The sequence below is a fragment of the Ambystoma mexicanum genome, chromosome 12 (assembly GCF_040938575.1).
Source record: "Ambystoma mexicanum isolate Mex_15411 chromosome 12, UKY_AmexF1_1, whole genome shotgun sequence".
In the NCBI taxonomy this organism is placed as follows: domain Eukaryota; kingdom Metazoa; phylum Chordata; class Amphibia; order Caudata; family Ambystomatidae; genus Ambystoma; species Ambystoma mexicanum.
In genome coordinates this window covers 340,567,836-340,639,924 of record NC_090936.1, presented here as the reverse complement: position 1 = coordinate 340,639,924, position 72,089 = coordinate 340,567,836, and positions in this window count along the sequence as shown.

Genomic DNA, 72,089 nt, shown 5'->3' with positions numbered 1-72,089 from the left:
AGATGTGATATCCAACTCCTTCCCGTTCTAAACCTGAGACCCTTTCTATAGCAAGAATCTAATATCCAACTCCTTCCAATTCCAATCCTGAGACCATTCCTATAGCATGAGATGTGATATCTCAATGCTTCTAATACCAAACCTGATATCCTTCCTATGACATGAGATGTGATATCCAATTCCTTCCCATTCCAAACCTGAGACCCTTCCTATAGCATGAGATGTGATATCTCAATGCTTCTAATACCAAACCTGAGATCCTTCCTATAACATGAGATGTGATATCCAAATCCTTCCCCTTCCAAACCAGAGACCCTCCCTTTAGCATGAGATGTGATATCCAACTCCTTCCCATTCCAATCCTGAGACATTTCTGATAGCATGAGATGTGATATCTCAATGCCTCTAATACCAAACCTGAGATCCTACCTCTACATGAAATGTGATATCCAACTCCTTCCCCTTGCAAACCTGAGAGCCTTCCTATAGCATGAGATGTGATATCGAAGTATTTCCCATTCCAATCCTGAGACCCTTCCTATAACATGAGATGTGATATCCAACTCCTTCCCATTCCAACCTGAGACCCTTCCTATAGCATGAGATGGGATATCCAACTACTTCCAAATCCAATCCTGATACCCTTCCGATAGCATGAGATGTGATATCTCAATCCCTCTAATACCAAACCTGAGATCCTTCCTATAACATGAGATGTGATATCAAAATCCTTCCCCTTCCAAACCTGAGACCCTCCCTTTAGCATGAGATGTGATATCCAACTCCTTCCCATTCCAATCCTGAGACCCTTCTGATAGCATGAGATGTGATATTCAATGCCTCTAATACCAAACCTGAGATCCTACCTCTAACATGAAATGTGATATCCAACTCCTTCCCTTTCCAAACGTGAGAGCCTCCCTATAGCATGAGATGGGATATTCAAGTCCTTCCTATTCCAATCCTGAGACCCTTCCTATAGCATGAGATGTGATATCTCAATGCTTCTAATACCAAACCTGAGACCCTTCCTATAACATAAGATGGGATATCCAACTCCTTCCCATTCGAATCCTGAGACCCTTCCGATAGCAGAGATGTGATATCTCAATGCTGATACCAAACCTGAGACCCTTCCTATGGCATGAGATGTCATATACAACTCCTTCCCATTCCAATCCTGAGACCCTTCCTATAGCATGAGATGTGATATCTCAATGCTTATACCAAACCTGAGACCCTTCCTATAGCATGAGATGTGATATCCAACTCCTTCCCATTCCAATCCTGAGACCCTTCCTATAACATGAGATGTGATGTCTCAATGCTTCTAATACCAAACCTGAGATCCTTCCTATGGCATGAGATGTCATATAAAACTCCTTCCCATTCCATTCCTGAGACCCTTCCTATAGCATGAGATGTGATATCCAACTCCTTCCCATTCCAATCCTGAGACCCTTCCTATAGCATGAGATGTGATATCTCAATGCTTCTAATACCAAACCTGAGACCCTTCCTATAACATAAGATGGGATATCCAACTCCTTCCCATTCGAATCCTGAGACCCTTCCGATAGCAGAGATGTGATATCTCAATGCTGATACCAAACCTGAGACCCTTCCTATGGCATGAGATGTCATATACAACTCCTTCCCATTCCAATCCTGAGACCCTTCCTATAGCATGAGATGTGATATCTCAATGCTTATACCAAACCTGAGACCCTTCCTATAGCATGAGATGTGATATCCAACTCCTTCCCATTCCAATAATGAGACCCTTCCTATAACATGAGATGTGATGTCTCAATGCTTCTAATACCAAACCTGAGATCCTTCCTATGGCATGAGATGTCATATAAAACTCCTTCCCATTCCATTCCTGAGACCCTTCCTATAGCATGAGATGTGATATCCAACTCCTTCCCATTCCAATCCTGAGACCCTTCCTATAGCATGAGATGTGATATCCAAATCCTTCCCATTCCAATTGTGAGACCCTTCCTATAGCATGAGATGTGATATCCAAAACCTTCCCTTTCCAAAACTGAGAGCCTACCTATAGCATGAAATGTGATATCCAACTCCTTCCCATTCCAATCCTGAGACCCTTCCTATAGCATGAGATGTGATATCTCAATGCTTATACCAAACCTGAGACCCTTCCTATAGCATGGGATGTGATATCCAAATCCTTCCCATTCCAATCCTGAGACCCTTCCTATAGCATGAGATGTGATATCCAAATCCTTCCCCTTCCAAACCTGAGACCCTCCCTTTAGCATGAGATGTGATATCCAACTCCTTCCCATTCCAATCCTGAGACCCTTCTGATAGCATGAGATGTTATATCTCAATGCCTCTAATACCAAACCTGAGATCCTACCTCTAACATGAAATGTGATATCCAACTCCTTCCCCTTCTAAACCTGGGAGCCTTCCTATAACATGAGATGTGATATCGAAGTGCTTCCCATTCCAATCCTGAGACCCTTCCTATAACATGAGATGTGATATCCAACTCCTTCCCATTCCAATCCTGAGACCCTTCCTATAGCATGAGATGTGATGTCTCAATGCTTCTAATACCAAATCTGAGATCCTTCCTATAACATGAGATGTGATATCCAACTCCTTCCCATTGCAATCTTGAGACCGTTTCTATAGCATGAGATGTGATATCTCAATGCTTATACCAAACCTGAGACCCTTCCTATAGCATGAGATGTGATATCCAAATCCTTCCCATTCCAATCGTGAGACCCTTCCTATAGCATGAGATGTGATATCTCAATGCCTCTAATACCAAACCTGAGATCCTACCTCTAAAATGAAATTTGATATGCAACTCCTTCCCCTTCCAAACCTGATAGCCTTCCTATAGCATGAGATGTGATATCCAAGTCCTTCCCATTCCAATCCTGATACCCTTCCTATAACATGAGATGTGATATCCAATTCCTTCCCATTCCAACCTGAGACCCTTCCTATAGCATGAGATGGGATATCCAACTCCTTCCAAATCCAATCCTGATACCCTTCCGATAGCATGAGATATGATATCCCAATGCTTCTACAAAACCTGAGACCCATACCATGGCATGAGATGTGATATCAAACTCCTTCCCATTCCAATCCTGACACCCTTCCTATAGCTTGAGATGTGATATCCAACTCCTTCCCATTCCAATTCTGAGACCCGTCCTATACCATGGGACTTGATATCTCAATGCTTCTAATACCAAACCTGAGACCGGTCCCATAACATGAGATGTGATATCCAAATCCTTCCCCTTCCAAAATCTAGACCCTTCCTTTATCATGAGATGTGATATCCAAGTCGTTCCCATTCCAATCCTGAGACCCTTCCTATAGCATGAGATGTGATATCTCAATGCTTCTAATACCAAACCTGAGACCCTTGCTATAACATGGGATGTGATATTCAAGTCCTTCCCATTCCAATCCTGAGACCCTTCCGATAGCAGAGATGTGATATCTCAATGCTTATACCAAACCTGAGACCCTTCCTATGGCATGAGATGTCACATACAACTCCTTCCGATTCCAATCCTGAGACCCTTCCTATAGCATGAGATGTGATATCTCAATGCTTCTAATAATAAACCTGAGATCCTTCCTATAACATGAGATGTGATATCCAACTCCTTCCCATTCCAAACCTGAGACCCTTCCGATTGCATGAGATGTGATATCAAACTCCTTCCCATTCCAATCCTGAGATAGCTTGAGATGTGATATCCAACTCCTTCCCATTCCAATCCTGAGACCCTTCCTATACCATGAGATGTGATATCTCAATGCTTCTAATACCAAACCTGACACCCGTCCTAAAACATGAGATGTGAGATCCAAATCCTTCCCCTTCCAAACCTGAGATCTTTCCTTTAGCATGAGATGTGATATCCAACTCCTTCCCATTCCAATCCTGAGACCCTTCCTATAGCATGATATGTGATATCACAATTTTTCTAATACCAAACCTGAGATCCTTCCTATAACATGAGATGTGTATCCAACTCCTTCCCATTCCAAACCTGAGACCCTTCCTATAGCCTGAGATGTGATATCTTAATGCTTCTAAAACCAAACCTGAGAACCATCCAATAACATATGTGAAATCCAAATCCTTCCCTTTCCAAACCTGAGACACTTCCGATAGCATTACATGTGATATCTCAATGCTTCTAAAACCAAACATGAGAACCATCCTATAACATGAGATGTGAAATCCAAATCCTTCCCTTTCCAAACCTGAGACCCTCCCTATAGCATGGAATGTGATATCTAAGTCCTTCCCATTCCTATCCTGAGACCCTTCCGATAGCAGAGATGTGATATCTCAATGCTTGGACCAAACCTGAGACCCTTCCTATGACATGAGATGTGATATCCAACTCCTTCCCATTCCAATCCTGAGACCCTTCCTATAGCATGAGATGTGATATCTCAATGCTTCTATCAAACCTGAGTCCCTTCCTTTAGCATGAGATGTGATATCCAACTCCTTCCCATTCCAATCCTGAGACCCTTCCTATAGCATGAGATGTGATATTTCAAAGCTTCTAATACCAAACCTGGGACCCGTCCTATAACATGAGATATGATATCCAAATCCTTCCCCTTCCAAACCTGAGACCCTTCCTTTAGCATAAGATGTGATATCCAAATCCTTCCCATTCCAATCCTGAAACCCTTCCTATAGCATGAGATGTGATATCTCAATGTTTCTAATAAAAAACTTGAGACTCTTCCTATAGCAAGAGATATGATATCCAAATCCTTCCCATTCCAATCCTGAGACCGTTCCTATAACATGAGATGTGATATCTCAATGCCTCTAATACCAAACCTGAGATTCTTCCTATAACATGAGATGTGATATCTCAATGCTTCTAATACCAAACCTGAGACCCTCCCTTTAGCATGAGATGTGATATCCGACTCCTTCCCATTCCAATCCTGAGACCCTTCTTATAGCATGAGATGTGATATCTCAATGCCTCTAATACCAAACCAGAGATTCTTCCTATAACATGAGATGTGATATCTCAATGCTTTTAATACCAAACCTGAGACCCTCCCTTTAGCATGAGATGTGATATCCGACTCCTTCCCATTCCAATCCTGAGACCCTTCTGATAGCATGAGATGTGATATCTCAATGCTTCTAACACCAAACCTGAGACCCTTCCTATAACATAAGATGGGATATCCAACTCCTTCCCATTCCAATCCTGAGACCCTTCCGATAGCAGAGATGTGATATCTCAATGCTTATACCAAACCTGAGACCCTTCCTGTGGCATGAGATGTCATATCCAACTCCTTCCCATTCCAATCCTGAGACCCTTCCTATAGCATGATATGTGATATCACAATTTTTCTAATACCAAACCTGAGATCCTTCCTATAACATGAGATGTGTATCCAACTCCTTCCCATTCCAAAACCTGAGACCCTTCCTATAGCATGAGATGTGATATCTTAATGCTTCTAAAACCAAACCTGAGAACCATCCAATAACATATGTGAAATCCAAATCCTTCCCTTTCCAAACCTGAGACCCTTCCGATAGCATTAGATGTGATATCTCAATGCTTCTAAAACCAAACATGAGAACCATCCTATAACATGAGATGTGAAATCCAAATCCTTCCCTTTCCAAACCTGAGACCCTTCCTATAGCTTGAGATGTGATATCAAACTCCTTCCCGATCCAATCCTGTGATAGCTTGAGATGTGATATCCAACTCCTTCCCATTCCAATCCTGAGACCCTTCGTATACCATGAGATGTGATATCTCAATGCTTCTAATACCAAACCTGAGACCCGTCCTAAAACATGAGATGTGAGATCCAAATCCTTCCCCTTCCAAACCTGAGAACCTTCCTATAGCTTGAGATGTGATATCAAACTCCTTCCCATTCCAATCCTGAGATAGCTTGAGATGTGATATCCAACTCCTTCCCATTCCTATCCTGAGACCCTTCCGATAGCAGAGATGTGATATCTCATTGCTTGTACCAAACCTGAGACCCTTCCTATGGCATGAGATGTGATATCCAACTCCTTCCCATTCCAATCCTGAGACCCTTCCTATAGCATGAGATGTGATATCTCAATGCTTCTATCAAACCTGAGTCCCTTCCTTTAGCATGAGATGTGATATCCAACTCCTTCCCATTCCAATCCTGAGACCCTTCCTATAGCATGAGATGTGATATCTCAAAGCTTCTAATACCAAACCTGGGACCCGTCCTATAACATGAGATATGATATCCAAATCCTTCCCCTTCCAAACCTGAGACCCTTCCTTTAGCATGAGTTGTGATATCCAAATCCTTCCCATTCCAATCCTGAAACCCTTCCTATAGCATGAGATGTGATATCTCAATGTTTCTAATAAAAAACCTGAGACCCTTCCTATAGCAAGAGATGTGATATCCAAATCCTTCCCATTCCAATCCTGAGACCCTTTTTATAACATGAGATGTGATATCCAACTCCTTCCCATTCCAACCTGAGAACCTTCCTATAGCATGAGTTGTGATATCCAAATCCTTCCCATTCCAATCCTGAAACCCTTCCTATAGCATGAGATGTGATATCTCAATGCTTCTATCAAACCTGAGTCCCTTCCTTTAGCATGAGATGTGATATCCAACTCCTTCCCATTCCAATCCTGAGACCCTTCCTATAGCATGAGATGTGATATCTCAAAGCTTCTAATACCAAACCTGCGACCCGTCCTATAACATGAGATATGATATCCAAATCCTTCCCCTTCCAAACCTGAGACCCTTCCTTTAGCATGAGATGTGATATACAAATCCTTCCCATTCCAATCCTGAAACCCTTCCTATAGCATGAGATGTGATATCTCAATGTTTCTAATAAAAAAACTGAGACCCTTCCTATAGCAAGAGATGTGACATCCAAATCCTTCCCATTCCAATCCTGAGATCCTTCCTATTGGATGAGATGTGATATCCAACTCCTTCCCATTCCAATACTGAGACCCTTCCTATACCATGAGATGTGATATCTCAATGCTTCTACCAAAACTGAGACCCTTCCTTTAGCATGAGATGTGATATCCAACTCCTTCCCATTCCAATCCTGAGACCCTTCCTATAGCATGAGATGTGATATCTCAATGCCTCTAATACCAAACCTGAGATTCTTCCTATAACATGAGATGTGATATCTCAATGCTTCTAATACCAAACCTGAGACCCTCCCTTTAGCATGAGATGTGATATCCGACTCCTTCCCATACCAATCCTGAGACCCTTCTGATAGCATGAGATGTGATATCTCAATGCCTCTAATACCAAACCTGAGATTCTTCCTATAACATGAGATGTGATATCTCAAAGCTTCTAATACCAAACCTGCGACCCGTCCTATAACATGAGATATGATATCCAAATCCTTCCCCTTCCAAACCTGAGACCCTTCCTTTAGCATGAGATGTGATATACAAATCCTTCCCATTCCAATCCTGAAACCCTTCCTATAGCATGAGATGTGATATCTCAATGTTTCTAATAAAAAAACTGAGACCCTTCCTATAGCAAGAGATGTGACATCCAAATCCTTCCCATTCCAATCCTGAGATCCTTCCTATTGGATGAGATGTCATATCCAACTCCTTCCCATTCCAATACTGAGACCCTTCCTATACCATGAGATGTGATATCTCAATGCTTCTACCAAAATTGAGACCCTTCCTTTAGCATGAGATGTGATATCCAACTCCTTCCCATTCCAATCCTGAGACCCTTCCTATAGCATGAGATGTGATATCTCAATGCCTCTAATACCAAACCTGAGATTCTTCCTATAACATGAGATGTGATATCTCAATGCTTCTAATACCAAACCTGAGACCCTCCCTTTAGCATGAGATGTGATATCCGACTCCTTCCCATACCAATCCTGAGACCCTTCTGATAGCATGAGATGTGATATCTCAATGCCTCTAATACCAAACCTGAGATTCTTCCTATAACATGAGATGTGATATCTCAATGCTTCTAATACCAAACCTGAGACCCTCCCTTTAGCATGAGATGTGATATCCAACTCCTTCCCATTCCAATCCTGAGACCCTTCCTATACCATGAGATGTGATATCTCAATGCTTCTAATACCAAACCTGACACCCGTCCTAAAACATGAGATGTGAGATCCAAATCCTTCCCCTTCCAAACCTGAGATCTTTCCTTTAGCATGAGATGTGATATCCAACTCCTTCCCATTCCAATCCTGAGACCCTTCCTATAGCATGATATGTGATATCACAATTTTTCTAATACCAAACCTGAGATCCTTCCTATAACATGAGATGTGTATCCAACTCCTTCCCATTCCAAACCTGAGACCCTTCCTATAGCCTGAGATGTGATATCTTAATGCTTCTAAAACCAAACCTGAGAACCATCCAATAACATATGTGAAATCCAAATCCTTCCCTTTCCAAACCTGAGACACTTCCGTTAGCATTACATGTGATATCTCAATGCTTCTAAAACCAAACATGAGAACCATCCTATAACATGAGATGTGAAATCCAAATCCTTCCCTTTCCAAACCTGAGACCCTCCCTATAGCATGGAATGTGATATCTAAGTCCTTCCCATTCCTATCCTGAGACCCTTCCGATAGCAGAGATGTGATATCTCAATGCTTGGACCAAACCTGAGACCCTTCCTATGACATGAGATATGATATCCAACTCCTTCCCATTCCAATCCTGAGACCCTTCCTATAGCATGAGATGTGATATCTCAATGCTTCTATCAAACCTGAGTCCCTTCCTTTAGCATGAGATGTGATATCCAACTCCTTCCCATTCCAATCCTGAGACCCTTCCTATAGCATGAGATGTGATATTTCAAAGCTTCTAATACCAAACCTGGGACCCGTCCTATAACATGAGATATGATATCCAAATCCTTCCCCTTCCAAACCTGAGACCCTTCCTTTAGCATGAGATGTGATATCCAAATCCTTCCCATTCCAATCCTGAAACCCTTCCTATAGCATGAGATGTGATATCTCAATGTTTCTAATAAAAAACTTGAGACTCTTCCTATAGCAAGAGATGTGATATCCAAATCCTTCCCATTCCAATCCTGAGACCCTTCCTATAACATGAGATGTGATATCTCAATGCCTCTAATACCAAACCTGAGATTCTTCCTATAACATGAGATGTGATATCTCAATGCTTCTAATACCAAACCTGAGACCCTCCCTTTAGCATGAGATGTGATATCCGACTCCTTCCCATTCCAATCCTGAGACCCTTCTGATAGCATGCGATGTGATATCTCAATGCCTCTAATACCAAACCAGAGATTCTTCCTATAACATGAGATGTGATATCTCAATGCTTCTAATACCAAACCTGAGACCCTCCCTTTAGCATGAGATGTGATATCCGACTCCTTCCCATTCCAATCCTGAGACCCTTCTGATAGCATGAGATGTGATATCTCAATGCTTCTAACACCAAACCTGAGACCCTTCCTATAACATAAGATGGGATATCCAACTCCTTCCCATTCCAATCCTGAGACCCTTCCGATAGCAGAGATGTGATATCTCAATGCTTATACCAAACCTGAGACCCTTCCTGTGGCATGAGATGTCATATCCAACTCCTTCCCATTCCAATCCTGAGACCCTTCCTATAGCATGATATGTGATATCACAATTTTTCTAATACCAAACCTGAGATCCTTCCTATAACATGAGATGTGTATCCAACTCCTTCCCATTCCAAAACCTGAGACCCTTCCTATAGCATGAGATGTGATATCTTAATGCTTCTAAAACCAAACCTGAGAACCATCCAATAACATATGTGAAATCCAAATCCTTCCCTTTCCAAACCTGAGACCCTTCCGATAGCATTAGATGTGATATCTCAATGCTTCTAAAACCAAACATGAGATCCATCCTATAACATGAGATGTGAAATCCAAATCCTTCCCTTTCCAAACCTGAGACCCTTCCTATAGCTTGAGATGTGATATCAAACTCCTTCCCATTCCAATCCTGTGATAGCTTGAGATGTGATATCCAACTCCTTCCCATTCCAATCCTGAGACCCTTCCTATACCATGAGATGTGATATCTCAATGCTTCTAATACCAAACCTGAGACCCGTCCTAAAACATGAGATGTGAGATTCAAATCCTTCCCCTTCCAAACCTGAGAACCTTCCTATAGCTTGAGATGTGATATCAAACTCCTTCCCATTCCAATCCTGAGATAGCTTGAGATGTGATATCCAACTCCTTCCCATTCCTATCCTGAGACCCTTCCGATAGCAGAGATGTGATATCTCAATGCTTGTACCAAACCTGAGACCCTTCCTATGGCATGAGATGTGATATCCAACTCCTTCCCATTCCAATCCTGAGACCCTTCCTATAGCATGAGATGTGATATCTCAATGCTTCTATCAAACCTGAGTCCCTTCCTTTAGCATGAGATGTGATATCCAACTCCTTCCCATTCCAATCCTGAGACCCTTCCTATAGCATGAGATGTGATATCTCAAAGCTTCTAATACCAAACCTGGGACCCGTCCTATAACATGAGATATGATATCCAAATCCTTCCCCTTCCAAACCTGAGACCCTTCCTTTAGCATGAGTTGTGATATCCAAATCCTTCCCATTCCAATCCTGAAACCCTTCCTATAGCATGAGATGTGATATCTCAATGTTTCTAATAAAAAACCTGAGACCCTTCCTATAGCAAGAGATGTGATATCCAAATCCTTCCCATTCCAATCCTGAGACCCTTCCTATAACATGAGATGTGATATCCAACTCCTTCCCATTCCAACCTGAGAACCTTCCTATAGCATGAGAAGGGATATCCAACTCCTTCCCATTCCAATCCTGAGACCTTCCTATAGCATGAGATGTGATATCTCAAAGCTTCTAATACCAAACCTGCGACCCGTCCTATAACATGAGATATGATATCCAAATCCTTCCCCTTCCAAACCTGAGACCCTTCCTTTAGCATGAGATGTGATATACAAATCCTTCCCATTCCAATCCTGAAACCCTTCCTATAGCATGAGATGTGATATCTCAATGTTTCTAATAAAAAAACTGAGACCCTTCCTATAGCAAGAGATGTGACATCCAAATCCTTCCCATTCCAATCCTGAGATCCTTCCTATTGGATGAGATGTGATATCCAACTCCTTCCCATTCCAATACTGAGACCCTTCCTATACCATGAGATGTGATATCTCAATGCTTCTACCAAAACTGAGACCCTTCCTTTAGCATGAGATGTGATATCCAACTCCTTCCCATTCCAATCCTGAGACCCTTCCTATAGCATGAGATGTGATATCTCAATGCCTCTAATACCAAACCTGAGATTCTTCCTATAACATGAGATGTGATATCTCAATGCTTCTAATACCAAACCTGAGACCCTCCCTTTAGCATGAGATGTGATATCCGACTCCTTCCCATACCAATCCTGAGACCCTTCTGATAGCATGAGATGTGATATCTCAATGCCTCTAATACCAAACCTGAGATTCTTCCTATAACATGAGATGTGATATCTCAATGCTTCTAATACCAAACCTGAGACCCTCCCTTTAGCATGAGATGTGATATCCAACTCTTTCCCATTCCAATCCTGAGACCCTTCCTATACCATGAGATGTGATATCTCAATGCTTCCAATACCAAACCTGACACCCGTCCTAAAACATGAGATGTGAGATCCAAATCCTTCCCCTTCCAAACCTGAGATCTTTCCTTTAGCATGAGATGTGATATCCAACTCCTTCCCATTCCAATCCTGAGACCCTTCCTATAGCATGATATGTGATATCACAATTTTTCTAATACCAAACCTGAGATCCTTCCTATAACATGAGATGTGTATCCAACTCCTTCCCATTCCAAACCTGAGACCCTTCCTATAGTCTGAGATGTGATATCTTAATGCTTCTAAAACCAAACCTGAGAACCATCCAATAACATATGTGAAATCCAAATCCTTCCCTTTCCAAACCTGAGACACTTCCGATAGCATTACATGTGATATCTCAATGCTTCTAAAACCAAACATGAGAACCATCCTATAACATGAGATGTGAAATCCAAATCCTTCCCTTTCCAAACCTGAGACCCTCCCTATAGCATGGAATGTGATATCTAAGTCCTTCCCATTCCTATCCTGAGACCCTTCCGATAGCAGAGATGTGATATCTCAATGCTTGGACCAAACCTGAGACCCTTCCTATGACATGAGATATGATATCCAACTCCTTCCCATTCCAATCCTGAGACCCTTCCTATAGCATGAGATGTGATATCTCAATGCTTCTATCAAACCTGAGTCCCTTCCTTTAGCATGAGATGTGATATCCAACTCCTTCCCATTCCAATCCTGAGACCCTTCCTATAGCATGAGATGTGATATTTCAAAGCTTCTAATACCAAACCTGGGACCCGTCCTATAACATGAGATATGATATCCAAATCCTTCCCCTTCCAAACCTGAGACCCTTCCTTTAGCATGAGATGTGATATCCAAATCCTTCCCATTCCAATCCTGAAACCCTTCCTATAGCATGAGATGTGATATCTCAATGTTTCTAATAAAAAACTTGAGACTCTTCCTATAGCAAGAGATGTGATATCCAAATCCTTCCCATTCCAATCCTGAGACCCTTCCTATAACATGAGATGTGATATCTCAATGCCTCTAATACCAAACCTGAGATTCTTCCTATAACATGAGATGTGATATCTCAATGCTTCTAATACCAAACCTGAGACCCTCCCTTTAGCATGAGATGTGATATCCGACTCCTTCCCATTCCAATCCTGAGACACTTCTGATAGCATGAGATGTGATATCTCAATGCCTCTAATACCAAACCAGAGATTCTTCCTATAACATGAGATGTGATATCTCAATGCTTCTAATACCAAACCTGAGACCCTCCCTTTAGCATGAGATGTGATATCCGACTCCTTCCCATTCCAATCCTGAGACCCTTCTGATAGCATGAGATGTGATATCTCAATGCTTCTAACACCAAACCTGAGACCCTTCCTATAACATAAGATGGGATATCCAACTCCTTCCCATTCCAATCCTGAGACCCTTCCGATAGCAGAGATGTGATATCTCAATGCTTATACCAAACCTGAGACCCTTCCTGTGGCATGAGATGTCATATCCAACTCCTTCCCATTCCAATCCTGAGACCCTTCCTATAGCATGATATGTGATATCACAATTTTTCTAATACCAAACCTGAGATCCTTCCTATAACATGAGATGTGTATCCAACTCCTTCCCATTCCAAAACCTGAGACCCTTCCTATAGCATGAGATGTGATATCTTAATGCTTCTAAAACCAAACCTGAGAACCATCCAATAACATATGTGAAATCCAAATCCTTCCCTTTCCAAACCTGAGACCCTTCCGATAGCATTAGATGTGATATCTCAATGCTTCTAAAACCAAACATGAGATCCATCCTATAACATGAGATGTGCAATCCAAATCCTTCCCTTTCCAAACCTGAGACCCTTCCTATAGCTTGAGATGTGATATCAAACTCCTTCCCATTCCAATCCTGTGATAGCTTGAGATGTGATATCCAACTCCTTCCCATTCCAATCCTGAGACCCTTCCTATACCATGAGATGTGATATCTCAATGCTTCTAATACCAAACCTGAGACCCGTCCTAAAACATGAGATGTGAGATTCAAATCCTTCCCCTTCCAAACCTGAGAACCTTCCTATAGCTTGAGATGTGATATCAAACTCCTTCCCATTCCAATCCTGAGATAGCTTGAGATGTGATATCCAACTCCTTCCCATTCCTATCCTGAGACCCTTCCGATAGCAGAGATGTGATATCTCAATGCTTGTACCAAACCTGAGACCCTTCCTATGGCATGAGATGTGATATCCAACTCCTTCCCATTCCAATCCTGAGACCCTTCCTATAGCATGAGATGTGATATCTCAATGCTTCTATCAAACCTGAGTCCCTTCCTTTAGCATGAGATGTGATATCCAACTCCTTCCCATTCCAATCCTGAGACCCTTCCTATAGCATGAGATGTGATATCTCAAAGCTTCTAATACCAAACCTGGGACCCGTCCTATAACATGAGATATGATATCCAAATCCTTCCCCTTCCAAACCTGAGACCCTTCCTTTAGCATGAGTTGTGATATCCAAATCCTTCCCATTCCAATCCTGAAACCCTTCCTATAGCATGAGATGTGATATCTCAATGTTTCTAATAAAAAACCTGAGACCCTTCCTATAGCAATAGATGTGATATCCAAATCCTTCCCATTCCAATCCTGAGACCCTTCCTATAACATGAGATGTGATATCCAACTCCTTCCCATTCCAACCTGAGAACCTTCCTATAGCATGAGAAGGGATATCCAACTCCTTCCCATTCCAATCCTGAGACCTTCCTATAGCATGAGATGTGATATCTCAAAGCTTCTAATACCAAACCTGCGACCCGTCCTATAACATGAGATATGATATCCAAATCCTTCCCCTTCCAAACCTGAGACCCTTCCTTTAGCATGAGATGTGATATACAAATCCTTCCCATTCCAATCCTGAAACCCTTCCTATAGCATGAGATGTGATATCTCAATGTTTCTAATAAAAAAACTGAGACCCTTCCTATAGCAAGAGATGTGACATCCAAATCCTTCCCATTCCAATCCTGAGATCCTTCCTATTGGATGAGATGTGATATCCAACTCCTTCCCATTCCAATACTGAGACCCTTCATATACCATGAGATGTGATATCTCAATGCTTCTACCAAAACTGAGACCCTTCCTTTAGCATGAGATGTGATATCCAACTCCTTCCCATTCCAATCCTGAGACCCTTCCTATAGCATGAGATGTGATATCTCAATGCCTCTAATACCAAACCTGAGATTCTTCTATAACATGAGATGTGATATCTCAATGCTTCTAATACCAAACCTGAGACCCTCCCTTTAGCATGAGATGTGATATCCGACTCCTTCCCATACCAATCCTGAGACCCTTCTGATAGCATGAGATGTGATATCTCAATGCCTCTAATACCAAACCTGAGATTCTTCCTATAACATGAGATGTGATATCTCAATGCTTCTAATACCAAACCTGAGACCCTCCCTTTAGCATGAGATGTGATATCCGACTCCTTCCCATTCCAATCCTGAGACCCTTCTGATAGCATGAGATGTGATATCTCAATGCTTCTAATACCAAACCTGAGACCCTTCCTATAACATAAGATGGGATATCCAACTCCTTCCCATTCCAATCCTGAGACCCTTCCGATAGCAGAGATGTGATATCTCAATGCTTATACCAAACCTGAGACCCTTCCTGTGGCATGAGATGTCATATACAACTCCTTCCCATTCCAATCCTGAGACCCTTCCTATAGCATGAGATGTAATATCCAACTCCTTCCCATTCCAATCCTGAGACCCTTCCTGTAGCATGAGATTTGATATCTCAATGCTTCTAACACCAAACCTGAGATCCTTCCGATAGCATGAGATGTGATATCTCAATGCTTCTAATAGCAAACCTGAGATCATTCCTATAACACGAGATGTAATATCCAAATCCTTCCCCTTCCAAACCTGAGACCCTCCCTTTAGCATGAGATGTGATATCCAACTCCTTCCCATTCCAATCCTGAGATCCTTCTGATAGCATGAGATGTGATATCTCAATGCCTCTAATACCAAGCCTGAGATCCTACCTCTAACATAAAATGTGATATCCAACTCCTTCCCCTTCCAAACCTGAGAGCCTTCCTATAGCATGAGGTGTGATATCCAAGTCCTTCCCATTCCAATCCTGAGACCCTTCCTATAGCTTGAGATGTGATATCCAACTCCTCCCCATTCCAATTCTGAGACCCTTCCTATAGCATGAGATGTGATATCTCAATGCTTCTAATACCAAACCTGGGACCCTTCCTATAACATGAGATGGGATATCCAAGTCCTTCCCATTCCAATCCTGAGACCCTTCCTATAGCATGAGATGTGATATCTCAATGCTTCTAATACCAAACCTGAGACCCTTCCTATAACAAGAGATGTGATATCCATGTCCTTCCCATTCCAATCCTGAGACCCGTCCTATACAATGAGATGTGATATCTCAATGCTTCTAATACCAAACCTGGGACCCTTCCTATAACATGAGATGGGATATCCAACTCCTTCCCATTCCAATCCTGAGACCCTTCCAATAGCAGAGATGTGATATCTCAATGCTTATACCAAACCTGAGACCCTTCCTATGGCATGAAATGTCATATACAACTCCTTCCGATTCCAGACCTGAGACCCTTCCTATAGCATGAGATGTGATATCCAACTCCTTCTCATTCCAATCCTGAGACCCTTCCTATAGCTTGAGATGTGATATCCAACTCCTTCCCATTCCAATCCTGAGACCCTTCCTATAGAATGAGATGTGATATCTCAATGCTTCTAATACCAAACCTGAGATTCTTCCTATAACATGAGATGTGATATCTCAATGCTTCTAATACCAAACCTGAGACCCTCCCTTTAGCATGAGATGTGATATCCGACTCATTCCCATACCAATCCTGAGACCCTTCTGATAGCATGAGATGTGATATCTCAATGCTTCTACCAAAACCGAGACCCTTCCTTTAGCATGAGATGTGATATCCAACTCCTTCCCATTCCAATCCTGAGACCCTTCCTATAGCATGAGATGTGATATCTCAATGCCTCTAATACCAAACCTGAGATTCTTCCTATAACATGAGATGTGATATCTCAATGCTTCTAATACCAAACCTGAGACCCTCCCTTTAGCATGAGATGTGATATCCGACTCCTTCCCATACCAATCCTGAGACCCTTCTGATAGCATGAGATGTGATATCTCAATGCCTCTAATACCAAACCTGAGATTCTTCCTATACCATGAGATGTGATATCTCAATGCTTCTAATACCAAACCTGAGACCCTCCCTTTAGCATGAGATGTGATATCAGACTCCTTCCCATTCCAATCCTGAGACCCTTCTGATAGCATGAGATGTGATATCTCAAAGCTTCTAATACCAAACCTGAGACCATTCCTATAACATAAGATGGGATATCCAACTCCTTCCCATTCCAATCCTGAGACCCTTCCGATAGCAGAGATGTGATATCTCAATGCTTATACCAAACCTGAGACCCTTCCTGTGGCATGAGATGTCATATACAACTCCTTCCCATTCCAATCCTGAGACCCTTCCTATAGCATGAGATGTGATATCCAACTCCTTCCCATTACAATCCTGAGACCCTTCCTATAGCATGAGATTTGATATCTCAATGCTTCTAACACCAAACCTGAGATCCTTCCGATAGCATGAGATGTGATATCTCAATGCTTCTAATACCAAACCTGAGATCATTCCTATAACACGAGATGTAATATCCAAATCCTTCCCCTTCAAAACCTGAGACCCTCCCTTTAGCATGAGATGTGATATCCAACTCCTTCCCATTCCAATCCTGAGATCCTTCTGATAGCATGAGATGTGATATCTCAATGCCTCTAATACCAAACCTGAGATCCTACCTCTAACATGAAATGTGATATCCAACTCCTTCCCCTTCCAAACCTGAGAGCCTTCCTATAGCATGAGATGTGATATCCAAGTCCTTCCCATTCCAATCCTGAGACCCTTCCTATAGCTTGAGATGTGATATCCAACTCCTCCCCATTCCAATTCTGAGACCCTTCCTATAGCATGAGATGTGATATCTCAATGCTTCTAATACCAAACCTGGGACCCTTCGTCCTATAACATGAGATGGGATATCCAAGTCCTTCCCATTCCAATCCTGAGACCCTTCCTATAGCATGAGATGTGATATCGCAATGCTTCTAATACCAAACCTGAGACCCTTCCTATAACAAGAGATGTGATATCCATGTCCTTCCCATTCCAATCCTGAGACCCGTCCTATACCATGAGATGTGATATCTCAATGCTTCTAATACCAAACCTGAGACCCTTCCTATAATGAGATGGGATATCCAACTCCTTCCCATTCCAATCCTGAGACCCTTCCAATAGCAGAGATGTGATATCTCAATGCTTATACCAAACCTGAGACCCTTCCTATGGTATGAAATGTCATATACAACTCCTTCCGATTCCAGACCTGAGACCCTTCCTATAGCATGAGATGTGATATCCAACTCCTTCTCATTCCAATCCTGAGACCCTTCCTATAGCTTGAGATGTGATATCCAACTCCTTCCCATTCCAATCCTGAGACCCTTCTGATAGCATGAGATGTGATATCTCAATGCCTATAATACCAAACCTGAGATCCTTCCGATAGCATGAGATATGATATCTCAATGCTTCTAATACCAAACCTGAGATCCTTCCTATAACATGAAATGTGATATCCAAATCCTTCCAAATCCAATCCTGATACCCTTCCGATAGCATGAGATGTGATATCCCAATGCTTCTACAAAACCTGAGACCCATACATGGCATGAGATGTGATATCAAACTCCTTCCCATTCCAATCCTGAGACACTTCCTATAGCATGAGATGTGATATCTCAATGCTTCTAATACCAAACCTGAGACTCTTCCTATAACATGAGATGGGATATCCAACTCCTTCCCATTCCAATCCTGAGACCCTTCCGATAGCAGAGATGTGATATCTCAATGCTTATACCAAACCTGAGACCCTTCCTATGGCATGAGATGTCATATACAACTCCTTCCCATTCCAATCCTGAGACCCTTCCTATAGCATGAGATGTGATATCCAACTCCTTCCCATTCCAATCCTGAGACCCTTCCTATAGCATGAGATTTGATATCTCAATGCTTCTAACACCAAACCTGAGATCCTTCCGATAGCATGAGATGTGATATCTCAATGCTTCTAATACCAAACCTGAGATCATTCCTATAACACGAGATGTAATATCCAAATCCTTCCCCTTCCAAACCTGAGACCCTCCCTTTAGCATGAGATGTGATATCCAACTCCTTCCCATTCCAATCCTGAGATCCTTCTGATAGCATGAGATGTGATATCTCAATGCCTCTAATACCAAACCTGAGATCCTACCTCTAACATGAAATGTGATATCCAACTCCTTCCCCTTCCAAACCTGAGAGCCTTCCTATAGCATGAGATGTGATATCCAACTCCTTCTCATTCCAATCCTGAGACCCTTCCTATAGCTTGAAATGTGATATCCAACTCCTTCCCATTCCAATCCTGAGACCCTTCTGATAGCATGAGATGTGATATCTCAATGCCTATAATACCAAACCTGAGATCCTTCCGATAGCATGAGATGTGATATCTCAATGCTTCTAATACCAAACCTGAGATCCTTCCTATAACATGAAATGTGATATCCAAATCCTTCCAAATCCAATCCTGATACCCTTCCGATAGCATGAGATGTGATATCCCAATGCTTCTACAAAACCTGAGACCCATACATGGCATGAGATGTGATATCAAACTCCTTCCCATTCCAATCCTGAGACCCTTCTGATAGCATGAGATGTGATATCTCAAAGCTTCTAATACCAAACCTGAGACCATTCCTATAACATAAGATGGGATATCCAACTCCTTCCCATTCCAATCCTGAGACCCTTCCGATAGCAGAGATGTGATATCTCAATGCTTATACCAAACCTGAGACCCTTCCTGTGGCATGAGATGTCATATACAACTCCTTCCCATTCCAATCCTGAGACCCTTCCTATAGCATGAGATGTGATATCCAACTCCTTCCCATTCCAATCCTGAGACCCTTCCTATAGCATGAGATTTGATATCTCAATGCTTCTAACACCAAACCTGAGATCCTCCGATAGCATGAGATGTGATATCTCAATGCTTCTAATACCAAACCTGAGATCATTCCTATAACACGAGATGTAATATCCAAATCCTTCCCCTTCCAAACCTGAGACCCTCCCTTTAGCATGAGATGTGATATCCAACTCCTTCCCATTCCAATCCTGAGATCCTTCTGATAGCATGAGATGTGATATCTCAATGCCTCTAATATCAAACCTGAGATCCTACCTCTAACATGAAATGTGATATCCAACTCCTTCCCCTTCCAAACCTGAGAGCCTTCCTATAGCATGAGATGTGATATCCAAGTCCTTCCCATTCCAATCCTGAGACCCTTCCTATAGCTTGAGATGTGATATCCAACTCCTCCCCATTCCAATTCTGAGACCCTTCCTATAGCATGAGATGTGATATCTCAATGCTTCTAATACCAAACCTGGGACCCTTCGTCCTATAACATGAGATGGGATATCCAAGTCCTTCCCATTCCAATCCTGAGACCCTTCCTATAGCATGAGATGTGATATCGCAATGCTTCTAATACCAAACCTGAGACCCTTCCTATAACAAGAGATGTGATATCCATGTCCTTCCCATTCCAATCCTGAGACCCGTCCTATACCATGAGATGTGATATCTCAATGCTTCTAATACCAAACCTGAGACCCTTCCTATAATGAGATGGGATATCCAACTCCTTCCCATTCCAATCCTGAGACCCTTCCAATAGCAGAGATGTGATATCTCAATGCTTATACCAAACCTGAGACCCTTCCTATGGTATGAAATGTCATATACAACTCCTTCCGATTCCAGACCTGAGACCCTTCCTATAGCATGAGATGTGATATCCAACTCCTTCTCATTCCAATCCTGAGACCCTTCCTATAGCTTGAGATGTGATATCCAACTCCTTCCCATTCCAATCCTGAGACCCTTCTGATAGCATGAGATGTGATATCTCAATGCCTATAATACCAAACCTGAGATCCTTCCGATAGCATGAGATGTGATATCTCAATGCTTCTAATACCAAACCTGAGATCCTTCCTATAACATGAAATGTGATATCCAAATCCTTCCAAATCCAATCCTGATACCCTTCCGATAGCATGAGATGTGATATCCCAATGCTTCTACAAAACCTGAGACCCATACATGGCATGAGATGTGATATCAAACTCCTTCCCATTCCAATCCTGAGACACTTCCTATAGCATGAGATGTGATATCTCAATGCTTCTAATACCAAACCTGAGACTCTTCCTATAACATGAGATGGGATATCCAACTCCTTCCCATTCCAATCCTGAGACCCTTCCGATAGCAGAGATGTGATATCTCAATGCTTATACCAAACCTGAGACCCTTCCTATGGCATGAGATGTCATATACAACTCCTTCCCATTCCAATCCTGAGACCCTTCCTATAGCATGAGATGTGATATCTCAATGCTTATACCAAACCTGAGACCCATACATGGCATGAGATGTGATATCAAACTCCTTCCCATTCCAATCCTGAGACCATTCCTATAGCATGAGATGTGATATCTCAATGCTTCTAATACCAAACCTGAGACTCTTCCTATTACATGAGATGGGATATCCAACTCCTTCCCATTCCAATCCTGAGACCCTTCCGATAGCAGAGATGTGATATCTCAATGCTTATACCAAACCTGAGACCCTTCCTATGGCATGAGATGTCATATACAACTCCTTCCCATTCCAATCCTGAGACCCTTCCTATAGCATGAGATGTGATATCTCAATGCTTATACCAAACCTAAGACCCTTCCTATAGCATGAGATGTGATATCCAACTCCTTCTCATTTCAATCCTGAGATCGTTCCTATAGCATGAGATGTGATGTCTCAATGCTTCTAATACCAAACCTGAGATCCTTCCTATAACATCAGATGTGATATCCAACTCCTTCCCATTCCAATCCTGAGACCCTTCCTATAGCATGAGATGTGATATCTCAATGTTTATACCAAACCTGAGACCCTTCCTATAGCATGAGATGTGATATCCAACTCCTTCCCATTCCAATCCTGAGACCCTTCCTATAGCATGAGATGTGATATCTCAATGCCTCTAATACCAAATCTGAGATCCTTCCTCTAACATGAAATGTGATATCCAACTCCTTCCCTTTCCAAACCTGAGAGCCTACCTATAGCATGAGATGTGATATCCAAGACCTTCCCATTCCAATCCTTAGACCCTTCCTACAGCATACAATATGATATCTCAATGATTCTAATAACAAACCTGAGACCCGTCCTATAACATGAGATGTGATATCCAACTCCTTCCCATTCCAATCCTGAGACACTTCCGATAGCAGAGATGTGATATCTCAATGCTTATTCCAAACCTGAGACCCTTCCTTTAGCATGAGATGTGATATCCAACTCCTTCCCGTTCCAAACCTGAGACCCTTCCTATAGCATATGTGATATCCAACTCCTTCCCATTCCAAACATGAGACCCTTCCTATAGCATGAGATGTGATATCCAACTCCTTCCCATTCCAATCCTGAGACCCTTCCTATAGCATGAGATGTGATATCTCAATGCCTCTAATACCAAACCTGAGATCCTTCCTCTAACATGAAATGTGATATCCAACTCCTTCCCTTTCCAAACCTGAGAGCCTACCGATAGCATGAGATGTGATATCCAAGACCTTCCCATTCCAATCCTTAGACCCTTCCTACAGCATACAATATGATATCTCAATGATTCTAATAACAAACCTGAGACCCTTCCTTTAGCATGAGATGTGATATCCAACTCCTTCCCGTTCCAAACCTGAGACCCTTCCTATAGCATATGTGATATCCAACTCCTTCCCATTCCAAACATGAGACCCTTCCTATAGCATGAGATGTGATATCCAACTCCTTCCCATTCCAATCCCGAGACCCTTCCTATAGCATGAGATGTGATATCTCAATGCCTCTAATACCAAACCTGAGATCCTTCCTCTAACATGAAATGTGATATCCAACTCCTTCCCTTTCCAAACCTGAGAGCCTACCGATAGCATGAGATGTGATATCCAAGACCTTCCCATTCCAATCCTTAGACCCTTCCTACAGCATACAATATGATATCTCAATGATTCTAATAACAAACCTGAGACCCGTCCTATAACATGAGATGTGATATCCAACTCCTTCCCATTCCAATCCTGAGACACTTCCGATAGCAGAGATGTGATATCTCAATGCTTATTCCAAACCTGAGACCCTTCGTATAGCATGAGATGTGATATCCAACTCCTTTCCGTTCCAAACCTGAGACCCTTCCTATAGCATATGTGATATCCAACTCCTTCCCATTCCAAACATGAGACCCTTCCTATAGCAAGAATGTAATATCCAACTCCTTCCCATCCCAATCCTGAGACACTTCCGATTGCAGAGATGTGATATCCCAATGCTTCTACCAAACCTGAGACCCATACTATGGCATGAGATGTGATATCAAACTCCTTCCCCTTCCAAACCATAGACCCTTCGTTTATCATGAGATGTGATATCCAACTCCTTCCCATTCCATCCCTGAGACCCTTCCGATATCATGAGATGTGATATCTCAATGCTTCTAATATCAAACTTGAGACCCTCCCTATAGCATGAGATGTGATATCCAACTCCTTCCCATTCCAACCTGAGACCCTTCCTATAGCATGAGATGGGATATCTCAATGCTTCTAATACCAAACCTGAGACTCTTCCTATAACATGAGATGGGATATCCAACTCCTTCCCATTCCAATCCTGAGACCCTTCCGATAGCAGAGATGTGATATCTCAATGCTTATACCAAACCTGAGACCCTTCCTATGGCCTGAGATGTGATATCCAACTGCTTCCCATTCCAATCCTGAGACCCTTCCTATAGCATGAGATGTGATATCTCAATGCTTATACCAAATCTGAGACCCTTCCTATAGCATGAGATGTGATATCCAACTCCTTCCCATTCCAATCCTGAGACCCTTCCTATAGCATGAGATGTGATGTCTCAATGCTTCTAATACCAAACCTGAGATCCTTCCTATAACATGAGATGTGATATCCAACTCCTTCCGATTCCAATCCTGAGACCCTTATGATAGCATGAGATGTGATATCTCAATGCTTCTAATACCAAACCTGAGATCCTTCCTATAACATGAGATGTGATTTCCAAATCCTTCCCCTTCCAAACCTGAGACCCTCCCTTTAGCATGAGATGTGATATCCAACTCCTTCCCATTCCAATCCTGAGACCCTTCTGATAGCATGAGATGTGATATCTCAATGCCTCTAATACCAAACCTGAGATCCTACCTCTAACATGAAATGTGATATCCATCTCCTTCCATTTCCAACCCTGAGACCCTGTCTATAGCATGAGATGTCATATACAATTCCTTCCCATTCCAATCCTGAGACCCTTCCTATAGCATGAGATGTGATATCCAACTCCTTCCCATTCCAATCCTGAGACCCTTCCTATAGCATGAGATGTGATATCCAACTCCTTCCCATTCCAATCCTGAGACCCTTCCTATAGAGTGAGATGTGATATCTCAATGCCTCTAATACCAAACCTGAGATCCTTCCTCTAACATGAAATGTGATATCCAACTCCTTCCCTTTCCAAACCTGAGAGCCTATCTATAGCATGAGATGTGATATCCAAGTCCTTCCCATTCCAATCCTGAGACACTTCCGATAGCAGAGATGTGATATCTCAATGCTTATACCAAACCTGAGACCCTTCCTATAACATGAGATGTGATATCCAACTCCTTCCCGTTCCAAACGTGAGACCCTTCCTTTAGCATGAGATGTGATATCCAGCTCCTTCCCATTCCAATCCTGAGACACTTCCGATAGCATGAGATGTGATATCTCAATGCTTCTAATATCAAAACTGAGACCCTCCCTATAGCATGATATGTGATATCTAAGTCCTTCCCATTCCAATCCTGAGACCCTTTCCATAGCATGAGATGTGATATCTCAATGCTTCTACCAAACCTGAGACCCTTCCTTTAGCATGAGATGTGATAACCAACTCCTTCCCATTCCAATCCTGAGACCCTTCCTATAGCATGAGATGTGATATCTCAATACTTCTAATACCAAACCTGAGATCCTTCCGATAACATGAGATGTGATATCCAAATCCTTCCCCTTCCAAACCTGAGACCCTCCCTTTAGCATGAGATGTGATATCCAACTCCTTCCCATTCCAATCCTGAGACCCTTCTGATAGCATGAGATGTGATATCTCAATGCTTCTATACCAAACCTGAGATCCTTCCGATAGCATGAGATGTGATATCTCAATGCTTCTAATACCAAACCTGAGATCCTTCCTATAACATGAGATGTTATATCCAAATCCTTCCCCTTCCAAACCTGAGAGCCTTCCTATAGCATGAGATGTGATATCCAAGTCCTTCCCATTCCAATCCTGAGACCCTTCCTATAACATGAGATGTGATATCCAACTCCTTCCCATTCCAACCTGAGACCCTTCTGATAGCATGAGATGTGATATCTCAATGCCTCTAATACCAAACCTGAGATCCTACCTCTAACATGAAATGTGATATCCAACTCTTTCCCCTTCCAAACCTGAGAGCCTTCCTATAGCATGAGATGTGATATCCAAGTCCTTCCCATTCCAATCCTGAGACCCTTCCTATAACATGAGATGTGATATCCAACTCCTTCCCATTCCAATCCTGAGACACTTCCGATAGCAGAGATGTGATATCTCAATGCTTATTCCAAACCTGAGACCCTTCCTTTAGCATGAGATGTGATATCCAACTCCTTCCCGTTCCAAACCTGAGACCCTTCCTATAGCATATGTGATATCCAACTCCTTCCCATTCCAAACATGAGACCCTTCCTATAGCATGAGATGTGATATCCAACTCCTTCCCATTCCAATCCTGAGACCCTTCCTATAGCATGAGATGTGATATCTCAATGCCTCTAATACCAAACCTGAGATCCTTCCTCTAACATGAAATGTGATATCCAACTCCTTCCCTTTCCAAACCTGAGAGCCTACCGATAGCATGAGATGTGATATCCAAGACCTTCCCATTCCAATCCTTAGACCCTTCCTACAGCATACAATATGATATCTCAATGATTCTAATAACAAACCTGAGACCCTTCCTTTAGCATGAGATGTGATATCCAACTCCTTCCCGTTCCAAACCTGAGACCCTTCCTATAGCATATGTGATATCCAACTCCTTCCCATTCCAAACATGAGACCCTTCCTATAGCATGAGATGTGATATCCAACTCCTTCCCATTCCAATCCTGAGACCCTTCCTATAGCATGAGATGTGATATCTCAATGCCTCTAATACCAAACCTGAGATCCTTCCTCTAACATGAAATGTGATATCCAACTCCTTCCCTTTCCAAACCTGAGAGCCTACCGATAGCATGAGATGTGATATCCAAGACCTTCCCATTCCAATCCTTAGACCCTTCCTACAGCATACAATATGATATCTCAATGATTCTAATAACAAACCTGAGACCCGTCCTATAACATGAGATGTGATATCCAACTCCTTCCCATTCCAATCCTGAGACACTTCCGATAGCAGAGATGTGATATCTCAATGCTTATTCCAAACCTGAGACCCTTCGTATAGCATGAGATGTGATATCCAACTCCTTTCCGTTCCAAACCTGAGACCCTTCCTATAGCATATGTGATATCCAACTCCTTCCCATTCCAAACATGAGACCCTTCCTATAGCAAGAATGTAATATCCAACTCCTTCCCATCCCAATCCTGAGACACTTCCGATTGCAGAGATGTGATATCCCAATGCTTCTACCAAACCTGAGACCCATACTATGGCATGAGATGTGATATCAAACTCCTTCCCCTTCCAAACCATAGACCCTTCGTTTATCATGAGATGTGATATCCAACTCCTTCCCATTCCATCCCTGAGACCCTTCCGATATCATGAGATGTGATATCTCAATGCTTCTAATATCAAACTTGAGACCCTCCCTATAGCATGAGATGTGATATCCAACTCCTTCCCATTCCAACCTGAGACCCTTCCTATAGCATGAGATGGGATATCTCAATGCTTCTAATACCAAACCTGAGACTCTTCCTATAACATGAGATGGGATATCCAACTCCTTCCCATTCCAATCCTGAGACCCTTCCGATAGCAGAGATGTGATATCTCAATGCTTATACCAAACCTGAGACCCTTCCTATGGCCTGAGATGTGATATCCAACTGCTTCCCATTCCAATCCTGAGACCCTTCCTATAGCATGAGATGTGATATCTCAATGCTTATACCAAATCTGAGACCCTTCCTATAGCATGAGATGTGATATCCAACTCCTTCCCATTCCAATCCTGAGACCCTTCCTATAGCATGAGATGTGATGTCTCAATGCTTCTAATACCAAACCTGAGATCCTTCCTATAACATGAGATGTGATATCCAACTCCTTCCGATTCCAATCCTGAGACCCTTATGATAGCATGAGATGTGATATCTCAATGCTTCTAATACCAAACCTGAGATCCTTCCTATAACATGAGATGTGATTTCCAAATCCTTCACCTTCCAAACCTGAGACCCTCCCTTTAGCATGAGATGTGATATCCAACTCCTTCCCATTCCAATCCTGAGACCCTTCTGATAGCATGAGATGTGATATCTCAATGCCTCTAATACCTGTTAGGAAAGATTTCGTTATTGTAGGGAACTTTCCTTCCATGTGGCAACCCCTAAACTTTTTGCTATTGTTTTCAACCTGTTTTCTTGACTTTGCCAGAGAAGTGCAGCCTTCTGCCGTACTCCTCTGGGCTTTCGCTCCTTTCTTACGGGGAAACTGACATGCCCTTAAGACAGTCAGTACCGGGGAACGCTGTTTCCCGTAGTTTCTTTTATCGTGTCGCCATTTAAGTGCAACACGACACAAGAGGGCACTGTAAGCTAAGTTACAGCTCTCTTGGGTCTCTAGCCTTCTACAGACCCTAGACACTCTTGTAGGATGGTTTTTGGATCGGTGCAAGTCATTCAGGGACTGGGCTGGTGGCAGCGATCATTTGGTTTATTTTGAGCTCCTTTTGCCGTTCTGAGCACCTTTTTGCCGCGAACACAAAAGGGTGGCCCGGCTACCCAAAATGGCCGGACCACGAGGCTCCTTTGTCTCGTCCACTGTCCGTCTTGCTCCCTTTACCTTCCCCCGGGTCAGGCGACCCGGGGCCTTCCTTATTTGGGCATGTAGTTTCCCGCGAAACACGGTTGCTTTTGCGGGCTTCTACATGTCGTTTGAGTGCCCCCAGGATGTGGGCTGGGCTGTCTGGTCCCAATACACATCCTGGGTGCCAGAGAGTCTAGGGTGGTGTGAATGCCTGGGACCACTGTGGTCCGTGATTGGTCCACGTATGGTATGTGTGTTGATGAGCGGATCTCCCATTGGCTCCCCTCCGTTTTGGCGCGAAGGGAACCGTGGATAAGAGGGAGCTGGAAACACCACTGCCATGTCGATCTCCTGAGTTCTTACGAACCCAGGGATACAGGAGCCAAGTATCCTGCGAACACGAGGCTGGACCGAGGAATCGCTGGTGACCCCCTGAAGAACTTCTGCTCCTCATTGCTGTCGTCCGGTGAAGCCCTTTCCACCTAAGATCGAACAAGAAGGCCTGTACTGGCGCTTCGACCTATTGGAATAGCAGGACCAGCTATTCCCGGCACCTTCATCAACTCCTGCCGTAAGCCTTCGGAAGTGTCTCTGGGCCATCCAGTTGACTGACCAGCTTACTAAGGAGTCCTGCTCTGTAATCGCCGACAGGTTGGGTGGTATTCTGAGTCCGGGGCACGCTCACACGCTTCGTTTGCTTAGCAACCCTAAGCTAGAGGTGAACGGTGCTCGTTTGGCTTGAATACACCCGGCCGTTCCGTTGCCCTGCCGTGGCGACAAAACTGTGCAGGATTCTTCGATCGGGACGTCTTTTTACTCTGCACGACGACGAGACGTTCCCTGCTCTTCCGAACCTGCCAGAAGCTGCATCTATCGAGGAGAAGCTCGGGCCTGCTTGCTTCGGGGACCGGTGAGTAGATTAGCTAGGATCTGGTCGCCCTCCTGCAGTGCCCCTTGCTTTTCCCCGCTGTAAATACAGCACCCCTTGTCCGTACTCGCGCCCTACTTCTGCCTCACAGTGGAGGCTGCGCTAGAGTCGCGGACCGTGTTCTCCTTCATTAGGGCACCCTACAGAGCTGTCCAACGTCCTCCGAAGAGCTTCACCTTCTGCCCATTGGCACCGGCGTGTGCAGGTACTTTTGAGCGCTAGGCTCCACTCTTCGTAGGGATTGGACTACCATCTAGTTAGGGGCCTCAGAAGGCGGACATATCACCCGCATTGGTTCGCACTGCCTGTTTTCCTTCCCCTGCAGGTGGATAACATATTTCGTGCTGCTAATGCTGGGAAACTTTGTATTCTGTATATATATTGGGTGGATAGTGTATGTGTTGGTTTAATATCGTTGTATATTTCTGCTTTTACTGTGGTTATTAGTTTCAAGGCCTTATAATAAATGTGTATCTATTTTTGATATAAACAACTGTTTGGAGTAGTTTGTAAGCGCTCTTGCTTGGTGTGCTCATTGCGGGCTTTCAGTCACCCTCACCCCTCTTGAGACCTAGTCTTGACCGCCGCGATCGCTACCTTGATTGGTCTGGCTTGTCCAGAGGTTACCCTGTTCCAAGTAATTAGGTTGGCCTTCTGAACTTCTGCGCCACCAGGACAGAGTTCAGAAATCCGTCTTAACAATACCAAACCTGAGATCCTACCTCTAACATGAAATGTGATATCCATCTCCTTCCATTTCCAACCCTGAGACCCTGTCTATAGCATGAGATGTCATATACAATTCCTTCCCATTCCAATCCTGAGACCCTTCCTATAGCATGAGATGTGATATCCAACTCCTTCCCATTCCAATCCTGAGACCCTTCCTATAGCATGAGATGTGATATCCAACTCCTTCCCATTCCAATCCTGAGACCCTTCCTATAGAGTGAGATGTGATATCTCAATGCCTCTAATACCAAACCTGAGATCCTTCCTCTAACATGAAATGTGATATCCAACTCCTTCCCTTTCCAAACCTGAGAGCCTATCTATAGCATGAGATGTGATATCCAAGTCCTTCCCATTCCAATCCTGAGACACTTCCGATAGCAGAGATGTGATATCTCAATGCTTATACCAAACCTGAGACCCTTCCTATAACATGAGATGTGATATCCAACTCCTTCCCGTTCCAAACGTGAGACCCTTCCTTTAGCATGAGATGTGATATCCAGCTCCTTCCCATTCCAATCCTGAGACACTTCCGATAGCATGAGATGTGATATCTCAATGCTTCTAATATCAAAACTGAGACCCTCCCTATAGCATGATATGTGATATCTAAGTCCTTCCCATTCCAATCCTGAGACCCTTTCCATAGCATGAGATGTGATATCTCAATGCTTCTACCAAACCTGAGACCCTTCCTTTAGCATGAGATGTGATAACCAACTCCTTCCCATTCCAATCCTGAGACCCTTCCTATAGCATGAGATGTGATATCTCAATACTTCTAATACCAAACCTGAGATCCTTCCGATAACATGAGATGTGATATCCAAATCCTTCCCCTTCCAAACCTGAGACCCTCCCTTTAGCATGAGATGTGATATCCAACTCCTTCCCATTCCAATCCTGAGACCCTTCTGATAGCATGAGATGTGATATCTCAATGCTTCTATACCAAACCTGAGATCCTTCCGATAGCATGAGATGTGATATCTCAATGCTTCTAATACCAAACCTGAGATCCTTCCTATAACATGAGATGTGATATCCAATTCCTTCCCCTTCCAAACCTGAGAGCCTTCCTATAGCATGAGATGTGATATCCAAGTCCTTCCCATTCCAATCCTGAGACCCTTCCTATAACATGAGATGTGATATCCAACTCCTTCCCATTCCAACCTGAGACCCTTCTGATAGCATGAGATGTGATATCTCAATGCCTCTAATACCAAACCTGAGATCCTACCTCTAACATGAAATGTGATATCCAACTCTTTCCCCTTCCAAACCTGAGAGCCTTCCTATAGCATGAGATGTGATATCCAAGTCCTTCCCATTCCAATCCTGAGACCCTTCCTATAACATGAGATGTGATATCCAACTCCTTCCCATTCCAACCTGAGACCCTTCCTATAGCATGAGATGGGATATCCAACTCCTACCAAATCCAATCCTGATACCCTTCCGATAGCATGAGATGTGATATCCCAATGCTTCTACCAAACCTGAGACCCATACTATGGCATGAGATGTGATATCAAACTCCTTCCCCTTCCAAACCATAGACCCTTCGTTTATCATGAGATGTGATATCCAACTCCTTCCCATTCCATCCCTGAGACCCTTCCGATATCATGAGATGTGATATCTCAATGCTTCTAATATCAAACTTGAGACCCTCCCTATAGCATGAGATGTGATATCCAAGTCCTTCCCATTCCAATCCTGAGACTCTTCTGATAGCATGAGATGTGATATCTCAATGCCTCTAATACCAAACCTGAGATCCTACCTCTAACATGAAATGTGATATCCAACTCTTTCCCCTTCCAAACCTGAGAGCCTTCCTATAGCATGAGATGTGATATCCAAGTCCTTCCCATTCCAATCCTGAGACCCTTCCTATAACATGAGATGTGATATCCAACTCCTTCCCATTCCAACCTGAGACCCTTCCTATAGCATGAGATGGGATATCCAACTCCTTCCAAATCCAATCCTGATACCCTTCCGATAGCATGAGATGTGATATCCCAATGCTTCTACCAAACCTGAGACCCATACTATGGCATGAGATGTGATATCAAACTCCTTCCCCTTCCAAACCTTAGACCCTTCCTTTATCATGAGATGTGATATCCAACTCCTTCCCATTCCAATCCTGAGACACTTCCGATAGCATGAGATGTGATATCTCAATGCTTCTAATATCAAAACTGAGACCCTCCCTATAGCATGATATGTGATATCTAAGTCCTTCCCATTCCAATCCTGAGACCCTTCCTATAGCATGAGATGTGATATCTCAATGCTTCTACCAAACCTGAGACCCTTCCTTTAGCATGAGATGTGATAACCAACTCCTTCCCATTCCAATCCTGAGACCCTTCCTATAGCATGAGATGTGATATCTCAATACTTCTAATACCAAACCTGAGATCCTTCCGATAACATGAGATGTGATATCCAAATCCTTCCCCTTCCAAACCTGAGACCCTCCCTTTAGCATGAGATGTGATATCCAACTCCTTCCCATTCCAATCCTGAGACCCTTCTGATAGCATGAGATGTGACATCTCAATGCTTCTATACCAAACCTGAGATCCTTCCGATAGCATGAGATGTGATATCTCAATGCTTCTAATACCAAACCTGAGATCCTTCCTATAACATGAGATGTGATATCCAAATCCTTCCCCTTCCAAACCTGAGACCCTCCCCTTTAGCATGAGATGTGATATCCAACTCCTTCCCATTCCAATCCTGAGACTCTTCTGATAGCATGAGATGTGATATCTCAATGCCTCTAATACCAAACCTGAGATCCTACCTCTAACATGAAATGTTATATCCAACTCTTTCCCCTTCCAAACCTGAGAGCCTTCCCATAGCATGAGATGTGATATCCAAGTCCTTCCCATTCCAATCCTGAGACTCTTCCTATAACATGAGATGTGATATCCAACTCCTTCCCATTCCAACCTGAGACCCTTCCTATAGCATGAGATGGGATATCCAACTCCTTCCAAATCCAATCCTGATACCCTTCCGATAGCATGAGATGTGATATCCCAATGCTTCTACCAAACCTGAGACCCATACTATGGCATGAGATGTGATATCAAACTCCTTCCCCTTCCAAACCTTAGACCCTTCCTTTATCATGAGATGTGATATCCAACTCCTTCCCATTCCATCCCTGAGACCCTTCCGATATCATGAGATGTGATATCTCAATGCTTCTAATATCAAACTTGAGACCCTCCCTATAGCATAGCATGAGATGTGATATCCAAGTCCTTCCCATTCCAATCCTGAGACCCTTCCTATAGCATGAGATGTGATATCTCAATGCTTCTAATACCAAACCTGAGACCCTTCCTATAACATGAGATGGGAATATCCAACTCCTTCCCATTCCAATCCTGAGACCCTTCCGATAGCAGAGATGTGATATCTCAATGCTTATACCAAACCTGAGATTCTTCCTATAACATGAGATGTGATATCCAACTCCTTCCCATTCCAATCCTGAGACACTTCCTATACCATGAGATGTGATATCTCACTGCTTATACCAAACCTGAGACCCTTCCTATAGCATGAGATGTGATATCCAACTCCTTCCCATTCCAATCCTGAGACCCTTCCTATAGCATGAGATGTGATATCTCAATGCTTCTAATATCAAACTTGAGACCCTCCCTATAGCATGAGATGTGATATCCAAGTCTTTCCGATTCCAATCCTGAGACACTCCCTATAGCATGAGATGTGATATCCAAGTCCTTCCGATTCCAATCCTGAGACCCGTCCTATAACATGAGATGTGATATCCAAATCTTTCCCCTTCCAAACCTTAGACCCTTCCTTTATCATGAGATGGGATATCCAACTCCTTCCCATTCCAATCCTGAGACCCTTCCGATAGCAGAGATGTGATATCTCAATGCTTATACCAATCCTGAGACCCTTCCTATGGCCTGAGATGTCATATACAACTCCTTCCCAATCCAATCCTGAGACCCTTCCTATATCATGAGATGTGATATCTCAATGCTTATACCAAATATGAGACCCTTCCTATAGCATGAGATGTGATATCCAACTCCTTCCCATTCCAATCCTGAGACCCTTCCTATAGCATGAGATGTGATGTCTCAATGCTTCTAATACCAAACCTGAGATCCTTCCTATAACATGAGATGTGATATCCAACTCCTTCCCATTCCAATCCTGAGACCCTTCCTATAGCATGAGATGTGATGTCTCAATGCTTCTAATACCAAACCTGAGAACCTTCCTACAGCATGCGATGTGATATCTCAATGCTTCTAATACCAAACCTGAGACCAGTCCTATGACATGAGATTGGATATCCAACTCCTTCCCCTTCCAAACCTGAGACCCGTCCTATAGCATGAGATGTGATATCCAACTTCTTCCCATTCCAATCCTGAGACCCTTCCTATAACATGAGATGTGATGTCTCAATGCTTCTAATACCAAACCTGAGATCTTTCCTATAACATGAGATGTAATATCCAACTCCTTCCCATTCCAATCCTGAGACCCTTCCTATAGCATGAGATGTGCTATCGCAATGCTTATACCAAACCTGAGACCCTTCCTAAAGCTTGAGATGTGATATCCAACTCCTTCCCATTCCAATCCTGAGACCGTTCCTATAGCATGATATGTGATATCTCAATGCCTCTAATACCAAACCTGAGATCCTTCCTCTAACATGAAATGTGATATCGAACTCCTTCCCTTTCCAAACCTGAGAGCCTACCTATAGCATGAGATGTGATATCCAAGTCCTTCCCATTCCAATCCTTAGACCCTTCCTACAGCATGCAATATGATATCTCAATGATTCTAATAACAAACCTGAGACCCGTCCTATAACATGAGATGGGATATCCAACACCTTCCCATTCCAATCCTGAGACACTTCTGATAGCAGAGATGTGATATCTCAATGCTTATAACAAACCTGAGACCCTTCCTATAACATGAGATGTGATATCCAACTCCTTCCCGTTTCAAACCTGAGACCCTTCCTATAGCATATGTGATATCCAACTCCTTCCCATTCCAAACATGAGACCCTTCCTATAGCAAGAATGTAATATCCAACTCCTTCCCATTCCAATCCTGAGACCATTCCTATAGCATGAGATGTGATATCTCAATGCTTCTAATACCAAACCTGAGATCCTTTCTATGACATGAGATGTGATATCCAATTCCTCCCCATTCCAAACCTGAGAACCTTCCTACAGCATGCGATGTGATGTGATATCTCAATGCTTCTAATACCAAACCTGAGACCAGATCTATAACATGAGATTGGATATCCAACTCCTTCCCCTTCCAAACCTGAGACCCTTCCTATAGCATGAGATGTGATATCCAACTTCTTCCCATTCCAATCCTGAGACCCTTCCTATAACATGAGATGTGATGTCTCAATGCTTCTAATACCAAACCTGAGATCCTTCCTATAACATGAGATGTGATATCCAAATCCTTCCCCTTCCAAACCTGAGACCCTCCCCTTTAGCATGAGATGTGATATCCAACTCCTTCCCATTCCAATCCTGAGACTCTTCTGATAGCATGAGATGTGATATCTCAATGCCTCTAATACCAAACCTGAGATCCTACCTCTAACATGAAATGTTATATCCAACTCTTTCCCCTTCCAAACCTGAGAGCCTTCCCATAGCATGAGATGTGATATCCAAGTCCTTCCCATTCCAATCCTGAGACTCTTCCTATAACATGAGATGTGATATCCAACTCCTTCCCATTCCAACCTGAGACCCTTCCTATAGCATGAGATGGGATATCCAACTCCTTCCAAATCCAATCCTGATACCCTTCCGATAGCATGAGATGTGATATCCCAATGCTTCTACCAAACCTGAGACCCATACTATGGCATGAGATGTGATATCAAACTCCTTCCCCTTCCAAACCTTAGACCCTTCCTTTATCATGAGATGTGATATCCAACTCCTTCCCATTCCATCCCTGAGACCCTTCCGATATCATGAGATGTGATATCTCAATGCTTCTAATATCAAACTTGAGACCCTCCCTATAGCATGAGATGTGATATCCAAGTCCTTCCCATTCCAATCCTGAGACCCTTCCTATAGCATGAGATGTGATATCTCAATGCTTCTAATACCAAACCTGAGACCCTTCCTATAACATGAGATGGGAATATCCAACTCCTTCCCATTCCAATCCTGAGACCCTTCCGATAGCAGAGATGTGATATCTCAATGCTTATACCAAACCTGAGATCCTTCCTATAACATGAGATGTGATATCCAACTCCTTCCCATTCCAATCCTGAGACACTTCCTATACCATGAGATGTGATATCTCACTGCTTATACCAAACCTGAGACCCTTCCTATAGCATGAGATGTGATATCCAACTCCTTCCCATTCCAATCCTGAGACCCTTCCTATAGCATGAGATGTGATATCTCAATGCTTCTAATATCAAACTTGAGACCCTCCCTATAGCATGAGATGTGATATCCAAGTCTTTCCGATTCCAATCCTGAGACACTCCCTATAGCATGAGATGTGATATCCAAGTCCTTCCGATTCCAATCCTGAGACCCGTCCTATAACATGAGATGTGATATCCAAATCTTTCCCCTTCCAAACCTTAGACCCTTCCTTTATCATGAGATGGGATATCCAACTCCTTCCCATTCCAATCCTGAGACCCTTCCGATAGCAGAGATGTGATATCTCAATGCTTATACCAATCCTGAGACCCTTCCTATGGCCTGAGATGTCATATACAACTCCTTCCCAATCCAATCCTGAGACCCTTCCTATATCATGAGATGTGATATCTCAATGCTTATACCAAATATGAGACCCTTCCTATAGCATGAGATGTGATATCCAACTCCTTCCCATTCCAATCCTGAGACCCTTCCTATAGCATGAGATGTGATGTCTCAATGGTTCTAATACCAAACCTGAGATCCTTCCTATAACATGAGATGTGATATCCAACTCCTTCCCATTCCAATCCTGAGACCCTTCCTATAGCATGAGATGTGATGTCTCAATGCTTCTAATACCAAACCTGAGAACCTTCCTACAGCATGCGATGTGATATCTCAATGCTTCTAATACCAAACCTGAGACCAGTCCTATGACATGAGATTGGATATCCAACTCCTTCCCCTTCCAAACCTGAGACCCGTCCTATAGCATGAGATGTGATATCCAACTTCTTCCCATTCCAATCCTGAGACCCTTCCTATAACATGAGATGTGATGTCTCAATGCTTCTAATACCAAACCTGAGATCTTTCCTATAACATGAGATGTAATATCCAACTCCTTCCCATTCCAATCCTGAGACCCTTCCTATAGCATGAGATGTGCTATCGCAATGCTTATACCAAACCTGAGACCCTTCCTAAAGCTTGAGATGTGATATCCAACTCCTTCCCATTCCAATCCTGAGACCGTTCCTATAGCATGATATGTGATATCTCAATGCCTCTAATACCAAACCTGAGATCCTTCCTCTAACATGAAATGTGATATCGAACTCCTTCCCTTTCCAAACCTGAGAGCCTACCTATAGCATGAGATGTGATATCCAAGTCCTTCCCATTCCAATCCTTAGACCCTTCCTACAGCATGCAATATGATATCTCAATGATTCTAATAACAAACCTGAGACCCGTCCTATAACATGAGATGGGATATCCAACACCTTCCCATTCCAATCCTGAGACACTTCTGATAGCAGAGATGTGATATCTCAATGCTTATAACAAACCTGAGACCCTTCCTATAACATGAGATGTGATATCCAACTCCTTCCCGTTTCAAACCTGAGACCCTTCCTATAGCATATGTGATATCCAACTCCTTCCCATTCCAAACATGAGACCCTTCCTATAGCATGATATGTGATATCTCAATGCCTCTAATACCAAACCTGAGATCCTTCCTCTAACATGAAATGTGATATCGAACTCCTTCCCTTTCCAAACCTGAGAGCCTACCTATAGCATGAGATGTGATATCCAAGTCCTTCCCATTCCAATCCTTAGACCCTTCCTACAGCATGCAATATGATATCTCAATGATTCTAATAACAAACCTGAGACCCGTCCTATAACATGAGATGGGATATCCAACACCTTCCCATTCCAATCCTGAGACACTTCTGATAGCAGAGATGTGATATCTCAATGCTTATAACAAACCTGAGACCCTTCCTATAACATGAGATGTGATATCCAACTCCTTCCCGTTTCAAACCTGAGACCCTTCCTATAGCATATGTGATATCCAACTCCTTCCCATTCCAAACATGAGACCCTTCCTATAGCAAGAATGTAATATCCAACTCCTTCCCATTCCAATCCTGAGACCATTCCTATAGCATGAGATGTGATATCTCAATGCTTCTAATACCAAACCTGAGATCCTTTCTATGACATGAGATGTGATATCCAATTCCTCCCCATTCCAAACCTGAGAACCTTCCTACAGCATGCGATGTGATGTGATATCTCAATGCTTCTAATACCAAACCTGAGACCAGATCTATAACATGAGATTGGATATCCAACTCCTTCCCCTTCCAAACCTGAGACCCTTCCTATAGCATGAGATGTGATATCCAACTTCTTCCCATTCCAATCCTGAGACCCTTCCTATAACATGAGATGTGATGTCTCAATGCTTCTAATACCAAACCTGAGATCCTTCCTATAACATGAGATGTGATATCCAAATCCTTCCCCTTCCAAACCTGAGACCCTCCCCTTTAGCATGAGATGTGATATCCAACTCCTTCCCATTCCAATCCTGAGACTCTTCTGATAGCATGAGATGTGATATCTCAATGCCTCTAATACCAAACCTGAGATCCTACCTCTAACATGAAATGTTATATCCAACTCTTTCCCCTTCCAAACCTGAGAGCCTTCCCATAGCATGAGATGTGATATCCAAGTCCTTCCCATTCCAATCCTGAGACTCTTCCTATAACATGAGATGTGATATCCAACTCCTTCCCATTCCAACCTGAGACCCTTCCTATAGCATGAGATGGGATATCCAACTCCTTCCAAATCCAATCCTGATACCCTTCCGATAGCATGAGATGTGATATCCCAATGCTTCTACCAAACCTGAGACCCATACTATGGCATGAGATGTGATATCAAACTCCTTCCCCTTCCAAACCTTAGACCCTTCCTTTATCATGAGATGTGATATCCAACTCCTTCCCATTCCATCCCTGAGACCCTTCCGATATCATGAGATGTGATATCTCAATGCTTCTAATATCAAACTTGAGACCCTCCCTATAGCATGAGATGTGATATCCAAGTCCTTCCCATTCCAATCCTGAGACCCTTCCTATAGCATGAGATGTGATATCTCAATGCTTCTAATACCAAACCTGAGACCCTTCCTATAACATGAGATGGGAATATCCAACTCCTTCCCATTCCAATCCTGAGACCCTTCCGATAGCAGAGATGTGATATCTCAATGCTTATACCAAACCTGAGATCCTTCCTATAACATGAGATGTGATATCCAACTCCTTCCCATTCCAATCCTGAGACACTTCCTATACCATGAGATGTGATATCTCACTGCTTATACCAAACCTGAGACCCTTCCTATAGCATGAGATGTGATATCCAACTCCTTCCCATTCCAATCCTGAGACCCTTCCTATAGCATGAGATGTGATATCTCAATGCTTCTAATATCAAACTTGAGACCCTCCCTATAGCATGAGATGTGATATCCAAGTCTTTCCGATTCCAATCCTGAGACACTCCCTATAGCATGAGATGTGATATCCAAGTCCTTCCGATTCCAATCCTGAGACCCGTCCTATAACATGAGATGTGATATCCAAATCTTTCCCCTTCCAAACCTTAGACCCTTCCTTTATCATGAGATGGGATATCCAACTCCTTCCCATTCCAATCCTGAGACCCTTCCGATAGCAGAGATGTGATATCTCAATGCTTATACCAATCCTGAGACCCTTCCTATGGCCTGAGATGTCATATACAACTCCTTCCCAATCCAATCCTGAGACCCTTCCTATATCATGAGATGTGATATCTCAATGCTTATACCAAATATGAGACCCTTCCTATAGCATGAGATGTGATATCCAACTCCTTCCCATTCCAATCCTGAGACCCTTCCTATAGCATGAGATGTGATGTCTCAATGGTTCTAATACCAAACCTGAGATCCTTCCTATAACATGAGATGTGATATCCAACTCCTTCCCATTCCAATCCTGAGACCCTTCCTATAGCATGAGATGTGATGTCTCAATGCTTCTAATACCAAACCTGAGAACCTTCCTACAGCATGCGATGTGATATCTCAATGCTTCTAATACCAAACCTGAGACCAGTCCTATGACATGAGATTGGATATCCAACTCCTTCCCCTTCCAAACCTGAGACCCGTCCTATAGCATGAGATGTGATATCCAACTTCTTCCCATTCCAATCCTGAGACCCTTCCTATAACATGAGATGTGATGTCTCAATGCTTCTAATACCAAACCTGAGATCTTTCCTATAACATGAGATGTAATATCCAACTCCTTCCCATTCCAATCCTGAGACCCTTCCTATAGCATGAGATGTGCTATCGCAATGCTTATACCAAACCTGAGACCCTTCCTAAAGCTTGAGATGTGATATCCAACTCCTTCCCATTCCAATCCTGAGACCGTTCCTATAGCATGATATGTGATATCTCAATGCCTCTAATACCAAACCTGAGATCCTTCCTCTAACATGAAATGTGATATCGAACTCCTTCCCTTTCCAAACCTGAGAGCCTACCTATAGCATGAGATGTGATATCCAAGTCCTTCCCATTCCAATCCTTAGACCCTTCCTACAGCATGCAATATGATATCTCAATGATTCTAATAACAAACCTGAGACCCGTCCTATAACATGAGATGGGATATCCAACACCTTCCCATTCCAATCCTGAGACACTTCTGATAGCAGAGATGTGATATCTCAATGCTTATAACAAACCTGAGACCCTTCCTATAACATGAGATGTGATATCCAACTCCTTCCCGTTTCAAACCTGAGACCCTTCCTATAGCATATGTGATATCCAACTCCTTCCCATTCCAAACATGAGACCCTTCCTATAGCAAGAATGTAATATCCAACTCCTTCCCATTCCAATCCTGAGACCATTCCTATAGCATGAGATGTGATATCTCAATGCTTCTAATACCAAACCTGATATCCTTTCTATGACATGAGATGTGATATCCAATTCCTCCCCATTCCAAACCTGAGAACCTTCCTACAGCATGCGATGTGATGTGATATCTCAATGCTTCTAATACCAAACCTGAGACCAGATCTATAACATGAGATTGGATATCCAACTCCTTCCCCTTCCAAACCTGAGACCCTTCCTATAGCATGAGATGTGATATCCAACGTCTTCCCATTCCAATCCTGAGACCCTTCCTATAACATGAGATGTGATGTCTCAATGCTTCTAATACCAAACCTGAGATCTTTCCTATAACATGAGATGTGATATCCAACTCCTTCCCATTCCAATCCTGAGACCCTTCCTATAACATGAAATGTGATATCCAACTCCTTCCCATTCCAACCTGAGACCCTTCCTATAGCATGAGATGGGATATCCAACTCCTTCCAAATCCAATACTGATACCCTTCCAATAGCATGAGATGTGATATCCCAATGCTTCTACCAAACCTGAGAACCATACTATGGCATGAGATGTGATATCAAACTCCTTCCCATTCCAATCCTGAGACTCTTCCTATAGCTTGAGATGTGATATCCGAAATCCTTCCCATTCCAATTCTGAGACCCTTCCTATACCATGAGACTTGATATCTCAATGCTTCTAATACCAAACCTGAGACCCGTCCTATATCATGAGATGTGATATCCAAATCTTTCCCCTTCCAAACCTTAGACCCTTCCTTTATCATGAGATGTGATATCCAACTCCTTCCCATTCCAATCCTGAGACCCTTCCGATATCATGAGATTTGTTATCTCAATGCTTCTAATATCAAAATTGAGACCCGTCCTATAACATGAGATGTGATATCCAAATCTTTCCCCTTCCAAACCTTAGACCCTTCCTTTATCATGAGATGGGATATCCAACTCCTTCCCATTCCAATCCTGAGACCCTTCCGATAGCAGAGATGTGATATCTCAATGCTTATACCAATCCTGAGACCCTTCCTATGGCCTGAGATGTCATATACAACTCCTTCCCAATCCAATCCTGAGACCCTTCCTATGGCATGAGATGTGATATCTCAATGCTTATACCAAATCTGAGACCCTTCCTATAGCATGAGATGTGATATCCAACTCCTTCCCATTCCAATGTTAATGTTAATGTTAATGTTAATGTTAAAGGTCATTTGTACCGCGCACTATCACCACCGAAGCGGTCCCCTGGCGCTCTGGCGGCTCTGGAAAAGGGGAGGAGAGGGGGTGGGTTAGTAGGAATAAGCTGGAAAAGTGCAAGAGAGCAGTGATGTGCTGTTGGCAGCCTCAGCCCGGTGGTTCCGTCGGCTGGGCTTGGGGTGTTTTATGGTCCGTAGTCGTCGTGTGCTGTTGTACAAGTCTATGTGTGGTTTGTTTTGTTGTTGCATTGTTGTGAAGTTTGTGCGGATTGCTGCGTTTAAGGCTTGTGGTTGTGTTTGGTTATAGTTTGAGAGGTGTATGCAGATGGATGGAATTGTTAGCTGGTTGGTTAGTTGGCATTGCTGTCCTTGCAATTGTGGGATTCCATCTAGGTCCGGTACATGCTAACAGTCACATTTCTATCTAGATGCCGCGCAGGCCAGGTTTATAATTCTAAGTGAGGTGCATGCTAAGAATCACATATGCTAACAATCACATTTCTGAAATTCCATCTAGGTGTGGTATTTGCTAACAATCATATTTCTATCTAGATGCAACGCGGGCTAAGTTTGAGAATTCCGTCTAAGTGTGGCACATGCCAACAATCATATTACTGCCTAGATTTTGCGCAAACCTAGCTTGAGAATTCCATCTAGGTGTGGCAAATGCTAACAGTCACATTTCTGAAAATTCCATCTAGGTGTGGCACATGCTAAACAGTCACATTTCTATCTAGATGCCGCGCAAGCCAGGTTTATAATTCTAAGTGAGGTGCATGCTAAGAGTCACATATGCTAACAATCACATTTCTGAAATTCCATCTAGGTGTGGTATTTGCTAGCAATCATATTTTCCATCTAGATGCAACGCGGGCTAAGTTTGAGAATTCCGTCTAAGTGTGGCACATGCCAACAATCATATTACTGCCTAGATTTTGCGCAAACCTAGCTTGAGAATTCCATCTAGGTGTGGCAAATGCTAACAGTCACATTTCTGAAATTCCATCTAAGTGTGGCACATGCTAACAGTCACATTTCTGAAATTCCATCTAAGTGTGGCACATGCTAACAGTCACATTTCTGAAATTCCATCTAAGTGTGGCACATGCTAACAGTCACATTTCTGAAATTCCATCTAAGTGTGGTATATGCTAACAATCACATTTCTGTCTAGATTTGGCGCTTCTGTCTGAGAGTGGACATGCTAACATTCACAGTTCTATAAAGAGTGGACATGCAAGTATTATGGCACTCTATGTTATTGATAGGTAAGATAGAGTGGCAGGGGTTTTCTGGAGTAGAGTGATTGCTCTATTCCCCACCCATGCCACACTCACGGTTTTTGTTGGTGTCTGTTGGCTGCTGGCTTCCTTGGCTTCTCCTGCTGACACCTGCAGACACTTCCTGGAGTCGCCTCTGTTGGAGTCGCCCTTGGCCTCGGGGCCCTTAGCCGCTGGGGGCTGCCGGGCAGAGGGCTGCCCTGGGGGGACCGGTGATGAAGAGTGGATGCACCAATGGGAGGGAGGGAGGGCGGGCTGGGGAACCAGGAACGGGTGCGGGGAGGGAGGGATGCAAAGGCCTGCTACTGGGCACGGGCCCACCAGTCATAGGGCTGGGGGGAAAAAAACACCAGGAGGGTGCTGCTGGGGGCACACTCACCGCGCTCCGAGGGTTTAGAAAGGAGCCGGTGGGGGCCTCGCGAGTCGGTAGACTCGACACGAAACTCGGATGCACCAATGGGAGGGAGGGAGGGCGGGTCGGGAGGCGGGCTGGGGAACCAGGAACGGGTGCGGGGAGGGAGGGATGCAAAGGCCTGCTACTGGGCACGGGCCCACCAGTCATAGGGCTGGGGGGAAAAAAACACCAGGAGGGTGCTGCTGGGGGCACACTCACCGCGCTCCGAGGGTTTAGAAAGGAGCCGGTGGGGGCCTCGCGAGTCGGTAGACTCGACACGAAACTCGGATGCACCAATGGGAGGGAGGGAGGGAGGGTGGGTCGGGAGGCGGGCTGGGGAACCAGGAACGGGTGCGGGGAGGGAGGGATGCAAAGGCCTGCTACTGGGCACGGGCCCACCAGTCATAGGGCTGGGGGGAAAAAAACACCAGGAGGGTGCTGCTGGGGGCACACTCACCGCGCTCCGAGGGTTTAGAAAGGAGCCGGTGGGGGCCTCGCGAGTCGGTAGACTCGACACGAAACTCGGATGCACCAATGGGAGGGAGGGAGGGCGGGTCGGGAGGCGGGCTGGGGAACCAGGAACGGGTGCGGGGAGGGAGGGATGCAAAGGCCTGCTACTGGGCACGGGCCCACCAGTCATAGGGCTGGGGGGAAAAAAAACACCAGGAGGGTGCAGCTGGGGGCACACTCACCGCGCTCCGAGGGTTTAGAAAGGAGCCGGTGGGGGCCTCGCGAGTCGGTAGACTCGACACGAAACTCGGATGCACCAATGGGAGGGAGGGAGGGCGGGTCGGGAGGCGGGCTGGGGAACCAGGAACGGGTGCGGGGAGGGAGGGATGCCAAGGCCTGCTACTGGGCACGGGCCCACCAGTCATAGGGCTGGGGGGAAAAAAACACCAGGAGGGTGCTGCTGGGGGCACACTCACCGCGCTCCGAGGGTTTAGAAAGGAGCCGGTGGGGGCCTCGCGAGTCGGTAGACTCGACACGAAACTCAGATGCACCAATGGGAGGGAGGGAGGGCGGGTCGGGAGGCGGGCTGGGGAACCAGGAACGGGTGCGGGGAGGGAGGGATGCAAAGGCCTGCTACTGGGCACGGGCCCACCAGTCATAGGGCTGGGGGGAAAAAAACACCAGGAGGGTGCTGCTGGGGGCACACTCACCGCGCTCCGAGGGTTTAGAAAGGAGCCGGTGGGGGCCTCGCGAGTCGGTAGACTCGACACGAAACTCGGATGCACCAATGGGAGGGAGGGAGGGTGGGTCGGGAGGCGGGCTGGGGAACCAGGAACGGGTGCGGGGAGGGAGGGATGCAAAGGCCTGCTACTGGGCAAGGGCCCACCAGTCATAGGGCTGGGGGGAAAAAAACACCAGGAGGGTGCTGCTGGGGGCACATCTCATGCTATAGGAAGGGTCTCAGGATTGGAATGGGAAGGAGTTGGATATCACATCTCAAGCTTTAGGAAGGGTCTCAGGTTTGGTATAAGCATTGAGACAGCACATCTCATGCTATAGGAAGGGTCTCAGGATTGGAATGGGAAGGAGTTGGATATCACATCTCATGTTATAGGAAAGATCTCCGGTTTGGTATTAGAAGCATTGAGACATCACATCTCATGTTATAGGAAGGGTCTCAGGATTGGAATGGGAAGAAGTTGGATATCACATCTCATGCCATAGGAAGGGTCTCAGGTTTGGAAGGGGAAGGAGTTGGATATCCAATCTCATGTTATAGGACTGGTCTCAGGTTTGGTATTAGAAGCATTGAGACATCACATCTCATGCTATAGGAAGGGTCTCAGGATTGGAATGGGAAGGAGTTGAATATCACATCTCATGTTATAGGAAGGATCTCAGGTTTGGTATTAGAAGCATTGAGACATCACATCTCATGCTATAGGAAGGGTCTTAGGATTGGAATGGGAAGGAGTTGGATATCACATCTCATGCTATAGGAAGGGTCTCAGATTTGGTATAAGCATTGAGATATCACATCTCATGCTATAGGAAGGGTCTCAGGATTGGATTGGGAAGGAGTTGTATATGACATCTCAGGCCATAGGAAGGGTCCCAGGATTGGTATAAGCATTGAGATATCACATCTCTGCTATCGGAAGGGTCTCAGGGTTGGAATGGGAAGGAGTTGGATATCCCATCTCATGTTATAGGAAGGGTCTCAGGTTTGGTATTAGAAGCATTGAGATATCACATCTCATGCTATAGGAAGGGTCTCAGGATTGGAATGGGGAGGACTTGGATGTCACATCTCATGCTATAGGGAGGGTCTCAAGTTTGATATTAGAAGCATTGAGATAACAAATCTCATGATATCGGAAGGGTCTCAGGATTGGAATGGGAAGGAGTTGGATATCACATCTCATGATAAAGGAAGGGTCTAAGGTTTGGAAGGGGAAAGATTTGGATATCACATCTCATGTTATAGGACGGGTCTCAGGTTTGGTATTAGAAGCATTGAGATATCAAGTCTCATGGCATAGGAAGGGTCTCAGAATTGGAATGGGAAGGAGTTGGATATCACATCTCAAGCTATAGGAAGAGTCTCAAGATTGGAATGGGAAGGAGTTTGATATCACATCTCATGCCATAGTATGGGTCTCAGGTTTGGTAGAAGCATTGGGATATCACATCTCATGCTATTGGAAGGGTATCAGTATTGGATTTGGAAGGAGTTGGATATCCCATCTCATGCTATAGGAAGGGTCTCAGGTTGGAATGGGAAGGAGTTGGATATCACATTTCATGTTATAGGAAGGGTCTCAGGATTGGAATGGGAAGGACTTGGATATCATATCTCATGCTATAGGAAGGCTCTCAGGTTTGGAAGGGGAAGGAGTTGGATATCACATTTCATGTTAGAGGAAGGATCTCAGGTTTGGTATTAGAGGCCTTGAGATATCACATATCATGCTATAGGAAGCGTCTCAGGATTGGAATGGGAAGGAGTTGGATATCACATCTCAAGCTTTAGGAAGGGTCTCAGGTTTGGTATAAGCATTGAGATAGCACATCTCATGCTATAGGAAGGGTCTCAGGATTGGAATGGGAAGGAGTTGGATATTACATCTCATGTTATAGGAAAGATCTCAGGTTTGGTATTAGAAGCATTGAGACATCACATCTCATGTTATAGGAAGGGTCTCAGGATTGGAATGGGAAGAAGTTGGATATCACATCTCATGCTATAGGAAGGGTCTCAGGTTTGGAAAGGGAAGGAGTTGGATATCCAATCTCATGTTATAGGACTGGTCTCAGGTTTGGTATTAGAAGCATTGAGATATCACATCGCATGCTGTAGGAAGGTTCTCAGGTTTGGTATTCGAAGCATTGAGACATCACATCTCATGCTATAGGAAGGGTCTCAGGATTGGAATGGGAAGGAGTTGGATATCACATCTCATGTTATAGGAAGGATCTCAGGTTTGGTATTAGAAGCATTGAGACATCACATCTCATGCTATAGGAAGGGTCTCAGGATTTCTAAACCCTCGGAGCGCGGTGAGTGTGCCCCCAGCAGCACCCTCCTGGTGTTTTTTTCCCCCCAGCCCTATGACTGGTGGGCCCGTGCCCAGTAGCAGGCCTTTGCATCCCTCCCTCCCCGCACCCGTTCCTGGTTCCCCAGCCCGCCTCCCAACCCGCCCTCCCTCCCTCCCATTGGTGCATCCGAGTTTCGTGTCGAGTCTACCGACTCGCGAGGCCCCCACCGGCTCCTTTCTAAACCCTCGGAGCGCGGTGAGTGTGCCCCCAGCAGCACCCTCCTGGTGTTTTTTTCCCCCCAGCCCTATGACTGGTGGGCCCGTGCCCAGTAGCAGGCCTTTGCATCCCTCCCTCCCCGCACCCGTTCCTGGTTCCCCAGCCCGCCTCCCGACCCGCCCTCCCTCCCTCCCATTGGTGCATCCGAGTTTCGTGTCGAGTCTACCGACTCGCGAGGCCCCCACCGGCTCCTTTCTAAACCCTCGGAGCGCGGTGAGTGTGCCCCCAGCAGCACCCTCCTGGTGTTTTTTTCCCCCCAGCCCTATGACCGGTGGGCCCGTGCCCAGTAGCAGGCCTTGGCATCCCTCCCTCCCCGCACCCGTTCCTGGTTCCCCAGCCCGCCTCCCGACCCGCCCTCCCTCCCTCCCATTGGTGCATCCGAGTTTCGTGTCGAGTCTACCGACTCGCGAGGCCCCCACCGGCTCCTTTCTAAACCCTCGGAGCGCGGTGAGTGTGCCCCCAGCAGCACCCTCCTGGTGTTTTTTTTCCCCCCAGCCCTATGACTGGTGGGCCCGTGCCCAGTAGCAGGCCTTTGCATCCCTCCCTCCCCGCACCCGTTCCTGGTTCCCCAGCCCGCCTCCCGACCCGCCCTCCCTCCCTCCCATTTGTGCATCCGAGTTTCGTGTCGAGTCTACCGACTCGCGAGGCCCCCACCGGCTCCTTTCTAAACCCTCGGAGCGCGGTGAGTGTGCCCCCAGCAGCACCCTCCTGGTGTTTTTTTCCCCCCAGCCCTATGACTGGTGGGCCCGTGCCCAGTAGCAGGCCTTTGCATCCCTCCCTCCCCGCACCCGTTCCTGGTTCCCCAGCCCGCCTCCCGACCCACCCTCCCTCCCTCCCTCCCATTGGTGCATCCGAGTTTCGTGTCGAGTCTACCGACTCGCGAGGCCCCCACCGGCTCCTTTCTAAACCCTCGGAGCGCGGTGAGTGTGCCCCCAGCAGCACCCTCCTGGTGTTTTTTTCCCCCCAGCCCTATGACTGGTGGGCCCGTGCCCAGTAGCAGGCCTTTGCATCCCTCCCTCCCCGCACCCGTTCCCGGTTCCCCAGCCCGCCTCCCGACCCGCCCTCCCTCCCTCCCATTGGTGCATCCGAGTTTCGTGTCGAGTCTACCGACTCGCGAGGCCCCCACCGGCTCCTTTCTAAACCCTTGGAGCGCGGTGAGTGTGCCCCCAGCAGCACCCTCCTGGTGTTTTTTTCCCCCCAGCCCTATGACTGGTGGGCCCGTGCCCAGTAGCAGGCCTTTGCATCCCTCCCTCCCCGCACCCGTTCCTGGTTCCCCAGCCCGCCCTCGCTCCCTCCCATTGGTGCATCCACTCTTCATCACCGGTCCCCCCAGGGCAGCCCTCTGCCCGGCAGCCCCCAGCGGCTAAGGGCCCCGAGGCCAAGGGCGACTCCAACAGAGGCGACTCCAGGAAGTGTCTGCAGGTGTCAGCAGGAGAAGCCAAGGAAGCCAGCAGCCAACAGACACCAACAAAAACCGTGAGTGTGGCATGGGTGGGGAATAGAGCAATCACTCTACTCCAGAAAACCCCTGCCACTCTATCTTACCTATCAATAACATAGAGTGCCATAATACTTGCATGTCCACTCTTTATAGAACTGTGAATGTTAGCATGTCCACTCTCAGACAGAAGCGCCAAATCTAGACAGAAATGTGATTGTTAGCATATACCACACTTAGATGGAATTTCAGAAATGTGACTGTTAGCATGTGCCACACTTAGATGGAATTTCAGAAATGTGACTGTTAGCATGTGCCACACTTAGATGGAATTTCAGAAATGTGACTGTTAGCATGTGCCACACTTAGATGGAATTTCAGAAATGTGACTGTTAGCATGTGCCACACTTAGATGGAATTTCAGAAATGTGACTGTTAGCATTTGCCACACCTAGATGGAATTCTCAAGCTAGGTTTGCGCAAAATCTAGGCAGTAATATGATTGTTGGCATGTGCCACACTTAGACGGAATTCTCAAACTTAGCCCGCGTTGCATCTAGATAGAAAATATGATTGCTAGCAAATACCACACCTAGATGGAATTTCAGAAATGTGATTGTTAGCATATGTGACTCTTAGCATGCACCTCACTTAGAATTATAAACCTGGCTTGCGCGGCATCTAGATAGAAATGTGACTGTTTAGCATGTGCCACACCTAGATGGAATTTTCAGAAATGTGACTGTTAGCATTTGCCACACCTAGATGGAATTCTCAAGCTAGGTTTGCGCAAAATCTAGGCAGTAATATGATTGTTGGCATGTGCCACACTTAGACGGAATTCTCAAACTTAGCCCGCGTTGCATCTAGATAGAAATATGATTGTTAGCAAATACCACACCTAGATGGAATTTCAGAAATGTGATTGTTAGCATATGTGACTCTTAGCATGCACCTCACTTAGAATTATAAACCTGGCCTGCGCGGCATCTAGATAGAAATGTGACTGTTAGCATGTACCGGACCTAGATGGAATCCCACAATTGCAAGGACAGCAATGCCAACTAACCAACCAGCTAACAATTCCATCCATCTGCATACACCTCTCAAACTATAACCAAACACAACCACAAGCCTTAAACGCAGCAATCCGCACAAACTTCACAACAATGCAACAACAAAACAAACCACACATAGACTTGCACAACAGCACACGACGACTACGGACCATAAAACACCCCAAGCCCAGCCGACGGAACCACCGGGCTGAGGCTGCCAACAGCACATCACTGCTCTCTTGCACTTTTCCAGCTTATTCCTACTAACCCACCCCCTCTCCTCCCCTTTTTCAGAGCTGCCAGAGCGCCAGGGGACCGCTTCGGTGGTGATAGTGCGCGGTACAAATGACCTTTAACATTAACATTAACATTAACATTGGAATGGGAAGGAGTTGGATATCACATCTCATGCTATAGGAAGGGTCTCAGATTTGGTATAAGCATTGAGATATCACATCTCATGCCATAGGAAGGGTCTCAGGATTGGATTGGGAAGAAGTTGTATATGACATCTCAGGCCATAGGAAGGGTCTCAGGATTGGTATAAGCATTGAGATATCACATCTCTGCTATCGGAAGGGTCTCAGGATTGGAATGGGAAGGAGTTGGATATCCCATCTCATGATAAAGGAAGGGTCTAAGGTTTGGAAGGGGAAAGATTTGGATATCACATCTCATGTTATAGGACGGGTCTCAATTTTGATATTAGAAGCATTGAGATAACAAATCTCATGATATCGGAAGGGTCTCAGGATTGGAATGGGAAGGAGTTGGATATCACATCTCATGATAAAGGAAGGGTCTAAGGTTTGGAAGGGGAAAGATTTGGATATCACATCTCATGATATAGGACGGGTCTCAGGTTTGGTATTAGAAGCATTGAGATATCAAGTCTCATGGTATAGGAAGGGTCTCAGAATTGGAATGGGAAGGATTTCGGATATCACATCTCAAGCTATAGGAAGAGTCTCAGGATTGGAATGGGAAGGAGTTTGATATCACATCTCATGCCATAGTATGGTTCTCAGGTTTGGTAGAAGCATTGGGATATCACATCTCATGCTATTGGAAGGGTATCAGTATTGGATTTGGAAGGAGTTGGATATCCCATCTCATGCTATAGGAAGGGTCTCAGGTTGGAATGGGAAGGAGTTGGATATCACATTTCATGTTATAGGAAGGGTCTCAGGATTGGAATGGGAATGAGTTGGATATCACATCTCATGTTATAGGAAAGATCTCAGGTTTGGTATTAGAAGCATTGAGACATCACATCTCATGTTATAGGAAGGGTCTCAGGATTGGAATGGGAAGAAGTTGGAGATCACATCTCATGCTATAGGAAGGGTCTCAGGTTTGGAAGGGGAAGGAGTTGGATAACCAATCTCATGTTATAGATCTGGTCTCAGGTTTGGTATTAGAAGCATTGAGATATCACATCACATCGCATGCTGTAGGAAGGTTCTCAGGTTTGGAATGGGGAGGAATTGGATATCACATCTCATGTCATAGAAAGGATCTCAGGTTTGGTATTAGAAGCATTGAGATATCACATCTCATGCTATAGGAATGGTCTCAGGATTGGAATGGGAAGGAGTTGGATATTACATTCTTGCTATAGGAAGGGTCTCATGTTTGGAATGGGAAGGAGTTGGATATCACATATGCTATAGGAAGGGTCTCAGGTTTGAAACGGGAAGGAGTTGGATATCACATCTCATGTTATAGGAAGGGTCCCAGGTTTGTTATAAGCATTGAGATATCACATCTCTGCTATCAGAAGTGTCTCAGGATTGGAATGGGAAGGTGTTGGATATCCCATCTCATGTTATAGGACGGGTCTCAGGTTTGTTATTAGAATCATTGAGATATCATATTGCATGCTGTAGGAAGGGTCTAAGGATTGGAATGGGAAGGACTTGGATATCACATCTCATGCTATAGGTAGGCTCTCAGGTTTGGAAAGGGAAGGAGTTCGATATCACATTTCATGTTAGAGGAAGGATCTCAGGTTTGGTATTAGAGGCATTGAGATATCACATATCATGCTATAGGAACGGTCTCAGGATTGGAATGGGAAGGAGTTGGATATCACATCTCAAGCTTTAGGAAGGGTCTCAGGTTTGGTATAAGCATTGCGATAGCACATCTCATGCTATAGGAAGGGTCTCAGGATTGGAATGGGAAGGAGTTGGATATTACATCTCATGTTATAGGAAAGATCTCAGGTTTGGTATTAGAAGCATTGAGACATCACATCTCATGTTATAGGAAGGGTCTCAGGATTGGAATGGGAAGAAGTTGGATATCACATCTCATGCTATAGGAAGGGTCTCAGGTTTGGAAGGGGAAGGAGTTGGATATCCAATCTCATGTCATAGGACTGGTCTCAGGTTTGGTATTAGAAGCATTGAGATATCACATCACATCGCATGCTGTAGGAAGGTTCTCAGGTTTGGAATGGGGAGGAATTGGATATCACATCTCATGTCATAGAAAGGATCTCAGGTTTGGTATTAGAAGCATTGAGATATCACATCTCATGCTATAGGAATGGTCTCAGGATTGGAATGGGAAGGAGTTGGATATTACATTCTTGCTATAGGAAGGGTCTCATGTTTGGAATGGGAAGGAGTTGGATATCACATATGCTATAGGAAGGGTCTCAGGTTTGAAACGGGAAGGAGTTGGATATCACATCTCATGTTATAGGAAGGGTCTCAGGTTTGTTATAAGCATTGAGATATCACATCTCTGCTATCAGAAGTGTCTCAGGATTGGAATGGGAAGGTGTTGGATATCCCATCTCATGTTATAGGACGGGTCTCAGGTTTGTTATTAGAATCATTGAGATATCATATTGCATGCTGTAGGAAGGGTCTAAGGATTGGAATGGGAAGGACTTGGATATCACATCTCATGCTATAGGTAGGCTCTCAGGTTTGGAAAGGGAAGGAGTTCGATATCACATTTCATGTTAGAGGAAGGATCTCAGGTTTGGTATTAGAGGCATTGAGATATCACATATCATGCTATAGGAACGGTCTCAGGATTGGAATGGGAAGGAGTTGGATATCACATCTCAAGCTTTAGGAAGGGTCTCAGGTTTGGTATAAGCATTGCGATAGCACATCTCATGCTATAGGAAGGGTCTCAGGATTGGAATGGGAAGGAGTTGGATATTACATCTCATGTTATAGGAAAGATCTCAGGTTTGGTATTAGAAGCATTGAGACATCACATCTCATGTTATAGGAAGGGTCTCAGGATTGGAATGGGAAGAAGTTGGATATCACATCTCATGCTATAGGACGGGTCTCAGGTTTGGAAGGGGAAGGAGTTGGATATCCAATCTCATGTCATAGGACTGGTCTCAGGTTTGGTATTAGAAGCATTGAGATATCACATCGCATGCTGTAGGAAGGTTCTCAGGTTTGGTATTAGAAGCATTGAGACATCACATCTCATGCTATAGGAAGGGTCTCAGGATTGGAATGGGAAGGAGTTGGATATCACATCTCATGTTATAGGAAGGATCTCAGGTTTGGTATTAGAAGCATTGAGACATCACATCTCATGCTATAGGAAGGGTCTCAGGATTGGAATGGGAAGGAGTTGGATATCACATCTCATGCTATAGGAAGGGTCTCATATTTGGTATAAGCATTGAGATATCACATCTCATGATATAGGAAGGGTCTCAGGATTGGATTGGGAAGGAGTTGTATATGACATCTCAGGCCATAGGAAGGGTCTCAGGATTGGTATAAGCATTGAGATATCACATCTCTGCTATCGGAAGGGTCTCAGGATTGGAATGGGAAGGAGTTGGATATCCCATCTCATGATAAAGGAAGGGTCTAAGGTTTGGAAGGGGAAAGATTTGGATATCACATCTCATGTTATAGGACGGGTCTCAGGATTGGAATCGGAAGGACTTGGATATCACATCTCATGCTATAGGGAGTGTCTCAGGATTGGAATCGGAAAGACTTGGATATCACATCTCATGCTATAGGGAGGGTCTCAAGTTTGATATTAGAAGCATTGAGATATCACATCTCATGCTATAGGAAGGGTCTCAGGATTGGAATGGGAAGGAGTTGGATATCACATCTCATGCTATAGGAAGGGTCTCAGGTTTGGTATAAGCAGTGAGATATCACATCTCATGGTATAGGAAGTGTCTCAGGATTGGAATGGGAAGGAGTTGGATATCATATCTCATGTTATAGGAAGGATCTCAGGTTTGGTATAAGCATTGAGATATCACATCTCTGCTATCGGAAGGGTCTCAGGATTGGAATGGGAAGGAGTTGGATATTCCCATCTCATGTTATAGGAAGGGTCTCAGGTTTGGTATTAGAAGCATTGAGATATCACATCTCATGCTATAGGAAGGGTCTCAGGATTGGAATGGGAAGGACTTGGATATCACATCTCATGCTATAGGGAGGGTCTCAAGTTTGATATTAGAAGCATTGAGATATCACATCTCATGATATCGGAAGGGTCTCAGGGATGGAATGGGAAGGAGTTGGATATCACATCTCATGATAAAGGAAGGGTCTAAGGTTTGGAAGGGGAAGGAGCTTGATATCACATCTCATGCCATAGTATGGTTCTCAGGTTTGGTAGAAGCATTGGGATATCACATCTCATGCTATTGGAAGGGTATCAGTATTGGATTTGGAAGGAGTTGGATATCCCATCTCATGCTATAGGAAGGGTCTCAGGTTGGAATGGGAAGGAGTTGGATATCACATTTCATGTTATAGGAAGGGTCTCAGGATTGGAATGGGAATGAGTTGGATATCACATCTCATGTTATAGGAAAGATCTCAGGTTTGGTATTAGAAGCATTGAGACATCACATCTCATGTTATAGGAAGGGTCTCAGGATTGGAATGGGAAGAAGTTGGATATCACATCTCATGCTATAGGAAGGGTCTCAGGTTTGGAAGGGGAAGGAGTTGGATAACCAATCTCATGTTATAGATCTGGTCTCAGGTTTGGTATTAGAAGCATTGAGATATCACATCACATCGCATGCTGTAGGAAGGTTCTCAGGTTTGGAATGGGGAGGAATTGGATATCACATCTCATGTCATAGAAAGGATCTCAGGTTTGGTATTAGAAGCATTGAGATATCACATCTCATGCTATAGGAATGGTCTCAGGATTGGAATGGGAAGGAGTTGGATATTACATTCTTGCTATAGGAAGGGTCTCATGTTTGGAATGGGAAGGAGTTGGATATCACATATGCTATAGGAAGGGTCTCAGGTTTGAAACGGGAAGGAGTTGGATATCACATCTCATGTTATAGGAAGGGTCCCAGGTTTGTTATAAGCATTGAGATATCACATCTCTGCTATCAGAAGTGTCTCAGGATTGGAATGGGAAGGTGTTGGATATCCCATCTCATGTTATAGGACGGGTCTCAGGTTTGTTATTAGAATCATTGAGATATCATATTGCATGCTGTAGGAAGGGTCTAAGGATTGGAATGGGAAGGACTTGGATATCACATCTCATGCTATAGGTAGGCTCTCAGGTTTGGAAAGGGAAGGAGTTCGATATCACATTTCATGTTAGAGGAAGGATCTCAGGTTTGGTATTAGAGGCATTGAGATATCACATATCATGCTATAGGAACGGTCTCAGGATTGGAATGGGAAGGAGTTGGATATCACATCTCAAGCTTTAGGAAGGGTCTCAGGTTTGGTATAAGCATTGCGATAGCACATCTCATGCTATAGGAAGGGTCTCAGGATTGGAATGGGAAGGAGTTGGATATTACATCTCATGTTATAGGAAAGATCTCAGGTTTGGTATTAGAAGCATTGAGACATCACATCTCATGTTATAGGAAGGGTCTCAGGATTGGAATGGGAAGAAGTTGGATATCACATCTCATGCTATAGGAAGGGTCTCAGGTTTGGAAGGGGAAGGAGTTGGATATCCAATCTCATGTCATAGGACTGGTCTCAGGTTTGGTATTAGAAGCATTGAGATATCACATCACATCGCATGCTGTAGGAAGGTTCTCAGGTTTGGAATGGGGAGGAATTGGATATCACATCTCATGTCATAGAAAGGATCTCAGGTTTGGTATTAGAAGCATTGAGATATCACATCTCATGCTATAGGAATGGTCTCAGGATTGGAATGGGAAGGAGTTGGATATTACATTCTTGCTATAGGAAGGGTCTCATGTTTGGAATGGGAAGGAGTTGGATATCACATATGCTATAGGAAGGGTCTCAGGTTTGAAACGGGAAGGAGTTGGATATCACATCTCATGTTATAGGAAGGGTCTCAGGTTTGTTATAAGCATTGAGATATCACATCTCTGCTATCAGAAGTGTCTCAGGATTGGAATGGGAAGGTGTTGGATATCCCATCTCATGTTATAGGACGGGTCTCAGGTTTGTTATTAGAATCATTGAGATATCATATTGCATGCTGTAGGAAGGGTCTAAGGATTGGAATGGGAAGGACTTGGATATCACATCTCATGCTATAGGTAGGCTCTCAGGTTTGGAAAGGGAAGGAGTTCGATATCACATTTCATGTTAGAGGAAGGATCTCAGGTTTGGTATTAGAGGCATTGAGATATCACATATCATGCTATAGGAACGGTCTCAGGATTGGAATGGGAAGGAGTTGGATATCACATCTCAAGCTTTAGGAAGGGTCTCAGGTTTGGTATAAGCATTGCGATAGCACATCTCATGCTATAGGAAGGGTCTCAGGATTGGAATGGGAAGGAGTTGGATATTACATCTCATGTTATAGGAAAGATCTCAGGTTTGGTATTAGAAGCATTGAGACATCACATCTCATGTTATAGGAAGGGTCTCAGGATTGGAATGGGAAGAAGTTGGATATCACATCTCATGCTATAGGACGGGTCTCAGGTTTGGAAGGGGAAGGAGTTGGATATCCAATCTCATGTCATAGGACTGGTCTCAGGTTTGGTATTAGAAGCATTGAGATATCACATCGCATGCTGTAGGAAGGTTCTCAGGTTTGGTATTAGAAGCATTGAGACATCACATCTCATGCTATAGGAAGGGTCTCAGGATTGGAATGGGAAGGAGTTGGATATCACATCTCATGTTATAGGAAGGATCTCAGGTTTGGTATTAGAAGCATTGAGACATCACATCTCATGCTATAGGAAGGGTCTCAGGATTGGAATGGGAAGGAGTTGGATATCACATCTCATGCTATAGGAAGGGTCTCATATTTGGTATAAGCATTGAGATATCACATCTCATGATATAGGAAGGGTCTCAGGATTGGATTGGGAAGGAGTTGTATATGACATCTCAGGCCATAGGAAGGGTCTCAGGATTGGTATAAGCATTGAGATATCACATCTCTGCTATCGGAAGGGTCTCAGGATTGGAATGGGAAGGAGTTGGATATCCCATCTCATGATAAAGGAAGGGTCTAAGGTTTGGAAGGGGAAAGATTTGGATATCACATCTCATGTTATAGGACGGGTCTCAGGATTGGAATCGGAAGGACTTGGATATCACATCTCATGCTATAGGGAGTGTCTCAGGATTGGAATCGGAAAGACTTGGATATCACATCTCATGCTATAGGGAGGGTCTCAAGTTTGATATTAGAAGCATTGAGATATCACATCTCATGCTATAGGAAGGGTCTCAGGATTGGAATGGGAAGGAGTTGGATATCACATCTCATGCTATAGGAAGGGTCTCAGGTTTGGTATAAGCAGTGAGATATCACATCTCATGGTATAGGAAGTGTCTCAGGATTGGAATGGGAAGGAGTTGGATATCATATCTCATGTTATAGGAAGGATCTCAGGTTTGGTATAAGCATTGAGATATCACATCTCTGCTATCGGAAGGGTCTCAGGATTGGAATGGGAAGGAGTTGGATATTCCCATCTCATGTTATAGGAAGGGTCTCAGGTTTGGTATTAGAAGCATTGAGATATCACATCTCATGCTATAGGAAGGGTCTCAGGATTGGAATGGGAAGGACTTGGATATCACATCTCATGCTATAGGGAGGGTCTCAAGTTTGATATTAGAAGCTTTGAGATATCACATCTCATGATATCGGAAGGGTCTCAGGGATGGAATGGGAAGGAGTTGGATATCACATCTCATGATAAAGGAAGGGTCTAAGGTTTGGAAGGGGAAGGAGCTTGATATCACATCTCATGCCATAGTATGGGTCTCAGGTTTGGTAGAAGCATTGGGATATCACATCTCATGCTATCGGAAGGGTATCAGGATTGGATTTGGAAGGAGTTGGATATCCCATCTCATGCTATAGGAAGGGTCTCAGGTTGGAATGGGAAGGAGTTGGATATCACATCTCATGTTATAGGAAGAGTCTCAGGATTGGAATGGGAAGGACTTGGATATCACATCTCATGCTATGGGAAGGCTCTCAGGTTTGGAAGGGGAAAGAGTTGGATATAACATTTCATGTTAGAGGTAGGATCTCAGGTTTGGTATTAGAGGCATTGAGATATCACATCTCATGCTATCAGAAGAGTCTCAGGATTGGAATGGGAAGGAGTTGGATATCACATCTCATGCTAAAGGGGAGGGTCTCAGGTTTGGAAGGGGAAGGATTTGGATATCACATCTCATGTTATAGGAAGGATCTCAGGTTTGGTATTAGAAGCATTGAGATATCACATCTCATGCTATCGGAAGGATCTCAGGTTTGGTATAGAAGCATTGAGATATCACATCTCATGCTATCAGAAGGGTCTCAGGATTGGAATGGGAAGGAGTTGGATATCACATCTCATGCTAAAGGGAGGGTCTCAGGTTTGGAAGGGGAAGGATTTGGATATCACATCTCATGTTATCGGAAGGATCTCAGGTTTGGTATTAGAAGTATTGAGATATCACATCTCATGCTATAGGAAGGGTCTCAGGATTGGAATGGGAAGGAGTTGGTTATCACATCTCATGCTAAAGGAAGGGTCTCAGGTTTGGTAGAAGCATTGAGATATCACATCTCATGCTATAGGAAGGGTCTCAGGATTGGAATGGGAAGGACTTAGATATCACATATCATGCTATAGGGAGGGTCTCAGTTTTGATATTAGAAGCATTGAGATATCGCATCTCATGCTATCGGAAGTGTCTCAGGATTGGAATGGGAAGGAGTTGGATATCACATCTCATGATAAAGGAAGGGTCTAAGGTTTGGAAGGGGATCTCATGCCATAGTATGGGTCTCAGGTTTGGTAGAAGCATTGGGATATCACATCTCATGCTATCGGAAGGGTATCAGGATTGGATTTGGAAGGAGTTGGATATCCCATCTCATGCTATAGGAAGGGTCTCAGGTTGGAATGGGAAGGAGTTGGATATCACATCTCATGTTATAGGAAGGGTCTCAGGATTGGAATGGGAAGGACTTGGATATCACATCTCATGCTATAGGAAGGCTCTCAGGTTTGGAAGGGGAAAGAGTTAGATATCACATTTCATGTTAGAGGTAGGATCTCAGGTTTGGTATTAGAGGCATTGAGATATCACATCTCATGCTATCAGAAGAGTCTCAGGATTGGAATGGGAAGGACTTGGATATCACATCTCATGCTATAGGGAGGGTCTCAAGTTTGATATTAGAAGCATTGAGATATCACATCTCATGATATCGGAAGGGTCTCAGGGATGGAATGGGAAGGAGTTGGATATCACATCTCATGATAAACGAAGGGTCTATGGTTTGGAAGGGGAAGGAGTTTGATATCACATCTCATGCCATAGTATGGGTCTCAGGTTTGGTAGAAGCATTGGGATATCACAACTCCTTCCCATTCCAATCCTGAGACCCTCCCTATAGCATGAGATGTGATATCTCAATGCTTCTACCAAACCTGAGACCCTTCCTTTAGCATGAGATGTGATAACCAACTCCTTCCCATTCCAATCCTGAGACCCTTCCTATAGCATGAGATGTGATATCTCAATACTTCTAATACCAAACCTGAGATCCTTCCGATAACATGAGATGTGATATCCAAATCCTTCCCCTTCCAAACCTGAGACCCTCCCTTTAGCATGAGATGTGATATCCAACTCCTTCCCATTCCAATCCTGAGACCCTTCTGATAGCATGAGATGTGATATCTCAATGCTTCTATACCAAACCTGAGATCCTTCTGATAGCATGAGATGTGATATCTCAATACTTCTAATACCAAACCTGAGATCCTTCCTATAACATGAGATGTGATATCCAAATCCTTCCCCTTCCAAACCTGAGACCCTCCCCTTTAGCATGAGATGTGATATCCAACTCCTTCCCATTCCAATCCTGAGACTCTTCTGGTAGCATGAGATGTGATATCTCAATGCCTCTAATACCAAACCTGAGATCCTACCTCTAACATGAAATGTTATATCCAACTCTTTCCCCTTCCAAACCTGAGAGCCTTCCCATAGCATGAGATGTGATATCCAAGTCCTTCCCATTCCAATCCTGAGACTCTTCCTATAACATGAGATGTGATATCCAACTCCTTCCCATTCCAACCTGAGACCCTTCCTATAGCATGAGATGGGATATCCAACTCCTTCCAAATCCAATCCTGATACCCTTCCGATAGCATGAGATGTGATATCCCAGTGCTTCTACCAAACCTGAGACCCATACTATGGCATGAGATGTGATATCAAACTCCTTCCCCTTCCAAACCTTAGACCCTTCCTTTATCATGAGATGTGATATCCAACTCCTTCCCATTCCATCCCTGAGACCCTTCCGATATCATGAGATGTGATATCTCAATGCTTCTAATATCAAACTTGAGACCCTCCCTATAGCATGAGATGTGATATCCAAGTCCTTCCCATTCCAATCCTGAGACCCTTCCTATAGCATGAGATGGGATATCTCAATGCTTCTAATACCAAACCTGAGACCCTTCCTATAACATGAGATGGGAATATCCAACTCCTTCCCATTCCAATCCTGAGACCCTTCCGATAGCAGAGATGTGATATCTCAATGCTTATACCAAACCTGAGATCCTTCCTATAACATGAGATGTGATATCCAACTCCTTCCCATTCCAATCCTGAGACACTTCCTATACCATGAGATGTGATATCTCACTGCTTATACCAAACCTGAGACCCTTCCTATAGCATGAGATGTGATATCCAACTCCTTCCCATTCCAATCCTGAGACCCTTCCTATAGCATGAGATGTGATATCTCAATGCTTCTAATATCAAACTTGAGACCCTCCCTATAGCATGAGATGTGATATCCAAGTCTTTCCGATTCCAATCCTGAGACACTCCCTATAGCATGAGATGTGATATCAAAGTCCTTCCGATTCCAATCCTGAGACCCGTCCTATAACATGAGATGTGATATCCAAATCTTTCCCCTTCCAAACCTTAGACCCTTCCTTTATCATGAGATGGGATATCCAACTCCTTCCCATTCCAATCCTGAGACCCTTCCGATAGCAGAGATGTGATATCTCAATGCTTATACCAATCCTGAGACCCTTCCTATGGCCTGAGATGTCATATACAACTCCTTCCCAATCCAATCCTGAGACCCTTCCTATATCATGAGATGTGATATCTCAATGCTTATACCAAATATGAGACCCTTCCTATAGCATGAGATGTGATATCCAACTCCTTCCCATTCCAATCCTGAGACCCTTCCTATAGCATGAGATGTGATGTCTCAATGCTTCTAATACCAAACCTGAGATCCTTCCTATAACATGAGATGTGATATCCAACTCCTTCCCATTCCAATCCTGAGACCCTTCCTATAGCATGAGATGTGATGTCTCAATGCTTCTAATATCAAACCTGAGAACCTTCCTACAGCATGCGATGTGATATCTCAATGCTTCTAATACCAAACCTGAGACCAGTCCTATGACATGAGATTGGATATCCAACTCCTTCCCCTTCCAAACCTGAGACCCGTCCTATAGCATGAGATGTGATATCCAACTTCTTCCCATTCCAATCCTGAGACCCTTCCTATAACATGAGATGTGATGTCTCAATGCTTCTAATACCAAACCTGAGATCTTTCCTATAACATGAGATGTAATATCCAACTCCTTCCCATTCCAATACTGAGACCCTTCCTATAGCATGAGATGTGCTATCGCAATGCTTATACCAAACCTGAGACCCTTCCTAAAGCTTGAGATGTGATATCCAACTCCTTCCCATTCCAATCCTGAGACCGTTCCTATAGCATGATATGTGATATCTCAATGCCTCTAATACCAAACCTGAGATCCTTCCTCTAACATGAAATGTGATATCGAACTCCTTCCCTTTCCAAACCTGAGAGCCTACCTATAGCATGAGATGTGATATCCAAGTCCTTCCCATTCCAATCCTTAGACCCTTCCTACAGCATGCAATATGATATCTCAATGATTCTAATAACAAACCTGAGACCCGTCCTATAACATGAGATGGGATATCCAACACCTTCCCATTCCAATCCTGAGACACTTCTGATAGCAGAGATGTGATATCTCAATGCTTATAACAAACCTGAGACCCTTCCTATAACATGAGATGTGATATCCAACTCCTTCCCATTTCAAACCTGAGACCCTTCCTATAGCATATGTGATATCCAACTCCTTCCCATTCCAAACATGAGACCCTTCCTATAGCAAGAATGTAATATCCAACTCCTTCCCATTCCAATCCTGAGACCATTCCTATAGCATGAGATGTGATATCTCAATGCTTCTAATACCAAACCTGAGATCCTTTCTATGACATGAGATGTGATATCCAATTCCTCCCCATTCCAAACCTGAGAACCTTCCTACAGCATGCGATGTGATGTGATATCTCAATGCTTCTAATACCAAACCTGAGACCAGATCTATAACATGAGATTGGATATCCAACTCCTTCCCCTTCCAAACCTGAGACCCTTCCTATAGCATGAGATGTGATATCCAACTTCTTCCCATTCCAATCCTGAGACCCTTCCTATAACATGAGATGTGATGTCTCAATGCTTCTAATACCAAACCTGAGATCTTTCCTATAACATGAGATGTGATATCCAACTCCTTCCCATTCCAATCCTGAGGCCCTTCCTATAACATGAAATGTGATATCCAACTCCTTCCCATTCCAACCTGAGACCCTTCCTATAGCATGAGGTGGGATATCCAACTCCTTCCAAATCCAATACTGATACCCTTCCAATAGCATGAGATGTGATATCCCAATGCTTCTACCAAACCTGAGAACCATACTATGGCATGAGATGTGATATCAAACTCCTTCCCATTCCAATCCTGAGACTCTTCCTATAGCTTGAGATGTGATATCCGAAATCCTTCCCATTCCAATTCTGAGACCCTTCCTATACCATGAGACTTGATATCTCAATGCTTCTAATACCAAACCTGAGACCCGTCCTATATCATGAGATGTGATATCCAAATCTTTCCCCTTCCAAACCTTAGACCCTTCCTTTATCATGAGATGTGATATCCAACTCCTTCCCATTCCAATCCTGAGACCCTTCCGATATCATGAGATTTGTTATCTCAATGCTTCTAATATCAAAATTGAGACCCGTCCTATAACATGAGATTTGATATCCAAATCTTTCCCCTTCCAAACCTTAGACCCTTCCTTTATCATGAGATGGGATATCCAACTCCTTCCCATTCCAATCCTGAGACCCTTCCGATAGCAGAGATGTGATATCTCAATGCTTATACCAATCCTGAGACCCTTCCTATGGCCTGAGATGTCATATACAACTCCTTCCCAATCCAATCCTGAGACCCTTCCTATGGCATGAGATGTGATATCTCAATGCTTATACCAAATCTGAGACCCTTCCTATAGCATGAGATGTGATATCCAACTCCTTCCCATTCCAATGTTAATGTTAATGTTAATGTTAATGTTAAAGGTCATTTGTACCGCGCACTATCACCACCGAAGCGGTCCCCTGGCGCTCTGGCGGCTCTGAAAAAGGGGAGGAGAGGGGGTGGGTTAGTAGGAATAAGCTGGAAAAGTGTAAGAGAGCAGTGATGTGCTGTTGGCAGCCTCAGCCCGGTGGTTCCGTCGGCTGGGCTTGGGGTGTTTTATGGTCCGTAGTCATCGTGTGCTGTTGTGCAAGTCTATGTGTGGTTTGTTTTGTTGTTGCATTGTTGTGAAGTTTGTGCGGATTGCTGCGTTTAAGGCTTGTGGTTGTGTTTGGTTATAGTTTGAGAGGTGTATGCAGATGGATGGAATTGTTAGCTGGTTGGTTAGTTGGCATTGCTGTCCTTGCAATTGTGGGATTCCATCTAGGTCCGGTACATGCTAACAGTCACATTTCTATCTAGATGCCGCGCAGGCCAGGTTTATAATTCTAAGTGAGGTGCATGCTAAGAGTCACATATGCTAACAATCACATTTCTGAAATTCCATCTAGGTGTGGTATTTGCTAACAATCATATTTCTATCTAGATGCAACGCGGGCTAAGTTTGAGAATTCCGTCTAAGTGTGGCACATGCCAACAATCATATTACTGCCTAGATTTTGCGCAAACCTAGCTTGAGAATTCCATCTAGGTATGGCAAATGCTAACAGTCACATTTCTGAAAATTCCATCTAGGTGTGGCACATGCTAAACAGTCACATTTCTATCTAGATGCCGCGCAAGCCAGGTTTATAATTCTAAGTGAGGTGCATGCTAAGAGTCACATATGCTAACAATCACATTTCTGAAATTCCATCTAGGTGTGGTATTTGCTAGCAATCATATTTTCTATCTAGATGCAACGCGGGCTAAGTTTGAGAATTCCGTCTAAGTGTGGCACATGCCAACAATCATATTACTGCCTAGATTTTGCGCAAACCTAGCTTGAGAATTCCATCTAGGTGTGGCAAATGCTAACAGTCACATTTCTGAAATTCCATCTAAGTGTGGCACATGCTAACAGTCACATTTCTGAAATTCCATCTAAGTGTGGCACATGCTAACAGTCACATTTCTGAAATTCCATCTAAGTGTGGCACATGCTAACAGTCACATTTCTGAAATTCCAAGTGTGGCACATGCCAACAGTCACATTTCTGAAATTCCATCTAAGTGTGGTATATGCTAACAATCACATTTCTGTCTAGATTTGGCGCTTCTGTCTGAGAGTGGACATGCTAACATTCACAGTTCTATAAAGAGTGGACATGCAAGTATTATGGCACTCTATGTTATTGATAGGTAAGATAGAGTGGCAGGGGTTTTCTGGAGTAGAGTGATTGCTCTATTCCCCACCCATGCCACACTCACGGTTTTTGTTGGTGTCTGTTGGCTGCTGGCTTCCTTGGCTTCTCCTGCTGACACCTGCAGACACTTCCTGGAGTCGCCTCTGTTGGAGTCGCCCTTGGCCTCGGGGCCCTTAGCCGCTGGGGGCTGCCGGGCAGAGGGCTGCCCTGGGGGGACCGGTGATGAAGAGTGGATGCACCAATGGGAGGGAGCGAGGGCGGGCTGGGGAACCAGGAACGGGTGCGGGGAGGGAGGGATGCAAAGGCCTGCTAGTGGGGACGGGCCCACCAGTCATAGGGCTGGGGGGAAAAAAACACCAGGAGGGTGCTGCTGGGGGCACACTCACCGCGCTCCAAGGGTTTAGAAAGGAGCCGGTGGGGGCCTCGCGAGTCGGTAGACTCGACACGAAACTCGGATGCACCAATGGGAGGGAGGGAGGGCGGGTCGGGAGGCGGGCTGGGGAACCAGGAACGGGTGCGGGGAGGGAGGGATGCAAAGGCCTGCTACTGGGCACGGGCCCACCAGTCATAGGGCTGGGGGGAAAAAAACACCAGGAGGGTGCTGCTGGGGGCACACTCACCGCGCTCCGAGGGTTTAGAAAGGAGCCGGTGGGGGCCTCGCGAGTCGGTAGACTCGACACGAAACTCGGATGCACCAATGGGAGGGAGGGAGGGAGGGTGGGTCGGGAGGCGGGCTGGGGAACCAGGAACGGGTGCGGGGAGGGAGGGATGCAAAGGCCTGCTACTGGGCACGGGCCCACCAGTCATAGGGCTGGGGGGAAAAAAACACCAGGAGGGTGCTGCTGGGGGCACACTCACCGCGCTCCGAGGGTTTAGAAAGGAGCCGGTGGGGGCCTCGCGAGTCGGTAGACTCGACACGAAACTCGGATGCACCAATGGGAGGGAGGGAGGGCGGGTCGGGAGGCGGGCTGGGGAACCAGGAACGGGTGCGGGGAGGGAGGGATGCAAAGGCCTGCTACTGGGCACGGGCCCACCAGTCATAGGGCTGGGGGGAAAAAAAACACCAGGAGGGTGCTGCTGGGGGCACACTCACCGCGCTCCGAAGGTTTAGAAAGGAGCCGGTGGGGGCCTCGCGAGTCGGTAGACTCGACACGAAACTCGGATGCACCAATGGGAGGGAGGGAGGGCGGGTCGGGAGGCGGGCTGGGGAACCAGGAACGGGTGCGGGGAGGGAGGGATGCCAAGGCCTGCTACTGGGCACGGGCCCACCAGTCATAGGGCTGGGGGGAAAAAAACACCAGGAGGGTGCTGCTGGGGGCACACTCACCGCGCTCCGAGGGTTTAGAAAGGAGCCGGTGGGGGCCTCGCGAGTCGGTAGACTCGACACGAAACTCGGATGCACCAATGGGAGGGAGGGAGGGCGGGTCAGGAGGCGGGCTGGGGAACCAGGAACGGGTGCGGGGAGGGAGGGATGCAAAGGCCTGCTACTGGGCACGGGCCCACCAGTCATAGGGCTGGGGGGAAAAAAACACCAGGAGGGTGCTGCTGGGGGCACACTCACCGCGCTCCGAGGGTTTAGAAAGGAGCCGGTGGGGGCCTCGCGAGTCGGTAGACTCGACACGAAACTCGGATGCACCAATGGGAGGGAGGGAGGGCGGGTCGGGAGGCGGGCTGGGGAACCAGGAATGGGTGCGGGGAGGGAGGGATGCAAAGGCCTGCTACTGGGCACGGGCCCACCAGTCATAGGGCTGGGGGGAAAAAAACACCAGGAGGGTGCTGCTGGGGGCACACTCACCGCGCTCCGAGGGTTTAGAAATCCTGAGACCCTTCCTATAGCATGAGATGTGATGTCTCAATGCTTCTAATACCAAACCTGAGATCCTTCCTATAACATGAGATGTGATATCCAACTCCTTCCCATTCCAATCCTGAGACCCTTCCTATAGCATGAGATGTGATGTCTCAATGCTTCGAATACCAAACCTGAGAACCTTCCTACAGCATGCGATGTGATATCTCAATGCTTCTAATACCAAACCTGAGACCAGTCCTATAACATGAGATTGGATATCCAACTCCTTCCCCTTCCAAACCTGAGACCCTTCCTATAGCATGAGATGTGATATCCAACTTCTTCCCATTCCAATCCTGAGACCCTTCCTATAACATGAGATGTGATGTCTCAATGCTTCTAATACCAAACCTGAGATCTTTCCTATAACATGAGATGTAATATCCAACTCCTTCCCATTCCAATCCTGAGACCCTTCCTATAGCATGAGATGTGCTATCTCAATGCTTATACCAAACCTGAGACCCTTCCTAAAGCTTGAGATGTGATATCCAACTCCTTCCCATTCCAATCCTGAGACGCTTCCTATAGCATGATATGTGATATCTCAAGGCCTCTAATACCAAACCTGAGATCCTTCCTCTAACATGAAATGTGATATCCAACTCCTTCCCCTTCCAAACCTGAGAGCCTTCCTATAGCATGAGATATGATATCCAAGTCCTTCCCATTCCAATCCTGAGACCCTTCCTATAACATGAAATGTGATATCCAACTCCTTCCCATTCCAACCTGAGACCCTTCCTATAGCATGAGATGGGATATCCAACTCCTTCCAAATCCAATACTGATACCCTTCCAATAGCATGAGATGTGATATCCCAATGCTTCTACCAAACCTGAGACCCATACTATGGCATGAGATGTGATATCAAACTCCTTCCCATTCCAATCTTGAGACTCTTCCTATAGCTTGAGATGTGATATCCAACTCCTTCCCATTCCAATTCTGAGACCCTTCCTATGCCATGAGACTTGATATCTCAATGCTTCTAATACCAAACCTGAGACCCGTCCTATAACATGAGATGTGATATCCAAATCTTTCCCCTTCCAAACCTTAGACCCTTCCTTTATCATGAGATGTGATATCCAACTCCTTCCCATTCCAATCCTGAGACCCTTCCGATATCATGAGATTTGTTATCTCAATGCTTCTAATATCAAACTTGAGACCCTCCCTATAGCATGAGATGTGACATCCAAGTCCTCCCCATTCCAATCCTGAGACCCTTCCTATAGCATGAGATGTGATATCTCAATGCTTCTAATACCAAACCTGAGACCCTTCCTATAACATGAGATGGGATATCCAACTCCTTCCCATTCCAACCCTGAGACCCTTCCGATAGCAGAGATGTGATATCTCAATGCTTATACCAATCCTGGGACCCTTCCTATGGCCTGAGATGTCATATACAACTCCTTCCCAATCCAATCCTGAGACCCTTCCTATAGCATGAGATGTGATATCTCAATGCTTATACCAAATCTGAGACCCTTCCTATAGCATGAGATGTGATATCCAACTCCTTCCCATTCCAATCCTAAGACCCTTCCTATAGCATGAGATGTGATGTCTCAATGCTTCTAATACCAAACCTGAGATCCTTCCTATAACATGAGATGTGATATTCAACTCCTTCCCATTCCAATCCTGAGACCCTTCCTATAGCATGAGATGTGATGTCTCAATGCTTCTAATACCAAACCTGAGACCAGTCCTATAACATGAGATTGGATATCCAACTCCTTCCCCTTCCAAACCTGAGACCCTTCCTATAGCATGAGATGTGATATCCAACTTCTTCCCATTCCAATCCTGAGACCCTTCCTATAACATGAGATGTGATGTCTCAATGCTTCTAATACCAAACCTGAGATCTTTCCTATAACATGAGATGTGATATCCAACTCCTTCCCATTCCAATCCTGAGACCCTTCCTATAGCATGAGATGTGCTATCTCAATGCTTATACCAAACCTGAGACCCTTCCTAAAGCTTGAGATGTGATATCCAACTCTTTCCCATTCCAATCCTGAGACCCTTCCTATAGCATGAGATGTGATATCTCAAGGCCTCTAATACCAAACCTGAGATCCTTCCTCTAACATGAAATGTGATATCCAACTCCTTCCCCTTCCAAACCTGAGAGCCTTCCTATAGCATGAGATATGATATCCAAGTCCTTCCCATTCCAATCCTGAGACCCTTCCTATAACATGAAATGTGATATCCAACTCCTTCCCATTCCAACCTGAGACCCTTCCTATAGCATGAGATGGGATATCCAACTCCTTCCAAATCCAATACTGATACCCTTCCAATAGCATGAGATGTGATATCCCAATGCTTCTACCAAACCTGAGACCCATACTATGGCATGAGATGTGATATCAAACTCCTTCCCATTCCAATCCTGAGACTCTTCCTATAGCTTGAGATGTGATATCCAACTCCTTCCCATTCCAGTTCTGAGAGTTGGATATCACATCTCATGTTATAGGAAAGATCTCCGGTTTGGTATTAGAAGCATTGAGACATCACATCTCATGTTATAGGAAGGGTCTCAGGATTGGAATGGGAAGAAGTTGGATATCACATCTCATGCTATAGGAAGGGTCTCAGGTTTGGAAGGGGAAGGAGTTGGATATCCAATCTCATGGTATAGGACTGGTCTCAGGTTTGGTATTAGAAGCATTGAGACATCACATCTCATGCTATAGGAAGGGTCTCAGGATTGGAATGGGAAGGAGTTGAATATCACATCTCATGTTATAGGAAGGATCTCAGGTTTGGTATTAGAAGCATTGAGACATCACATCTCATGCTATAGGAAGGGTCTTAGGATTGGAATGGGAAGGAGTTGGATATCACATCTCATGCTATAGGAAGGGTCTCAGATTTGGTATAAGCATTGAGATATCACATCTCATGCTATAGGAAGGGTCTCAGGATTGGATTGGGAAGGAGTTGTATATGACATCTCAGGCCATAGGAAGGGTCCCAGGATTGGTATAAGCATTGAGATATCACATCTCTGCTATCGGAAGGGTCTCAGGGTTGGAATGGGAAGGAGTTGGATATCCCATCTCATGTTATAGGAAGGGTCTCAGGTTTGGTATTAGAAGCATTGAGATATCACATCTCATGCTATAGGAAGAGTCTCAGGATTGGAATGGGGAGGACTTGGATGTCACATCTCATGCTATAGGGAGGGTCTCAAGTTTGATATTAGAAGCATTGAGATAACAAATCTCATGATATCGGAAGGGTCTCAGGATTGGAATGGGAAGGAGTTGGATATCACATCTCATGATAAAGGAAGGGTCTAAGGTTTGGAAGGGGAAAGATTTGGATATCACATCTCATGTTATAGGACGGGTCTCAGGTTTGCTATTAGAAGCATTGAGATATCAAGTCTCATGGCATAGGAAGGGTCTCAGAATTGGAATGGGAAGGAGTTGGATATCACATCTCAAGCTATAGGAAGAGTCTCAAGATTGGAATGGGAAGGAGTTTGATATCACATCTCATGCCATAGTATGGGTCTCAGGTTTGGTAGAAGCATTGGGATATCACATCTCATGCTATTGGAAGGGTATCAGTATTGGATTTGGAAGGAGTTGGATATCCCATCTCATGCTATAGGAAGGGTCTCAGGTTGGAATGGGAAGGAGTTGGATATCACATTTCATGTTATAGGAAGGGTCTCAGGATTGGAATGGGAAGGACTTGGATATCATATCTCATGCTATAGGAAGGCTCTCAGGTTTGGAAGGGGAAGGAGTTGGATATCACATTTCATGTTAGAGGAAGGATCTCAGGTTTGGTATTAGAGGCCTTGAGATATCACATATCATGCTATAGGAAGCGTCTCAGGATTGGAATGGGAAGGAGTTGGATATCACATCTCAAGCTTTAGGAAGGGTCTCAGGTTTGGTATAAGCATTGAGATAGCACATCTCATGCTATAGGAAGGGTCTCAGGATTGGAATGGGAAGGAGTTGGATATTACATCTCATGTTATAGGAAAGATCTCAGGTTTGGTATTAGAAGCATTGAGACATCACATCTCATGGTATAGGAAGGGTCTCAGGATTGGAATGGGAAGAAGTTGGATATCACATCTCATGCTATAGGAAGGGTCTCAGGTTTGGAAGGGGAAGGAGTTGGATATCCAATCTCATGTTATAGGACTGGTCTCAGTTTTGGTATTAGAAGCATTGAGATATCACATCGCATGCTGTAGGAAGGTTCTCAGGTTTGGTATTCGAAGCATTGAGACATCACATCTCATGCTATAGGAAGGGTCTCAGGATTGGAATGGGAAGGAGTTGGATATCACATCTCATGTTATAGGAAGGATCTCAGGTTTGGTATTAGAAGCATTGAGACATCACATCTCATGCTATAGGAAGGGTCTCAGGATTTCTAAACCCTCGGAGCGCGGTGAGTGTGCCCCCAGCAGCACCCTCCTGGTGTTTTTTTCCCCCCAGCCCTATGACTGGTGGGCCCGTGCCCAGTAGCAGGCCTTTGCATCCCTCCCTCCCCGCACCCGTTCCTGGTTCCCCAGCCCGCCTCCCGACCCTCCCTCCCTCCCTCCCATTGGTGCATCCGAGTTTCGTGTCGAGTCTACCGACTCGCGAGGCC